This window comes from Dermacentor silvarum, chromosome 7, assembly GCF_013339745.2.
Source record: "Dermacentor silvarum isolate Dsil-2018 chromosome 7, BIME_Dsil_1.4, whole genome shotgun sequence".
NCBI classification, from domain to species: domain Eukaryota; kingdom Metazoa; phylum Arthropoda; class Arachnida; order Ixodida; family Ixodidae; genus Dermacentor; species Dermacentor silvarum.
Genome location: NC_051160.1, coordinates 34,327,682 through 34,399,770, shown reverse-complemented (window position 1 = coordinate 34,399,770; position 72,089 = coordinate 34,327,682). Strand labels below are relative to the sequence as shown.

General features: G+C 47.7%; 1 protein-coding gene across 2 annotated transcripts; it reads left to right on the top strand.

Annotated features, from left to right (window-relative positions):
* The first annotated feature begins 18,918 nt into the window (after positions 1-18,918).
* On the top strand, positions 18,919-64,750 carry LOC125946675 (uncharacterized). Of its 2 annotated transcripts, XR_007467767.1 has the most exons (10): positions 18,919-19,129; positions 33,498-33,714; positions 36,027-36,347; positions 38,288-38,461; positions 40,507-40,766; positions 42,145-42,530; positions 43,548-43,944; positions 44,972-45,422; positions 59,068-63,028; positions 63,116-64,750. XR_007467767.1 is itself a non-coding variant. In XM_049670518.1 (9 exons), the coding sequence occupies exons 1-9, from the start codon at positions 19,110-19,112 to the stop codon at positions 59,362-59,364; spliced, it is 2,523 nt and encodes an 840-aa protein (XP_049526475.1). In that variant the 5' UTR covers positions 18,919-19,109; the 3' UTR covers positions 59,365-64,750. The 2 variants fall into 2 exon arrangements, 1 of the variants encoding a protein (XP_049526475.1); XM_049670518.1 differs by having other exon boundaries at positions 59,068-64,750.
* Positions 64,751-72,089: the final 7,339 nt, after the last annotated feature.

Sequence of the window (72,089 nt, the reverse complement as noted above, 5' to 3'; positions counted from 1 at the left end):
AATAGAAAACAGTCTAGCAATTATTCTTCAGGGAAGGACACATCCCCTATCCGCTGAAGAGAAGGAGAGAGAGGGAAAGGGAAAAAGAGTTAAGCCACAGCCCACACACCACACCTAACACGGACAGACTTTGATGATTACAGAAGAGAGTCGAGACCCGCAGTTGAGAATTCATGGACAGCTTTGTAGGGTCTTGTATGTCAGCTTTGTGTAAGCAAGAAGTCGGTGAGCTATAGGTTGATGAAATACGGAGCTGTTGGAACTTGCCTCGCCAGGACCGAGCGCAGTTTGACCGAGCAGTACGTGAGCGACTCCTCAAGAAGAGAGAGAGAAATTGTGGTTGTGAAGAGGAAGAGACACTATTCTCAACCACAATCTCTTTCTCTTCTTGAGGAGTCGCCCACGTACTGCTCGGTCAAACTGCGCTCTGTCCTGGTGAGGCAAGTTCCAACAGCTCCGTATTTCATCAACCTATAGCTCACCGACTTCTTGCTTACACAAAGCTGACATACAAGACACAGGAAAACAAGAGAGAACGAATTATTAATAGTTGCTTTGAAACCACATAGATACGGCGACACGAGAGGAACGGGCTGGCACCTGAAAGCCGGAAGGCGCATAACGACTTCACATCACAGCTTCAGGAAAAGGGGAAAGGAACATAGAAATTAAATAAAGGAAGAAGGGAAGGAAAGAGGGAAGATGTCATATACTAAAGCAAAACAATTAAAAAGTCGAATACGGCCGTTGGAACACACAAAAAAAGCCGCAGGTCACCCAGAGATAGAAATAAGAAGGAGCCTTCCCGACTCGCTTGCCAAAAGCACTTTCTTTGCAGAACGAACTTCTATAAAATTTCGATTCAGTGAGACGCTTGCGCCGCCGCGAAATCGTCCTCAAGCAACAGCTGCAATAAGCCATTTGGCTACGCACTTTCTGCAAACGTATCCGCACTCCGCTTATAACAGAGGACACTGCGGCGCGCTTCTAAAGACCCCTATCAACCCTCGCGACCTTTTTCTCACACCAAACAACAACAACAACAACACCGGTGTCCCGATTCCGGCACTTACGCTGAAGAGACCACCACAAAACGGAATGCCGAAACGAGAACGCCGTGAAACGTACGCCACTCGCGTATGCAAAACACGGTATGCGATGCAGAACGAGAAAAAGAACAGACAGAAAAGCAAATGAGAGAGGGACAGGTTGTGGTTGTGAAGAGGAAGGGAAGCAAATGGGACCGACGCGCGTGTTGTGTGATGGGGGAGGGGGGGGGGGGGGGGGGGGACGACGCGTATACAGAGACGGTCGCGTTTTACGTGCACGCGAGCGCGCCGAAATTGCCCGGCCCGGCTGGAACGACTGCTGTTTTGCGAGCCAACTACATAGGCGGGACTTGGGCTGCGGTGCGCAGTGCACAATGGAGGAGACGTGCGCTGAGCTGGCAGAAGCGAGGCAAGGTTTTGTAACGATCCACTTCATTTTCAGATGTGATTTTTTTTTATTACGCGTCGCTCCGAATGGCCGATTATAGCGATAACAGCGACGCGCCGGTGTGCAAGCTATAGGTTCCAACTAATGACGAACGACGACATGAACGCAAAAACGTTTTCGAATTGAATACGCTTTTGTAGCGATTTGTTTGATTTTCCTTGCCCCTATGTCACTTGTTGTTGGCTCCGACAGGCTATATGGTCTATACACGCCCGCCGAATGATAAGACAAGAAAAGAACAACGAAAAATGGGATCGATATAAATAAAATGGGGCCCCTGTATTTGTAAAGATCCATTTCCTTTTCCATACTTTTTCGTCTATTGTAGGAGGATGGGACGCCGTCACGATGCCATTATCCCTCGGAGTGGTCCTACACGCGCGGCGAATGAGAAGATTCAAAATTGAAATGAGATCGTTGGGAAATACGGGACCGGTTGTCCAGTTACAGAGGAAGAATCATAATCAGCTGCGGCGCGAAAAGTAGGCGCAGACAGAGATAAGAGCACAAGACGAGCGCTGACTAATGCGCCAAATTCTTAATGTTAGGCTATATTACTGCGGTGGATGTCAGTCCGTTACAAAGTAGAAAAGAAAAAAAAAACGAAAAAAACGACAGCTTATAACGGGACGCATATGATAAATGTCAAACTAAAACTGATTAATTCAATAATTTGTTCATTGGTTCCGCAGCTAGGCTTAAGCTCGAAGGTTCGATTACTAGATATGGCGGCCTCAATCCCATGAGCACCGAGTTGCAACAGCCAATAAATAAATACTAATGTACTCGTATGCAGGGGCAGAATGCAAATCGAACGGTCCAGAACTTGCTTTGGAACAGCGAACTCAATCAATCAACGAGACCATCAATCAGTCAGCCAACAAACCAGTCAATCAATCAATCATCACTCTAACAAAATAACGCATACAGACAAAGCTTCAATAAATGTATGCAGGTACTACGTCTCCTGCCACACTCATCAAGAAAAAAAAAAAAAAAGGCGCTCGCAACATAAAAGCTGGCAACCATACTTCGTAAATTACCTAGACAACAAAAATCGATAGCAGACTCTATTGTGCAGTCAGAGTCAGTGTATGCAAATGTTCAGCCGTGATGCGCAAAGCTGTCACGCCTCTTCGCACTGGGACTGCATGCGTAAACACGCCGGGTGTACGGCACACAACGCGTATTTGGAACGCGCGGCGGCGCCCCATAATGTGGGCCAAATCGATCAGACAGGGCGTCGTGGCCCCAGGCTGGCATATACGGTGACGTACGTCACCGCATACATAATGTACTCCAAAAGTAAACGGCGCTAGACACAAAGTTTTGAACAAACACTATTACAGGAATATATGCGGGGACATTCTTTTTTGTTGTTTCTTTTTTTTGTGTGTGCATCTAAATCTAAGTACACGAGCACTTCGTTGCATTTCGCTCTCGTAAAATGCGACCGCGCTGCGGCTGGGAATCGAACCCCCGACCTCGTGCGCAGCAGCCGAAGGCCGTAGTCACTGAACCATGCACCACGTGGCGGCTGCAGATATTGCTCATTCTCAACAAAATGTTGCGCGCTATACATAACACAATTGGCAGAGCTTATTCGTGTATCTAGGTCAATTACTCACAGGGGACCCTGATCACGAGAAAGAAATTTACAGAAGAATAAAATTGGGTTGGAGTGCATACGGCAGGCATTACCAAATCCTGACTGGAAGCTTACCACTGTCGTTGAAAAGAAAAGTGTACAATCATTGCATTCTACCGGTGCTAACATATGGGGCAGAAACTTTGAGGTTAACAAAGAAGCTCGAGAACAAGTTAAGGACCGCACAAAGAGCGATGGAACGAAAAATCTTAAGACTAACGTTAAAAGACAGGAAGAGAGCGGTGTGGATCAGAGAACAAACGGGGATAGCCGATATTCTAGTTGACATTAAGCGGAAGAAATGGAGCTGGGCAGGCCATGTAATGCGTAGGATGGATAACCGGTGAACCATTAGGGTTACAGAATGGATACCAAGAGAAGGGAAGCGCAGTCGAGGTCGGCAGAAAACCAGATGGGATGATGAAGTTAGGAAATTTGCAGGCGCAAGTTGGAATACGCTAGCGCAAGACAGGGGTAATTGGAGATCGCAGGGAGAGGCCTTCGTCCTGCAGTGGACATGAAATATAGGCTGATGATGATGATGATTCGTGTACCCAGAGACATACCGCTTTCGTGCGTTCAGAAATATATGATTGCTTGGAACTATAGAGAGATATAGCTATTAAAGACCTAACGACTGGATCATGACTTAAGTCAGCCACCTTAATATAGATAACCCCAATAATAATAATACCATATTACATCCACAAGAACGAGAATTAGACAAATGCATGTTACTACTTATCATCGATCCCCATCGTAGCGGAAAGATCGCCGCGCCATAGGTCCCTCTATAGTGAGTTTATTAGGAAACTCGACGGCAAGAAAATAGGAAGAATGTAGGCAGACATAAACTCACAGAGCTAGCATGCACATTCTTGGCCTATATACCTTAGTGGGTACGAGCCATGGTAGAGGTTAATCATCATCATCATCAGGTAGCTTGCCAACTGGCGCAAAATAGAAGTTATCTCGGTAAACATACAGCGAGCGGCTCCTCCAGTGGCGGATATAGCAACGCGCGCATCACACAAATACGCGGAAGGCACCCTGCGGTTCGTTAAAATAGAAAAAAGATGGCGCCGATCCCACGCCTACAGACAATGGTAGAAAGAGAGAGATAGAGAGAGAGGGCCAATACGAGATCATTACGCATAATCGTGCTGAGAAGGCGACACCCCGCACGCGACTAGGGCCAGCGGCCCCGGCCGGTGACCCGACCTCGGCCCAGTTCCTTAAATGACCAGGGAAAAACTACACGGGCGCCCTCGAGCGCCAGCGAGCGGCGGTCGTGCGTGAGCGGTGGGTTGTGCGCTATCTATGCATTTTCCCTCTCTTTTTAACGCCATAGCGTTAAGGGCGCAGTGTCGCAGAAAATACGGCGTCGGCGTAGATGTCGGCGTCCATGGCGGAGAAAATCATCCCGAACCACCCCGACCGCGCAGGTACTCCACGTGGTGCAAGGTCTTGGTGAACAAAAATTGAATTTCTCGAGTAAAATCCGTCAGAAAAAATAGCAAAGTACGACTTAGCCACAACCTACAGACATGGTGGCGTCGGATTGTAATTTGAATGACGAGGAAACTCGACCCCCCCCCCCCCCCCCCCCAAACCCCTTTTCCAGCATTTATAACAGCAGCGCGCACGGATACTTTAGTCACGAACATGCAATCTAGATGGCGCTCGCATCCTCGGCAGGTCGAATTGGGACTTCGCCTGCCTAATGCGTTTTGGACACACGCACGCGTCGGGGCAATAGCTAACAATAAAATAATAAAAAAAGGTGCTAGGGCCTTCACATTTTAATATAAGACGACTTATATTGCTCCTGGAAAAACGTCTTCCCAGCAATGAATTTCTGTTTAACAGTGAAGCCGACTTTAAGGGAATAGGTGTAAACTTGGTCTTGTAAGCTGGCTTTCCCACGTTCCGTGTTGCAGTGAAGCCCACTGAAAGAAAAATGCGATGAGAACGGGGCCCGATAACGCTGTCGCGTTTCACTCTTAAAGGCGAAGCTTAAGCGTCCGCCAATTTTTTTCGGCCGCTTTCACTTTAATTGAAGCGAGGAAATCACAGCAGACTGCCCATGGCAGTCCAAACGCTCAAGGGCATGACAGCAATCGCACTACCCGACCACGCGCAGTGACATTGCGCAAGGTATCGTGAGCGCCGTGGCCAGACAGAGCGCGTACGCCATTTTAATCGTGACGTCATGCGCGTGAAGGCAGGGGGAGCAAGGAGCAGCAGGAGACGGAGACGAAGTTGTATCTTTAATGTGCGACGCACTATTTCTTAGCCGCAAATGCGAGCAGTGAGAAGAGCCTTCGTATTGATAGCTTTCACGTGACGTCACGCACCCACCTTATCATCGTGTCGGTGCACCAACATGGCGACTACGAGCACTTCAGTCCAATCCATCTTATTGAAAGCTTTCACATGACGTTACGGACCAAGCTTATCATCGTGTCGGTGCACCAACATGGCGGCTACAATGACGTCAGTGCAAGCCATCCATAGCGTTGCCTGCAATGTATGAAATGGTGTACACAATCAAACGCATTTATGACGAAGTGATTGGGGCCTCCGAAATCATTCCTTATAGCAGTCACTTCGTTGTAAGGATTGCGCACCCCACCACTCGCAAGAGAACCAGGATAGAATTATTCATTCGTTATGCAGGTCATTCAGATCCAGATGCGTTCTTTGTATATAGAGGCGTTCGACTGTATAGTTAGACCGCCCTGCAACGCGTTGCCCCGGAGACAAGACAGACTAACTTCATTCGACTCTCCACCTCGGCGCGCTCCCAAGAAGGGCTTCGACATTGCGGCCGCAACGCAAACGCCGGTAGAGGTCTCTCTGGGGGATAGACAGAGCCTGCGGCTCCTTTTGTTCGGCGCGTAATGAAATACGGCACGCGATGGGTCAAGATCGCCCACTAATTCAAGCGATGCGGACAGGCGCAAGCTCGGCGCCTATTGGACAACACGGAAAGGTCAAGGGCCCTCACGCGCATGCGTTAGAGGTCAAGACCCACGGCGAGCGCGTAGGCGATCCTCCATGAACAAGACCCATGAATAAAAGAGGTATCGACATTGCTGTTGTGCGCGACGAAATGGTCATTCCAAGTGCACGTTATCGGGACTGTCATCGCTTCTTTCATTCTTCGGCTCTTCCGTTCATTCATTCATTCACTCGGGCGTAACAGGCATTTCGGGCGTAACAGGCCCGTTTGCATTGAGACTCCATCTCTTATTTTGTTTCAATTTCACCGCTTGATTCATTAAATTTTACTGGTTTATTTTCACGACACTGCGCATTAGTTCATTCCTTCATTAATTCCTTCTTAAAGCTAGGGAACCGTTATTTCTTTCCGTTTTGTTCTCTTGCTCAGTTTTTCGTTCTCCCATTGATTTTTTTTTCGTTCTTTAATGCATTTGTTTCTTCCTTCGCTCATACATTCACTCCCGCGCTTTTCCCATTCATTTGTTTACTCATTAGTTCGTTGCTTTATCCATTCTTTCGTTCTTTCAGTCATTCATCCTTGAACTCGTTCTTTTTAAACTAATTTGTAGACTCCTTTACTAGTTAATTCGTTCATTCGTACATTGTTTCGTTCATCGCCAATAATTTTTATTTAGTTTTCCATCCGTTCTTTCATTCATTCATTCTCCGATTCCTTCTTTCATTCATTCTTACATTCTTTGTCACTCACCTTTTCATTCTTTCATTCATTCATTCTATCATTCGCCCTTTGTCCGTTCAACAGCGTCACCATCTCTCAAACTCTCAGAACCAATTCAGAAAGAAAGAAAGAAAGAAAGAAAGAAAGAAAGAAAGAAAGAAAGAAAGAGAGAGAGAGAGAGAAAGAAAAAAAGAAAGATATTCCCATGGTGTGAAAAACCACTCAGCAAAGAGGAAATGTCCCAATCGACCGCCCACGCAACGGTTACGAAACTACCAAGAGGCTGTCTCGCTGTCGCCCTCTGGCGGAAGGACTGAGAAACAGGTCTGTTGACGCAATTAAGAGTCGGGAACCCAATTAACCCTTCCATGATGCGAAAGACAGACTGCTCCAAACAGAACCAAGAGCAGTATATATAGTGTCTTCTTTCCCTCGGCTCTAGTTGCTTGGTTCCGGGATAGCCCCCTGCAGCGAAGCGCAAACGACAAGCACGGTACAAGCGAAGGCGTCAGCGACAGGACTTCACTTCCGCTTCCGGCACCCGAAAACAGCCGACATTCGTTTAGCCGACACAAAGCAGATAAGAAGCAGCAGCTGTAAGTCCACGCTAACTTTTTTACGCTACAATGCAACAGCTAGCAAAACTGTCACCTCCCAGCTAATGATGCTAAAAGGGGGCGGGTGATGAAATATGCATACGCAGTGGATCGGGAGACTCGCTGCTTGTGCTGCTTCTTCGCCAATGAGCGTGCAGTCAGAACTGCTGAAAAGAAATGTGGAATCTGTGTGTGCTGGGGCGATAATATGCTACCCGAAGAAATCACACACGTGTGTCGTCTTTCTTTTTCCTGTTCGAGAGCTTTTCAACGCCAAAGCTGATTATTATCAGAACAGCGTTACACGTCTTGATTGTGTACAGCTGAACGCCGGGGCTCATTAAATACTTGCTGGGGAATTTGGCGCCAGAATTCAGGGCTGTTTTTTCGTATTTGCGTCCTTAGCATGACTCCGCTCGCAGTAACGCTGACAGCAATGACAATCTCGAAGTGTAATTTATCGATGCACCCTAACATTACCCTTTGTTGTCCTTTTTAAGGAGCTGACAGCTATAAATTAGGTTCTAAGCGATAGAGACGCGTGCGATTGCGACAGCTGTTACGTTCGAAAGCGGAGCTGCGCCTCTGCCTCATTGCTGGAGAGCGCATCAGACCTCTCTTCTACGAAAATTTAGACACTCCAGCGAAAATCTATAGGCGTTTTGCTGCGATATTTGTAGACACTGTAGGGACTTACAGGGATTTTTTTTTTTTTTTTTTTTTGCGAGGCGCCGCATCCTACGATGTCTATAGCTGCAGCCTGTTTTAGACATTCATCCATCCATTACAGCTCTGAACTTGATAGGGGATTTGATCAATAGACGGCCTGTGTATTAACACATGATCATAAGGGGGCAAGCCTATACAGGGCAACGAAGTTTTTTTGAAGCCCAATAATAATTTCGATCTGTGTAAACTACTCTTTATCGGGGAATTTACGCGATGTGTACAGCCTGTCCTGATAGCCAAGTTATACCAACGGAAATAGAATTGATAACGAACTTGACAAACAGGTTGTGCACATTTTTATGATCATAAAGGGAGGTCTACAAGAAGGCAAAGTCGTCTACTTCAAGCCAAATGTTAACCTTGATCTGTATAAATGAAACTTGATCCGAGCATCCTAAACGATGTCTACACATTGTCTGCAGCTTGTTCCGATCGACCAAATCAGACCGACAAAATTAGGCTCGATAAGCAACTTGACAAAAGCCTGTGCACTTATCTATAATCATCAGGGCAAGTCTACAAGGCAAAGCAGTCTATTTGAAGCCAAATTACAATCTCGACTTGTCAAAACTTGCCTATTACAGAGTAACCTACGCAATGTCTACAGATAGTCTACAACCTGTCCTGGTCAACCAAATTATACAAAAAACACATTTGATAACGAACTTGATCATAAATCATAAAGGGAAGTCTACAACAAGGCAAAGCCGTCTAATTCAAGTTCAATGACAATTTCTATCTGTCTAAATTATTCTTTATCCAGGAATTTAATCCATGTTTATACAAGTATTTGAAGCCAAATGACAGTTGTTGCGGCTCGATGTGGCATTTGGGCCCGGAACCCACCAAGCCCATCAATGAGTGCGTCCGGTCGTAGGATCGAATGAAGGAAAAAAAATGGTTTAATTTACATTATATACACTGGTCCCTTGTACGGAAGCCCACCCCATCAGGAGCATACGAAACGTCGGAGTTCACATCAGAACACGTCAAAACCACCCTCACTGCACGACACGTTTCCGCTTTTAATACCGTCGTCTTCCCCAGGAGACTGTACTGGGCAATCTGATGACGGTAGCTCGGCCAATCACAATCGTTGAATCGTTCGCAACGTTCCTCCCAACGTTGACGCACCGTTCCGCCGGGCCCGCCTCCAATGTCGCACCACCGCCCCCGCATTCTTGAATATGCGTGGGCCCTCTTGTGAGGATCAGGATCACATAGAGTGATCTCCACGGTAATTACCGTATCCACGGATGGCGGTGGTTGTCGTCGCCTCGATGCGAGCTCCTTTGTTAACGCGTCACAGTCGTCACAGTCGCGCGCTGACGAATGCGCTGATTCTTGCCTAACGTCTAAGGAATACGCTTTTCCAGGTTGAGACGTCGCAGTCTCGATCTGTCTAAATTACCTTTTATCGGGTAATCTATACACGATGTCTACAGAGTTCACAGCTTGGCCTGGTCGATCTTTACAAGAGCCTCCTCGCTAGACGATCGCACCCAGACGATAACAAAAAAAAGAGAGAGAGAGAGAGAGAGAACGTTACGAAATTCACGCGCGCGACAGTTTCGGAGCGCACGTGCGCGTCCTACGCGCTCCTCTCTTCCGAACTGCGAAAAGAGCTCGCGACGCGCCGAAAAAGAGGGAGAGAACGCACTGCGGAAATTCTGCTGGAATGAATCCAGCTCGCGCCCGCAGCGTCGAAAAGCTCGCAACGCTTTCTGTTCTTTTTTATCTTTGCACGCTTCTCCATTACGCCGAGCAGGGTCGCGCGACGCGTTCAACTTGGCCGTCCTCTTCGACCGGATACTTTTCCGCTCGTTGGCATTCGCACCCGGAGCGAGCAGCGCGTGCTGTATTTTTCTTCGTTCTGGCCTCGCGTTCTCTCGAAGCACGTAGATGCGTGCGTGCATCCATGGGGCTCCTTTTTTGGGCCAAGCGACGTAAATAACCAGATTGTGTGCTGCGCTTACGCATGAGTTGAGTTGAGTGAGTGAGTGAGTGAGTGAGTGAGTGAGTGAGTGAGTGAGTGAGTGAGTGAGTGAGTGAGTGAGTGAGTGAGTGAGTGAGTGAGTGAGTGAGTGAGTGAGTGAGTGAGTGAGTGAGTGAGTGAGTGAGTGAGTGAATAGTGAGTGAGTGAGTGAGTGAATAGTGAGTGAGTGAGTGAGTGAGTGAGTGAGTGAGTGAGTGAGTGAGTCAGTGAGTGAGTGAGTGAATAGTGAGTGAGTGAGTGAGTGAGTGAGTGAGTGAGTGAGTGAGTGAGTGAATAGTGAGTGAGTGAGTGAGTGAGTGAGTGAGTGAGTGAGTGAGTGAGTGAGTGAGTGAGTGAGTGAGTGAGTGAGTGATATGGGTACGAAACCGCACAGTGACACGTGGGACGCTCCAAATCAAACCGTTGTCTGCAAAGCCCCATAAATTACGAAACTATAGTGGCCGAGTGCATCACGAGACACTCCCCTTGTTCCGCGATAATGAAATCCTTCATGCTGTTCTCACCTCGGCGAGAAAGATTCAGCGACGGGGTACGTTAAAACATGCCAGCTTGCCCTGTAACGACATTCATTCATATTTTTCTTTATATCACACGAACGCCCACGCTCGCAGACCCATTTGCATAAATGCACGCTGGTGCGTTGGAGCAACTCGGGCAATTTTAAAGACAAATGAGACACACTTGATTCGAATTGGAGCAATCTTTGCTCCTCCCGCAAAATAGCCATTATAATAATTCGGCACGCACGCACCATTTGGAGAATTCTTCACCGCGGCAAAAACAAAAAACAAGCTTACACGCGTTAACTAACGGTATGTCCAGACTTTACGCAGTAAAAAAAAAAGGACTCTTTCAGAGCAGCCGGTCAGCATAACTTAAGTTACTATTACGCCCGCCAGCAACATCCTGAACAATGGTGATGCTCGTGCCATTGTTAAGCGCGCAAAGCGAAAATAAAATTGTAAATAACTTATTCTAAATAATGAATAGACGAGTGGACAGTGGTTCGGTTAGGCAGTTTGTATAAGAGGAGAGAGGCCGATCACCAAACTTAACACGGAACGCCGCGATATATGCAAATTTCGGCAAGGCTATATCATTACGCTACAATCGTAAATGGTCTTGCAAGCTGACGTTAACGACGTGATTAGAGCTGGAATCGGCACAACATAAGTTCATCAATGTCAGCTGCGTCCCATACGCACATTGGGCTCGCAAAGCAATCGTTACGCTATAATCGTAAATAGTATACTAACAGCCTGCGCGCTGACGTAAGAGGCGGTTCGAGTCGAGAGCAACAAAATGGCAGAGAGTTCCATCGCAGACAGCTGCGCGCAGTGCCGACAAGTGCCGGGCAGTCGATAATATTAAGCGCGGCAAAAGAGCGTAAATCACAACCGATGCTGCGCAAAAAAACGCTTTATCGTCGCGCACACCGCCTATCACGCGTACACCTTAAAAACAACGCACGAACAACGTTAGAAGAAACAAAAACAATGCATTCGCCATTCCGCTAATTGAAAAGTGCTCCGCCTCAAGCCAGACATACGAATAGGGAGAGGGGGGGGCGCTATGGGATAGAGAGAGAGAGAGAGAGAGAAGAAACGTGAAGGCATAACATATTCAGCGGCCTTTCTGACTAGGTTCATCACAGCTGTTTCATTTTTTTTTCTCGTATTATTATTTCTCTTTCTTTCTTTCTTTTTGTGCTCGCAAATAGACTGAGACGCTTCGGATAGATCACAGGCTGACGGACGTAGTCAGAAAAAGAAATACGATGTACGTAGTTGATCGACATAAAACTACAAGACTGCAGAATATCTCATGTTAGTACATCTTGGCGTTTTCCCTCTTTTCTATCTAAGTTCTGCTTTCGAAAGAGGTCAGGAAGCGCATATGCGTGCTCACGCAACTCACCTGAGCCTGGAGTTCTGCGTTTACTGACATTTACGGGCATTTCTGGAGTCGAATAGTACGCATACTTCCTTTTTTTTTTTTTTTTTTTTTGAGGATCCCGCCTGCGCAACAAGGAAAAGGAATCGCACATCTTTCTGGTGTACACAAGTCTGCATTATCCAGTGAAACTACAGGTACGAGTTTCAAACAGGCTAGAACAAGGAGATGGCAACAGCCCACCGTATATGGATGCGGCTATGCACTACTAAGACAATGCGACATTATTAATTATTTAAATTAAGTGATTAAGTGAACATTCGTTCACTCAATCACTCACTCACCTATCCACTCACCCACGAAAACACATGCTGCATCCCTCAGTCACCCATCCGCTAGCTGTATACCCTTCATTCATTCAATGCACTTAAGCATCCACTTACTCATTCCCTCATCCGCTCCTAACTACATTCATTCATGCATACACTCACCCACCCATCCATCTATCCATCCATCTACTAACTCATTCACTCGCCCGTTCACCGACAGACTCACGCCCTCACCCATCAGCCTACTTGTTCTATTATTCAGTCCTCCGATTGACTTATTCATGCGCTCAATCATCAAACCACCCATTCATCCACTCACTCGTTCACTCGAAGACTCCTCCAATCAGTCGTCCTCCGACTCACTCACTCACCCACTCATTGGCTCGTTCATTCACTCACTCACTCGCCTTCCTCACGCCTCACTGCCACACTCAACCATTGACTCGCCGAACCACTCTCATTCTTCATATTCACTCAATCACACCGTTCCTCGCTTTCATTATCGCCTTCTCTCACTCGCTCAGTCGTATATCAGACTGCTCCGTCCCGTCTAATCACCTCCCCTAAAGTCTGCAGCTCCACTTACACGTTCGCGCCTCTATAAAGCTACGACACACGTCAAGCGCATGTTGACGCATTTACAGCGTGGCATCGTCTGGCGTCAACACGTCCCTTTTTACGCAGCACGGTAACCACGCTGCCGTTATGTTCAAAACATACACTACGGTCTGCCCACTTTTCGCCGTTAACCATAACAAACACATCTAGGCCAGGGTCATATACCACGCGATACACTACGCACCATAACAGAGACGCGGTTGACATCGAGCGACGTAAACTCGAAAGTACGCCGGAAAAAAAAAAAAAAAAAAAAACCTTCATGAGGTCGCCGTTAAAAAAGCGCCTAGCTATGCGCCGACCATTAAGGACGCGGTGGTTGGTTTACTCTAAAGGTCGAACTACACGTACGCGCGCCGGCGCGCGACAGCTCGCGCCCACGCGCCTTCCCGCGCCTCCACCTTTACCACCGTAACCGCGCCTCGCGACTAATGACGGTTTAAACCTGCAAGACGCGCGCCAGCGCGCGCCCACATGGCTCACTATTTTTCGCCTTCGTAAACATGGTTTCGTGTTCTTGCGAGGCAGCCAGAGCACCGATATTTGTCCGGAGAAGATATCTGGACGATCACGTGCCGCGCTTCAACGCGTACGATCTGTCCTGCACCATATGCGCATGCGCGAGGCGCGTGGGCGCGTGCTTGCGCGCGCCGCGGCAAGCGTATACGTGTAGTTTCTCGTTAAAGAGCTTTTCCACCAAGTCGCGCGCAAACATAAATTTTCTTCTCGCGCGCGAACGGTTCCGGTCGTTGTTTCCGACAGATGGCAGCAGCTGTGCGGGAAATAAACGGAAACATCAAACCCTCTGGCGGCGAAAGTTTGCATTCCCCTAAGTCTGCATTACTTTCCCAGATGTTTGCGTAGGCGTGCCGCAAGAGCCAGAAAACGCACACATCATGCTTAGAGGTACGTAACTGGTATAATATCGATCAAAAAGCAACAATATAGTAGAAAAAAACTTATCTCTCTCTCTTTTCCATCGGCAAATATAACGTAAACAACTCTTGGAAGTTTCTGGCCGCGAACGTGAGAACACACAGTCGCAATATTGCACCCGTTCAAACTGGCAAGCTTAAATAAACAACTTTAAAAACAGGGGAAAAAATAATAAAACAAGCGAATAGTTTACGGAACGAGAGACGGCCAAAATTTATGGCACGCGAAAGCGACACCAACAGACGCAGAAATATATTCAAAACTTCGCCGTGTCAGGCGACGATTTATCACCTACTCGTACACACGCGAAACCGGCCTTGCGTCCACGACAGTTTATACATATATATATATATATATATATATATATATATATATATATATATATATTGCATAGACATATTTCAGCATTACCTCTTTTTTGCCGCTTTCTCGCGGTGCTAGCTCTTACGTGTGAAATACGCTCAAAGCAGACACGGAAGCGACCGTGTACGATCCAACTCGGCTTTCGCGCTTTATGGCCACTTCAGAGTTCTAACCCATCTTCCACGTAGGCCCGAAGCCAATTTTGCTATAAATCAACTGTTCGCCTGTTTCTTTCATTCTTCTTCTTCATGTTTCTTTTTTTTTTTTTTCTTGCTGACGCTCCTTGAAGACGTTTCAAACCGACACTTCCTTTTGCAAGAACAGCGCTAGAGTAACGACCCTGTCAGATCCGCTGTGCACGACAGTACTCTGGTACGAACAATTTATTGTCCGGTCACCAGCTTCATTTTTTTTTTCTCGCACACATGTTTATTTTTTTTTTTCTTCGCAAAACATTTTTCAACGGTTCGCGTTTGCATTCCTGAAGATGTCCGGCCGGTGGTGATAAAGGGTAATTTGTTTCGCGAAACGACAGAGGAGAAACTGGAAGATGGAAGAAACACACCACCAGAAAAGCGAACCGCAAGTGAATCCTGAGAACGCAGCAAATTTAGGCGCGGACACGTTTACGCTTCCGTTCCTATTGTTATTCTTCTTCGTTTGGTGTCAAAGGCTCGATAAATCAGTCAGTGAATGAATCTATATATCAGCAACAAAAATAAACGAAGAAGGAGCGCAGAACACAGAAACCTCCGTGTTTCTGGTTCCGTGAAACAAAGTCCTGCTTGGTTTGGCTTGGGTTGGCTTGGTTTACCTCTGCAAATGGTGCAGACCAAGTATGGGGAATTCCTCAACAATCCTGCGGGAATTATAAGAACGAAACATGCAGCCCCCTCCTGACAGTGGCGTAGCCGGAAAATTTTGGAAATGTTTGTATTATTTACCAACATGTTAGCCGAAAGGTGAACTCAATCTCTCTTGTTTACTCGCCAAACAATGACCAAATCTAGGCTCGCGGATACGTGTCGAATTTAACAGGCAATAACAACAAAAACAACAACAACGACAGCAACAAACACAGCATGACCAACGGAGTATTCCGCAGATGGCAGCCACTTTTGGCCAAGCAATTTGTCCCTCTTTCATCTGCGCTGCTATGTTGGCGTGAGGCCTTAGAGGTAACCGGCCATAAACAGTAGCTCCCTAACTAATCTCACCATCGCGTAAATAGACACTAACGAGCGACAGCACTCGTGAGCCTGGCAAGTTTTCAGTGACGTCTCTGTGACGTCACAGAATCGTCTCTGTGACGTCACTGAAAAGTCAGTGCTCGTCAGTGTTCCATGACGGTACAAGACAGCAACCTTGCAGAAGAAAGGTACGTCTCCTTGTAATCCTAGGCCTAGGCTTCACTACTGGGACACCCCCCCCCCCCCTTTTTTTTTTCTTTCCAGGGGGGTCTCATAAGAATCAGATACAAATTGCGCTCTGTTACGCGCCTTAATAAAACAGTAGCACAGTGCTGTATTACAGCTTCAGATTCCCGCAAATAACGTCATAAAACATTAGTCTAATTAGGCCAAGCAGACTGGCTTTCACGAAGTCAATACGCTGAATTCAATTTTGTTACGGCGGGTTTCTTTTTTCTTGTATTTTATTGCTTTATTGCTTTCTTTATTTTGATTTTTGTGATAGCTGGGGTGGAAAAGGCGGTGGCGAGTTCATTCTATTCGCGCCAATGACCATCTCCCCTAATGCAGGCAGAAGGTTTCGTCACCTTTGTCCTCCAAAGTCGAAGCAATATCTCGGGCAATATCTCAGCGCTGACTGGGACATTCTAGGAGTTGCAGACGCACCACATTTCATTAATTAAAAAGACCCACGCTCGCAATCTCACGCTGCTTCGTCCTTTTCTCACCCGAACCGCGCTCTCGCTTTCATCTCACCGTCAATCCGAGCTTAGATAATACAAGGCGCCTGCACACCGCTCTGAACCTAAAAACACCAACGCCTACGCCATACCTTTCACAATCCCCGCAGCTTCCCCTATAGCGACATCGTCATTCTAGTTTTCTTCTGCGCCACGTTTTGCTCGTTTCAGACGAAGCCCAGTTCAAGGTGACCGTCGCCAAATGCTCGCTGTCGCGCGCGGCCGGCCCCAGTCGGCCTTCGGACATCTTTACAAGGTCGCGGTTCACCTTGGTCAAATGTTCCGCAGGCCCCATGTGTCCCGCTTCTTCGATGAAATAGAACCCATATATAACTTCCCTTAGCGCCTTCTAGAATCGATTTTTCATCTGAACCCCGGCAGAAGTTCCTGGAAAACCTCCGATTCGCCATCGCCATCGTGTGCTCTGGTTTCTGGTCGTCGTCTGTTTATCTTCGTCCGTTCGTCTGTTGTGTCCTCCCCCGGGGTCCGGAGTTCTCTGATTTAAGGCGCTGTCAAGGCAATGTTTGCTCAGCAATCCGCAACTCCTGACACGGAAATGAGGCGTCTGCATCGCTGGGCTTCGCCATTTTTATTTCCCCGTAGCCGTTTTATTTATGTCCCTTCGGTCTGCTTTTGTGCGCGTATGTTCGAAAGCGACTTCAATAAGGTTGCGCTACTGAGTACTCGCGCTACGGACTTGTCATCCGCCGTCGACACGGATTGGATTGGATTGGATAGGAGGGAGGCCGTCTGAGAATCGGGGGAAGGAGGAGGCGTGTGTCGGAGCTCTTCAACCGCACCCTATGGGGAAATTTCCAATACGCCTTATGTGTTTCCAAGCGTGGGCTTGGGTAACTGGCGGCCAAAATGGGGTCTGCGGACTGTCACGTCATCTATGGGCAATAAAACTTACTATATAAAACGACGTTTAAACAAATATTTTTGCACAGCAATAAAATGAGATAACCAACGCGCTGCAAGCAGAACCAAATAAACTGTATTTTCAATCAGTGCATTTTCTTTTCTGTGACATTAGCTATTTTAGGCTCTTTTTTAGCAGGCGATGGCTGACGCCGAGGTTCATCGTGTCGCTTACTAGCGGTGCCTAAGTTTCCTCCGTAGAGTAGTAGTAGTAGTAGTAGTAGTAGTAGTAGTAGTAGTAGTAGTAGTAGTAGTAGTAGTAGTAGTAGTAGTAGTAGTAGTCAGCAGCAGCCTATTTTTATGTCCACTGCAGGACGAACGCCTCTCCCAGCGATCTCTAATTACCCCTGTCTTGCAGCTACCGCTCTGAAAATAGTAGCAGTATAATTGCGGGCAATTTTCTGTGGCAATGAAGAGAGAGCTACGAAGCTAAACTGTGTACAAGTAAGAGCGGTACTGAAAAAGGCCCCACATTTTCCTTGGCAATTCAGTTTAGGCCTGGAACTTAAAATTTCATCCAGTTATATTCAAACAGAACATAAAGTGCGTTCAGCGTTTAAAATTTATTTATGCGTCATCACTTTACCCTCCCGCGTTTTCTCAAATGCTAAACCATCACTGCAAGTATAGGTGGCGTCCAAATCCACGACGTAGCGAAGGCGCCCTCTGGATAACAGACGCAGATCTCGAAGGCTATGCTTTCGTCGTCTGCATGCGGCGGTAACGACATAGCGGGGGCCGGAAACACTTCATAGGCATAAGTTATTGGACACCACCTATATCAAGTTACGCTGATTCAATGTCAGCTCCGATAAAAACAAGAATAAAAAAACAACAGAAAGCATTTGTCTAACTCTGGCGGACTACTTGACGCAGTGACACGGGTGCAGAAGCTGCAGTCCTGTAGCTTTCTTTTCAGGGTCACAGAAAGACGTCCTCCAAGCATAGTAGTTATTCCCTTACAACTCCTTTCCCGCCAAAGGCGGGTGCTACACGGAAAGTTGAGGAAGAAGCAAAGGAGGAAGATTCGCCGTGCCAGATGGGACGCTATTCTGAACATATAGTCGAATCTGTCATCTTGGGAGCTGTGATTGGCTCAGAGGACTGCAAGGGCCTCTGTGATTGGCTCAAAATAACGCCATTGCAGAATTTGAAAATAAGGCTGAATTTGGCAATGTATACTGAATAGTATGCGCCGGCTGACGTGTTTGCTCTCTCTTGGAGCCTCGGTAGTGGGTTTTAGCCACAAGGATGTGTTTGAAACGCTGTGCGTGACTTCATTCAAACAACAAAACGTATAATCCGCGCTAATTACAATTTTCCTTACTATTCATCTTATGATTCTCTTAAATTCGTTCCTGTCTAAATCATTCAATAAATATTCTTCTTCGTGGTTTCCTTCAGATCTATAATCATCAATTCACCTTGTCTCACTTCTCAAGTACGAACTACTTACTCTCTTATTCACAATTTTAGCTTCTCAAGATAACTTTACCGAAGTCATTACCTGTGCGTACAAACCAATCCTTGGCCCATGCCCCATTGTCTAAATTCCTTACCGTCGAAATCATTCAATAAAGATTCTTCGTTTTGGTTCCCTTTAGAAGTATCATCATCCATTCATCTTTTATCGCTTCTCAAGTACGGACTACTTCTACTCTCTTATTCCCAATTTCACCTTCTCAAGATCATTTTACCGAAGTCATTACCCGTGCGTACAAACCACTCGATCCTTGGCCCATGCCCCATTGCGGGTACGTGCCGTGTATTTCTCATCATCAAAGACCGTCATCATCCTCATCATCATCAAAGATCATCCTCATCACCGGTGTGTGTGTAGGCGGTGCGCGTCCAGCGTCGGGAGCTGCTGGCGCCGGCCTCTGGCAGGACTGCTGAGGAGCGGCGCAGGCGGCGTCCAGCGACGACGACTCCTCGTCCACGACTCGACCGCGGTCCGAGGACGAGGAGATGGCCACCGAAGGGGACCAGTAAGTACACGCCTGACACCAGGCTCGACAGTCGAGTGTGTGTGCGATTCAGCGAGCGATGTGCATGACGACGTGTCACCGCGATCGACGAGTGTTGTTATATACGTTAGTCTCTGAATGGGGATGCACTCTCAATAAGTGAAGTCCCCCAAAAAAACGTCGTGACCGTGACGTGGATACCGGCTCCTGCGACCCGAAGCGAGCTCACAAAGCTTTCGCTAATATTGTGTCCAGCATCATGATTGGCTGTAGCCTTTGCTCTTACGAACAGTCCTATAACTTAAAAACTTTTTTTCTTTTTTTTTTTAAATACGGGCCCCGGCGTCGCCTGCCAGCGGATAACGTCTTCCCTTTCTTCGGTTTCCAGCTCCACCACCTTGCTTAGGAAACCGCAGACAACTATTTCATCACAGGTATTTTAGTGCGACAGCTCTACTACTCCAGGTACAAACCCAGAAAAATTCTGACCTTCAAGCTCAGCCAAGGTCAAACTGGGACTTAGCCTGCCACAACCGGCGGCTGGTGGGTATGCCGCGCGTGCGCCCATATCTTGAAAGCGATCTGCGATGTGGACAAAGTGCGCGGTCGCGCGCGCCTCATCTTGAAAGCGATCTGCGATGTGTACAAAGTGCGCCTAGTGCTGGTAGCTTCGTATGCGCTGCGCTTTCGACGCTTAGTTCGCACTGAAGCGAGACGCAGCACGAAGGTCAATTCGCTCGCTGCTGCTTCCGCCGCGCCGAGCAGCGTCTGTGTGTTAGTCTAGTGGTGCAATTGTAGATGCGGCCGTTGCTGACGGCGCCGAGCAGCGTTTGTGTCCTTTCCCAAAGCAAGTAAAAACCGCGCTATCACTCGACAAACTTGGTTTAACCGCGTTCAACCTAGGCAATTTTCTTTCTTTTCGTTTCATACCGCAATCCTTCGGAGACCTATAACCGGAGACGACGCTCATATACGCATTGGCGCTCCTTGGCCATCCCTGGCCCTTGCGCCAATAAAAACCCATATATCATCATCGTCCCGTACGCAGTGTCGTTTCAACACTCAACCATTAAAGCATCCCCATTTCAGCTACGCCGCTGCACATGTTAAACTTTTTTTATATAGATTACGCAGCAGGCGCCAGCGAGGAATCATTTCCGGCTGAGAGATTACGCTTCGTCTAAGTACCGCCTTCCGTCTCACCATCGACAAGGTGTTCCTCCCCGGTCACACCTGTTTCCCAACCGGTGAGACGGCGCACACGAGTCGGCCCATAACCCCAATTTATCAGCAGGCTCTGCTCCCCGCCCCGAAGCCATTAAAAGCCGGCCTTCGACGCGTCAGAAGTACTATACGAGACCCGGTGGCAACACCATCCGGCAGCGTCACCCGAAACTCTTGGAAAAGAAAGGTGCGAAAATGCTGCCGGCGGCCCGGAGAAGAAGCGAGACAACCTCGATCCAGTCGATTCTGAGGAGACACGAAATAAATCAAAGGAGGCTCTACAGAAAAAAAAAAAGAAGAAGAAGCAAAATTAAAGGGTGAGAGCGCCGAACAAAGCACAGGAAGTTGGCCTCGTTGTTCCGCGAAAGTATTGGGTAGGAAATGGAAAATTGGGTGCGAGCGACGCCTTCGCGCGTAGCAACACCTTAAATGAAGCCGCCTATACGCGGAGCCGCTGGGCGCGCGTGAGAAGTCGTGGAGCGATTAAAGTGGGTACAGCGCGGGGAGGATATAAGGCGTGAGCATGGGCGCGAACAATGCTGCACCTCCTGGCTGGGACACGGGCTATGACGTAATAGCTACGTTGCAAAAGTATAGTACAGGTCATTGAAAACACTGAACGATGTCGGCTCTCACCACCTTTTCCTCTTTTCTCTTTTTATTTTTATTTTTTTCCTTTTTGCTCAGTGTCTATGCAACGGCGCGCGCCTTAGACTTTCGCAAACCGCCGAAACACGTTGCTGCACCCGGGGTACAGCGTGTCTGCCTCTCTCTCTCTCTCTCTCTCTCTCTCTCTCTCTCTATATATATATATATATATATATATATATATATATATATATGTTTGTGTGTTTGTGTGTGTTTGTGCGTGCGTGCGTGCGTGCGTGCGTGCGTGCGTGCGTGCGTGCGTGCGTGCGCGCGCGCGAGCTTTTCTGAAACCCACCGACCCAAAGTTGAGCGTACTTAGCTAAGCCTCGGACTATATCGCCAATCAGTAGCGTCAGACTCGGTTTGTCTATGGAAGGTGACACTGGGAATAGATGTCCACCTCGAACGAAGACGGTTACGCGTTAGTAGCCCGCTACAGAATTCCGTTCATTCGTTATCGCGAAGGCTGCAACCAACCATCGAACTAACCACGTTTGCTGGACTGACGAAAGAGAGACCGGTCGCCTCATAAACACGTACATTCAAAAAAAAAGATAAAGAAATCCAAACAGAGCTCTACGCTAACAATAGCTGCGCTGTTATCAGGCCTAACGAACAGCTTCTCACCTATACCAACTTTTTTTTCTCCCAACGCCCACTCTGAGTATAGACTTCCTGTCAATATCACTGTGCGCACAGAATTTCGCTGAACGCGCCACAGCTAGACGCCAGACGACGGAAGTACCATCGCGCTCACTATGAGGTATACAACGTGCGAACGCTTTTTCCCGCGCTCTGGTGTTGCAGCTCGTATACTGAGCGCCGTATGGTGCACTCGCAAGGCGAGCCTTGTAGGGCGTAGCAAAAGAAATACAGATAAGCCGCAAGGCTTAAGAAACGCTGTCATCCGACATTCTGGGACACAACGAGTACCGTTTCTCTTCCGATAAGCGAGAGTGCATCAGTTGTGTTTCTTCCGAGTGACGTCTTCTCCGTGTGCACATGTAATAGCAGACACACGGTGTCACTGGAAAAAGGAAGGACCCGAACCGTAGTGACACCAATTTAAACCTCCTCGAGCGAAACCCAGTTAACTTTCGAGCGAGGTATGATTTCGCAACCCTGCGGAAACGCTATCATAGAGTGCAAGTTTGGATTGTCGTTGGGGGAGTGCTATTTCAAGTCTAAAAACGTTTATTTCAAGGTGCCACTTGAACGACCGGAAGCTTCCTAGGAAGCCCGAACAAACAAACAAACAAACAAACAAACAAACAAACAAACAAACACAAACACAAACACAAACACACACACACACACAAAATACACAGCAAGCGGATGGGAAGTTGTACGATTTGGTGTAACTGCACTTTTTCAACAACGGCAATGAAGAAGGGAGAAAAATTTGGAGGACGCTTAAGGCTTCGCCTTTAAGAGTGGAACGCGATAGCAGTCAAAGATCCCTGACTGCTGCTCACGCTTCCCGGCAACTGCAGCTCATGTAACCGTAATGTTTACCGGGAAACGCTGGCGGCAAAACGATATATGCACGAAGGCGAGCATTCTGGTAGAAACGGGGCCTCTTGCGTCTGCCGATCGCGGAGGTGGTGCACAGCCCCGCCAAAAAAAAAAAAAAAAAAGGTCATTTTCACGTTTATGGTGTCGTTTCGCACTTCTATTATTTCAGTCTCAGAAGATTTAACACAAAAGGCATGCGCTGTCGGTGTTTTGTTTCATGACAATTGTTTGTGGGTTACCCGCCGTGGTTGCTCAGTGGCTATGGTGTTGGGCTGCTGAGCACGAGGTCGCAGGATCGAATCCCGGCCACGGCGGCCGCATTCCGATGGGGGCGAAATGCGAGAACGCCCGTGTACTTATATTTAGGTGCACGTTAAAGAGCCCCAGGTGGTCCAAACTTCCGGAGTCCCCCACTAGCGGCGTGCCTCATAATCAGATCGTGGTTTTGGCACGTGAAGCCCCATAATTATTTTTTTTTTTTGTGGGGGTTGGCATTCTCAAAATTCGGAGGAATAACTTTGTAAAGAATGTAAGACAATGTATGACCAACTTTAAGTGATAGAAGAACTTTAGTGCCGTATAGAATACATACGGCAATTTTCCCTCACGGGACGCGAACGCCCGCTACGTACGGCGCCGACGCCGACACCGGATTTTCTGGGACACGGGGCCAAAATGTCTCGTCCCGTGTGGCCTTCGTCGTCTTTTTGCGCGGTTAAAGGAATCAGCTGGCTACAGAAGGCTACAGATTCCTTCGGTTTCGAACTCCTTTACTGCGACCGCGACGGACTGCTGTAACGGACACCCGCCTTCGTCTCGAAAACAACTTTTTTCAAGCTGCACGCAACGTATAGGCTTCGTCCGCTACAGTATACTGCATGTCATGGCCTCCGAAATTATGTGCACAGGCGCCACTATTCTCAGAGTACACGTCGCGCACAATGACCCACCCAAATTAGACAGTTTTTGCCTAGTCGGTAAACCTATTACCATCTGCGGAATACCGGGATACCGGATACCTATATGTGAGCAGCCGCGTTGGTGACGCCACCGCGTGGCGCAGACTTCAACCACATAGGACATAGTGTTATAGTATAGCGGTGGTCTACCATATTCGGCTTAACTGCTGTCGCAAGGCGTCGATATAGCAACATAATCGTTAAGATTCACGAGTTCTTCATTCAATTTTATTCGACGAAAACATTCACGTAACACAAGAACATTTCAAACGCGTCGTAATTGGACAAAGCTTTACAGGATGGCGCTACTAGTAATCCGGAAAGGGCACTACTGTTTGGGATAGCCTAAACCTCTTTGATGATGATGATGAAGTTCGGAAATTTGTAGGCGCAAGTTGGAATACGCTAGCGCAATGGCAGGGGTAATTGGAGATCGCAGGGAGACGCCTTTGTCCTGCAGTGGACATAAAATATAGGCTGATGATGATGATGATGGTGATGATGATGATGATGATGACGACGACCGAAACCTCTTTACTGAAAAGCGCATATGTCGCGCGGTCACTCAGAGAGGCTGTCCCGTTCCCAACTGCGCTTGGCGGAAGGGGCGCGGGTTCGAATACCAATGGCGGCAGTGGACGAAGTATCGCGTTTCCTCACCGTACATATGCAGCAGAATCCCTAATAACGAAGTCACATCCATCCTGAAAATAGCTTCGCTATAGGCGATGTTCGTTATAAGCATACATTCTTTACATGCTAATATCGACAAGAAACGTGTGGAACTTACTTCATTGCGTTTATATCGAGGTTCGACTCTGTCGAGAGGGTGATTACGAGGAGGCGGACACAATAGAACCTACTTATAACAAAGTCGCACCCGACATGCAAATACCTTCGCTATATTCAATATCTGGTAAAAGCATACATTCCTTACAAGTTAATATCAACAAGAAACGATTGACTTCATTAGGTCCAATAATTCGTTATATAGAGGTTCGACTGTGTTGGAAAGGGACTGACTGTGCTGGGGAGGGACACTGACGACGACAGCGTAACGCAAACGACGGAAACAGCAAACACTGTTTTGAGCATAAACAGGACGTCAGACACTGATGACACGCGTGATACTGCGCGCCAAAATTACGCCCTTAAAGGTGTAAATTCCTAGGAGTGACATACAGCCGAACGCTACCTGGCGCAGTTGGTATTCCTCTTGACGACACACTTCCTCAAAGGATAATGTCACTAGTGATTGGAAAAACACGGATACGGCGCATATAGGTCCCCAAATGGCGACCTTGTACAGCCATAACTCTATCATTACGGTGCGATAGATTCATGGCAGTCCGCGCGTACTAAAATGCACGTTACACAATGTAGCTCGTAAAAAAACACGGAGCTACAGAAGGAACTGTTTTACGCAGTCGATCGGCCGGTCACTAAATGACGCGCCCAATTATGGCATACAGCGGGAGCTGCCATCCTATTAAAGCATGACCCCGACTCCTTATCGGGCTGACGCTGGCCATCGAATAGCGGGGGATAAACGAGGTCTTACGCAGGCACGGTCGACTTGGTCGACAGGAAGCGAATAACTGGGTCATCTTCGCTTAACTGACTTGAGCGCCGTCTCTGCGTATTTTTGCAGACACTGCAGTGATTGCACCGACGCCAAACGTGAAGCATCGGTGCATGTCGCAACCGCTCTGTAAATGCCCCATGTCGGTTTTGTGTTTGTCGACAAAAAAAATCTGCGTCCGCAAACCGGTTCGCCACCGCGTAATGAGAGTAACCATTTGGACCCGGGCGGAATGACTGTTTTCTTTCATTATTTAATTATGGGGTTTAACTACGTCAAAGGCACGATTGGACAGTGGGGCCCGTTGTAGCAGGGGGACGGCGGATGAATTTTGAGCAGCTGGAGTTCTTTAACGTGCACCCAAGGCACGCGAGCGCTTTTTTTTCTCTCTTTTGCGATGCCTCATACGAAGCACTGCACCCAACAAACACATAAGGCGCACTCTAAAAATGCGACGAGGCACTAATTCACTACTTGTGGTAACTGTACTTCACTGTGAAGCGTAGGTCCGGCGATATAAATTGAACTCGTTCGAACTCGCTCACAAAGTATGTATATATATATATATATATATATATATATATATATATATATATTGCTTAATTAAGGCTCACTCGGACTCGCACTCACCAAACTTCTATTCAACCAGGCTCACTCGTTCTCAAACTCAACAAAATTTTAACACAGCCTGGTTTCTTCGGACTCACGAGTCGCTCTGAGTCTTAGGCTAGTGAGTGAGAATGCTTGGTAGCCACAGCAGAAGTCAGAAGACCTGAAGCTATTACTCAAGCCTATATACGGAGTCTAGAAGGCGGCCGGACAGATACAGTATCACACTGTCGTATATAATAGTTACATAAACAGGGATAAAGTGCCCGAGAAAGGCTGGCCTATACGTTTCCATAGATGGACCTATACCTGTATCTTCATCAAATGCCTCTTACAAAGATAGGTTCGCTTATCGAAACAACTTAGGCCAGTCTTTCTGATGCACCTTATCCCCGTTTATGTAACTGTTACACCAAAGGAAATTGAAAAAGGATAGGTCGGTCTATCGAAACGCAGACCAGCTTTTCTGAGGCACTTTTTCTGTTTATGTAAGTTTTATACTAAAACGTATACAACACGAGGTGTTCTGCGTAGCACGCAGCCCGCCTAAACCGAGACTTGTTGAGGCAACGCAGCTGCAGTTTAACTGTTTCTCTTTGTTTGTTTGTTTTTATTATTCCTGTTTTCGTCAGTCCACTTAAAAAAGCTTAATTGGGAAGCTATAAACATTTGCTAACTGCGTATTACTTGAACTCTAGCATTGCCAAAGGATGCAGCAATGCACTTGATCGCGGTATACGACGAACCTAATCTGACACTACAGGAAAATCCGGTCTTCGTTCGTAACTGGGTATACAGTACACAGCTGTTTCTCTTTAATGCGTCGTGGCAGTCAGGTATACGACGTTATACGCGGAGTGTATGCATTATGTGTATAGGGGGAAAAAATATCGTTTTTGTTTTTTGTTTTTTGTTTTTTTTCTGCGCTGTCACTTTTTCTGCGCTGTCTCAGAAGCAACGTTGCGGTCGTATTTCACGTTAAATCGGTCAACGGAAGGCCGCCTGCTTCCGCAACTTGTGGGCATATAAAAAAAGGCAAAAAGAATTTAAAAAAAAAAGCGCAGCTACGCGAGACACGAAAGTGACAATAATACAAGCAAGCTTGCAGGTGTCTTGGGACTGACTTGCAGTGGTTGCGGTATTCCGCGTTTGAAGCGGCTGCTTCGTCAATGAACTGCTTTTTTTTTTTTTTCATCGTTTTGTTACAGCGTAATATGGTAATGTGAGTGTATGCGTGCGTGCGTGTGTGTGATTAAGGGAACTACACCAACTACACCAAATAACGGTTCTAATAATGAAGGGCCTAATTTGATCCACACACAAAAAAAGAGGGGGGGGGGGAAGAAGCAAAAAAAAACTGAGCATTCGCAAAGTACTCGATGGTCGGCATCACCAGCAGAAGACACCGAAGGCAAAAAGGTGGTTCGCTAGGTAGTTCAGGACGTCAACAAGTTATAAACGGTAGTACTCGGCGCCGCATTACGACTGGAGAGCTGCCATCCCGACTATAGTATACGTTTCCTATAGATCAATCCACACGCCGAAACTTCAAAGTACACGAAGCGGGAATTAAGTGCAGACCCCAGGCCAAATTAAAACGAAACTCGGCAATCGCGAACACCAGCAGAAGACGAAATATGTACGCAAGCGGAACAAGCATGTCGTTTATCGACTTTCATGTCGCTCGCACGCGCAGAGAGCTGGCACAAAAGCCGTATAACGAAAGCCCCGGCGCCAGCTAGTTTAGTTTACGTTAAGCAACATCGCGTCGGCCATCAATTATTCGGCGTACATAGGCGAGCATGTTCTGCACACGGCGCGGACTTTTTATCTCAGCGTTATATAGCTATTATTTACCTCACAAACACCATGCAGTAAAGCCGAGACTGCGGCTCGCTACAGCCAATCGGTGACGAGGAAAGCCGGCTGCATTCCTGTTAAGGGAGGAAGAGGAGCTCGCTCATTGGCCGCCGCTATAGTCGGTGACAACCTAATAAAAGGTTACACGTACACCGTCCAACCCAAATGCAACTCGCATATAGATGCGCCAGCCAATTGGGTTCGCTTATTCCCCTGACGTATGGCGGTTCGGCGTGTCTATAAAAACAACTGTTTTTTTCTCCGTAGCGATCGGACTTCGTGTCACTGGTTTCGGAATGAAGCGCGGACGTCTAAGCGTAAATTTTATGGGTGATCCTGATATCGTTGAGGAAGACGAAACGAAGTATGGATTTTTCCGTGGAGATTAAAAAAGAAAGAAACAGGAAGCGGCGCTCCCACAAGGAATGAAATGTGGAGCGAACCAACACAGCGCCTTATCTGTGCACTCTTTCTTGTTACGTTCGGTCTGGCGACATTGTTTCCTTTTTTTTTTTACTTTCTCGTTAAGAATCTAATCCCAAAACAACTAAAATCGTTAGTCACTCCGCGATAGTAACTTCCGCGAAACCTTTTCCATTCAGTATACAGGCGTCGCGCGATGGACTATCCGAGGCAGAAAATAAGGCCTCCTTCCGGTTCGCCTTTCCGGTTGGCTGTCGCAACCTACAGCTTACCCTTCACTGAACGGAATCGCTGAGATGGAGCGTAAACATCATTTCCCGAAAGCCAATCTATCCGAAAGCGTTCCACAGAATCACCGCGGAATATGCTTCCGGCTCGTTAATATTGTCGCAGACCGACAGAGCCAAGCTAGCAGCGAGACTCACACGGTGTACTTTGAGGCTACATATAGCTCCATGTGGCTAGACGGGCAAACATCGGCGAAAACAACATAGGAGAGACTGTAATTAACTGCGTCAGAATCCCGGAAGCCTTAGCGTCGCTTAGTTTAGTTACACGGTAGTAGCACTAGTGAAAGAAGCGAGCACTGCTTTGTCGGAAACTTTGATGTGGAAAGCATTAGATTAGTAGCACCGCGTGTAGCAAGAACGGTGAGAAATAAAATGGAGTCTAACGCGGCACGTTAATTTTAACTAGACACGGCGCGCAGTTCGGGTAGTTCGAAGAGTTCATATTAAAAATAGCTAAACCGAAAAGCACATATTTGCGAGGGCCAGGAACGTTTGGAGCCGCGGATGCCGACGAAAAAAAAAAAAAAGACAAACGAAATTCTGTCCCCGCCAATCTATCAATCTTGATTAACGCGACTAGCTGAGCTATAGATACACGAATTCTGTATCTGTATTGGAATTCTTCGAATGGAAATGTGCAGTGGATAATTATCCGCGCCTCTATCACATACCCAACCTCTATTGCCGACGGACCAGAAAAAAAAAACAGACTAAATTGAAGTTTTTCGCAACTTCGGGTGCTCCGGATTAACCTTCGCGTACCTCAAGTGTCAACGCCCGCCTCTATACAAGCAATCCACAGATTAGACAGATTTGCACCAACTGCCACAGATTATTTCTGACGGGCCTGTTTCCAATTAAAATGATCATCCGGTAATAAATATATACCCAACTCCGTTCTACACCAGTGTGAACCAAAAGCGTGAACAGAGTTAGGTAAATGAAATGAAATTAAATTAAACTGTAGCGTTCAAAATTAAGACTCCCGCTTAATTTTAACACCACCCGGGATGGTTTAGAGTGAACCCAATACGCGGTATAGACGAGCATTTTCGCACTAACCCCCCTCCACTTCAAAATGCGACCACCGCGACTAGGAGTCGATCCCACGACCTCGCGCTCAACACTGCAAAGCCATAGCAAGTGGACCATCCGCGACGGATGTCTTGTAATCTACCGTGCACAGAGATGAAACGAGATGAGAGAGACAGAAACAAAGAGAGACAGCTGTATCTCCACGCAATACCATTCGAGGAAAAAAAAAAAAAAAAGAGGGAAAAAATGGGAAATTTAGAACAAGGAAATTACGTGTACACCTATATACACGCTGCACAACTGGGGTGATAAATCTACGTCGCTCTCGCGAGTTTTGTTGCGCCAACTCTGCAGAACCCGTGCAGACACACGGTGTACACGTCGGAGCCCCCGACGAAGTCAATCCACGTTCTCCCTCTGGACTTTCATTGTTATCGTCGCGCGACTCGCGTGATAAGAGCCAGAGAGAGTTTCCCGCTCTCCGCAACTACAGAAGAATGAAAAAAAAAAGAAGAAAAGAAAAGAAAGGAAGAGAAAGGAGATCTTACGGAGCCGCGATACAACGTGACTGGAAAGCCGAATCGCTTCTCGACGCGCTTCGGTGGGCTTCACGCTCGCTGGCTAGAACCTAGTGACGTCATTAACGAAGGACCGGCTTGCAAAGAAAGTGTCGAGTGGCTGTAGTCTTCGTACCCTAGAATACGCAGGTCCAGGCTTTGTGAAGTTAAGGCTTAAGGTTTATTACTATAAGCTTGGCGCGTTGAAGGCTTACACGCGGGCAAAGGTTTAATAACACTATAAGCGAGCGAGCGAGCAGTCATCGAACGTCCCAGACGCTTCGTTAATCAACTCGTAGACTTTCCTGCGAAAATCGCTAAAGCGAACTCGTGCTCCGTGATCGCTCAGCATCGTAGCCTCAGTCGCCGTTGCGTCATTAAATCCTACATACTAAGTAACTAACTAACTAACGATCGATCGATCAGCTAAACTATACATGATAATGATGCCGAGGTATCGTACTCGGACACTTCGTGCTAGTTGTTTACAATAGTCCTTGCGGCTGGGCATGTTACTTTACATCTTTCTAAATGTTCAAGCAGATATATATTTCTAGAAGCATGAATTCAACGTCTCCGTCCACGTGCATAATCATCGCGAATCGCTGCGTTCATTGAACAGCAATATTTTTGTTCCAAATGATCAACTTTGCAAAGTCACAAAAACGTTTTGGAGACAGGAGGACCAAGTTTGCAGGCAAATACGTGCACTATATATAGTGTCCCAACTAACGTTAGCCAAGCTGTTGTGATAAATGAAGGAAGAAAGAAACACGTCGCAAGATACGGTTACAAGACCTATGGTGTTCCGTCGTTATAGTCAGCTAACGTTAGCCAAGGTGTTATAAAAAAAAAAAGGGGGGGGGGGGGGAGAGAAACCTGGTGCAAGATACGGTTACAAGACCTACGGTGTACGGTCATTATAGACGAAGGATTACCGTAGCTTTTATAATCTTATCTTGCACCATGTATTTTTTTTTTGAAATTTCTTTTTTTTTCTTCTTCTAACACCTTGGTTAACGCTAGCTGGGACATGCGGCACATTCAACCTTTCCGTGCTGGCGTAACCGCCACACTTGCATGTCCCCCGCAGACGCTTTAGCGCTGGAGTTCCATCTACAGTAATTTCTGCAGTAAACTCTATATACAACCCCCGACGCTATAGTGACAGGCAAAAAGTAATCCTCATTGTCAAACTCGCCATCTTGTCAGCTCTGATTGGTTGAGACAGCGGCTGCGCTCTCGCTGATTGGCTCAGAACATTGCGGAATTCGACCATAGCGCGTGCACGTGGCGTCTGCGCGTTTCGCAACTGGTGCAATTGAAAAAAAAAAGAGTGAAAGAGAAAACAGAAACGAAGAGAAACAAAAATTAGAAAAGCTATTGGGTTTAACGCTCCCGGAATTGCACTGTGGGTTACGAGGGACGGGCTATAGTGCCGGGGCTCCGAATTAATTCTGATCACCCGAAGTTCTTTAACGTGCACCTAAAAACTACATTGCGAACCAATCTACACCGTTTAAGGGTGTGAATCGGTACCACTTCGTAACGAATACTTACACCTTTAAACGGTGTAGTTTACAACCCTTAGGGGCGTGAAATACCCGTCAGTAACTCACACCCTTACAACCGTAACCGAATTACACCCTTAATGGTGCTCTCTGTCAATCACGCACACTTCTTACACCCGTAAGAGCGTGTAAAAGCGTGAAGTATGGACAGAAAGCACCCGGAAATGTGTAAATCGATTTACAATGTAAGTGCACGTTTTGCGTATGGCCCCCATCGAAATACAGCGGCCTCCCAAGGCCGGGAATCGAACTGGCGACCTCGTGCCTACAGCAGCGCGAAGCCGCAGCCAGTAAGTCACCGCGTCGGCTGGGCGCGATCGAAGAAGCCTTTTTGCCAACAGGAATGGGAAGAAGGCGAGTCATCGTTGCGCCATGCGATATACTGCAGTTATTTTCGTCGCAACGTGCACCCGACGGCGAGAAAAAAAAAAAGACCGCTCCTAAACTCTCGTTTCGGCGCTGTCGCGGAGCTCGCTGTTCACGGCAAGTTGCGTGTCCACCGTCAGTACATTCTTTTCAAGACCACCGCAACTTGCTTTACGAAAGTTTCATCGAGCACTCGATAAGGCTTCTCAGACGCTACTATGGACACACACATGTATATGTAGCCTGTAGTTTCGGGTCGATAGGCTCGCGGGAATCTTAAAGGTCATCCTAAGCAGCCAAACAAGGGTTGTATGTAGTCCGAGTTAGCCGGCGCGCGTGCGATCAAACTCCGAACGACGGCATTACGCACGTACTACAACGGGTAACGGCCTATTACCCTGCATGGAGTACACTGTACGCGTAGCTCCTAAGCTGTGTACGTCCTACAATGAGTACAAAACACGCTGAGTAAGTCCTATATAGTGCGAACGTTACACAATAAGTATACTAAGTAGATTTCCAACGACGTACACTGCGAACAGCCTACATTGAGCACATCCTATGTGCGTACATCTTACACTGCATACAGCCTACGTTGCATTAGAGGGTCCTGAATCGTCATAAACCGTCTTCGTGTACTTGAAAGCATGTTAATCCAGAGGGTCCATCTACGATCACCTGTTTTCGTGCGTATAGTGGGGCCTGTGAAGTTGCACTGTGACCGCCAAATCACCGCGGTTGCTTTGTGGCTATGGTATACTTTATTGCTGCTGGGCAACAGGGGGACGTATTCTGCGACGATCACTTTCGGCGATATTATTACCGCCTTCGCGTGACGCAGTGCTCAACCAGCCAATCAGCGCGCGCCTGATGGCCTAGGCGACAGTATCGCCAAAAGTGATCGTCGCAGAATACGTCCCCAGGCCGCGGCTTCGATTTCCTGGCCCGCCATGTGCGTATTCCTCTACGGCGCGGAACGCGAAAGCTCCCGTGTACTGAGAATTAGGTGCTCGTCAAAGAGCCTCACGTGCAACATATTGTGTGTTTTGAACGTTGCCTTTCTACTGCCTCCGTCTCACGAGTAGTTTGCAGCACTATGAAAGCTACGGGGCTCCTTAGCCAATGGGAAGGCCGAATGCCCCTCGAGATGTATTCATCCACGCAGCGCCGTCTGCACACCGCCGCAGTAATTCGCGGTATACGATGCGCATGCGCAAAGATCCTAACACGTCACGTACCGCTGCAGCGCATCACATCATCATCATCATCATCATCATCATCATCATCATCAGCCTAATTTATATCCACTGCAGGACGAAGGCATCTCCCTGCGACCTCCAATTACCCCTGTCTCGCGCTAATTGATTCCAACTTGCGCCTGCAAATTTCCTAACTTCATCACCTCGCCTAGTTTTCTGCCGTCCTCGACTGCGCTTCCCTTCTCTTGGTATCCATTCTGTAACTCTAATGGTCCACCGGTTATCCATCCTACGCATTACATCCATCATTACGCATCATATACCAAGCAACAATAAAAACTCTCTAATCCAGCCAATAATCAGACAGTTACGCCCGGAACTAGATTCCGATACGCAAGGATATTACCTGCGCACGTCAGGTACCTTCGGCATTGCTACAAGCGACTTTGGAGATTAACTACAGTTGCGCTCCCGCCCCCACCCCACCCCTCATTTTTTTTGTACTTCTTGCAGCTATAATCTGACAGTTACTTTTCGCAACTTCTCCGAAGGCCGATTACCAAGGCCGCAGAGAACACCACGGCGATGACCGAGACGACCGTGGCCCAAATTGAGGCGAGCGCCGTCCCGGACGTCACTTCCGGGCCGCTTGACGCAACCGCAGACGGAAAGCCGGAAGTTCCTTCCGCGAAACTACCGCCACAAGGCACGGCCGCCGACCCTCCGGAAGAGCAGAAACAGCAGAAGCGACCGAGAGAAGATATACAGGTGCGAGAAGGTTTCGGTAATTGCCTTATATATAGCAGTCAAATCTTGTTCTTTAGCCCTACGTACGTAATGCATAGTAGAAGAGCGAATAAAATAGTCAAAACGACAACCAAAAAGGATAGGTTAAACAACTTGGCGTCTCTGAGCAAATTAGGGCACCCGATCTAGGTTAAACAACTTGGCGTCTCTGAGCTAATTAGGGCACCCGATCGGATCCACGCCACACTCGCTGTTAGGTTAGGTTAGGTTAGGTTACGTTGGTTAGGTTAAGTGCACCTCAAAGAGCCCCAAGTTCAACATATTGCTGAGTTTTGAACATTGCGCTTCTTCTGTCTACACTCCACCTCACAAGTCGTCTGCAGATTCATTGCTTCGGGCTTCCGTCCGAAACGTCTCAAAAAGCCGGAAGTCGAAACGAAGCCGATACGTCTTCTAAGTGTTTACCTTATCCTTTCTTGGTCGGCGTTTTCCCTATTTCATTCGTTCAACACGGCCTCCTCCCAACCGAACGAAATGTCGTCGAACCATCGATTTCATATAGGTGAGGAACTAGTGTAGCGTTCAAAGCTTGCTAAAGTGATTTTAGCAAAATGCGCGAGCGGGGCCTGGTCTGATCCCTTCGAAGATATGAAAGCACCTTCAATATGATTACGCCAGTGACCAGATGTGGTTGGTCAGCGGATAAGATGAACACGGTCCATCAGTGGAGGAAGAGTTGATAGTGCTTTCGTTGAGACAGCGCCAAACGTTGCCACCATCGCTAGCACAGCTGTTTGCGTTCTACTCGCAGCCATTGACTTCACACGTTCAAGTGGACCACGCTGCTTTCGCGGAGCGCACAGCTTTACAGAATAGTGTAGGCAAAGCGCGTAGGATGGCTGGAATGACGGCCGTGACAGTCGTGCGTCACTTTCACGTCACTTGTCGAGAATTGACGCAAAGCGGTCGCGTCACGCTATACGTCATAAATCGGAATAAAAAAAAGTAATAAAACAAACTTACCTGACTAACAAGGCTGACAGTTACTGCTGGCGTCACACTTGTACCTTTAGAACAGAAATGATTCAGTTCGAGGACCGACGTTAACGACTCCACACATCGCGAAGCATATTAGCACTAAAAAGTTTAGGCAAGAACTTAGCACCCTTATACGCTATATAACTATGCGATAGCACACTTAGATTGTGAGTTCTCCACATCTGCGCCCGCGTTGATCACTCTTATTATCAAATAGTGATCACTCTTATGAGCACTCTTATTGATCAAAATGACGTTTTTATACTTCGTATCTTTTACAAACTTGCGATTTCGGCAAAACTGTGACGCGCTCGCTGAACACACCTCAAACTTTGTCAGACACGTCCAAAATTGGTGAAGTCCACCTATAACGCTATAAAGACACACGTGTCCGATGGTGGAAGGGAACCTTTGCCTCCAGCACAGCGGCCCAGTGCGCTTGCTCTAACCATAGGCCACAATCGCACGCACGTTTTTCTCGCGCCGAAGTTGTCGCTATTTGAAACGCATGACGCGTGCGTCACGTGCACGTGGTCACGTGTCAGTCTCTCGCATTCTTCGCTCGTGGCAGCTAACGCTTTGAAGACGCCGTGTTAGACTGCACCGCCTTCGGGATCGGCCCACGCTTCTATGCCAGACAATGATACCTCCACAGTGAAGTCCGCCTATAATGATACGGCATATTAAAGAAAATGACAGGGGGAGGCGCGGAGGGAACCTAAAACTGAAAGCTGAACTAAACCAATCTGTGTTTCTACCAGAGCGCTCTCAACCGACTACCCGAATAATCCAATTGTGGGGTATTACGTGCAATGCCAAAACCGCGATCTGATTACGAGGCACGTCGTAGCTGGGGACTCGGGGTCAATTTTTACACACCTGGGTTTTTTTGAAGGTGCACCCATGGCGTACACGGGTGCATTTTTCGCATTTCGCCAACATCGAAATGCGGCCGCCGCCGCGGCCGGAATTTGATCCCGCGGACGACCTATGGTGCCATTCTTAGCTGCGCACCGCCGTAGACCACTAAAGGCTCGTTCACACTAGGCCGCGACATGACACCGATTTTGGTCTGCCGACTGTTGGCGACAGCAGTTTACAGGACGGAAAACACCTATATGGCCAAGGGTTTAAAGGAAGGAATACACTGTCGCCAACCGTCGGCAGACCGAAATCGGTGTCGTGTCGCGCGCCCTATAGTGTGAACGAGCCTTTAGTGGTCTACGGCTCGGGCGACTACCCGACTATTCCGTTAGTCTGCTTGACAAAAGCGCGGCACCGTTCCTTCACTTCAGCCGGAGCACTACTACATGGTCCTGCTGGAAGACGTGCTCTCCGCGGACCAGGGACGCCGGGGACGGGACGGCGGCGGCCGCGCCGCCGAACCTGGTGGCAGCGGTGGCGGCTACGACAGAGCGGGGCGCCACCTCGCGGAGCCGCTCGACGCCACGATGGACGACGACGACGACGTGCTGTGCGGCGAGCGCTGCGCCCCGCTCAACCGCGTGTTCGGACTGCCGCTGCTCGGGCTCGCGTTCGTCACCATCGTGTTGCCGGTCACCGTGCACCGGTTCTCCTCGGGGCAGAACGCGACGCAGCAGCCGCAGCTACACGGGGTGCGCGGTCCGGTAGCAGTTTTAAGGCGAAGGCCTTAGACCTCTAGGTTTCACGGTCGCGTTGTGAGGTACAGAAAGTCACGTGACCCAAGGAAGGCCAGAGGCGAACCAAAGCATGTCAAGCCATGTATAAGAGATGATTAATGATGAGGAAAGTGAATGACTGATTAGTGTTTAGATTAGGGTGGATTATTGTCGAATAAGGTGGATTAAGGAGCGTTAAGGTGGATTAGGGTGCATTAAGGTCGATGAAGGAGGATTAAGGTAGATTAAGGTGCATTAGGGTGGATGAAGGAGGATTAAGGTGGATTAGGTTGGAGTAAGGTGGCTTAATGAGGATTAAGGTGGACTGGGGTCAATAACAGTAGGCTTTAGAAGGTTTGCGCCTTTGCGTCTCTTAGGCGATAGCTAAGGACACCTGGGAATGTGTAAAGGTGTACTAGGGCATGACAGTTCCCACTCATTATTTGCATTAGGAGGAAGCTTTAGCTCCGCAGCTCCTATATAAACACATGGGAACGGAGAAATCCTTCTCCTCGGCAAATCGACGTCCTACAGAGTCACTAGACTTTAATTTTCTCTTTCAAATGCAACAAATTTCATTCAAATCGGTCCAGCGGTAGTCTAGTAAAAGCATTTCTGCGTTCAGATGCATTTGGCTATAGGTACATCCAAATGCATCTACTGACGTAATACTGGCCGTATCAAGGCCATTGCAGTAAATTATTTAAGGCACTCTGTGGCTAGGCAGTATTCTTTTCTATAGTTTCATGGTGAGTGGCCCGGTTTTCCGTCTGGTGTGCAGTTTTCTGACTGGTGTATCATTGCTCAAGAAGCTTCCACGACATATTTCTTTCTTTTTATTCTATATGTGTTTTGCAAACTTACATAGAAAATAAACATTTTCGGGTATTTATACGTGCCTACATTAAAGGGTTAACGGAAGAGATTATGAGTGCACGTGAGTGTGAGTGAGTATAGTGAGCCGGTGATAATATTGGTGAGCGATTATCCGTCTATTCTGCTGACCTATTGGCACGGCTGAGCCCGGCTGCGCGCGCCCTAGGTTGGAGGCAATTTGCAGTGGGTGCAAAGTTTAGGCCGAGCCGAGAATGGCTTCGTGTGCGTTGTGTACTCGCACGTCAAGTCCGCGTTGAAGCGACAGGCAGCTCTCCGCTGCTGCCGCTCTTCATCACACTAGCGTTGGGACAGCGAGTGTTCGCGGTCATCGAGTGCATTATGTTCACGTTTGCCCTAGCAAAACGCATTACACCGTGCTTGTTAATTTAACTAGTAAGCCAATGTTTACTGCAATTTATTACGGCCGACAGAACTACGAACCTTGTTTCGTGTAGCTGTCCAATACTTTGGGGGCAATGCGCCACCTTTCGATCGGGCGACGAAACAGCAACTATTTTAAGGCGAAAGCCTCAGATCTCTATGTTTCAAGGTCGCGTTGTGAGTTACAGAAAAACGGAGCGCGACGGTGGCGCGGCAGGGCGTTGGCCAGAAGCGAACCCAGGCCATAAGCAGATCAAAGCATGTCCAGCCGTGTATAGGAATGATTAATGATTGATTAGTTTAATTAGGCTAATGGTTGATTAGTGATTGGATTAGGGTGCATTAGGCTGGATTAAGGTCGACTAAGGTGGATTAAGAAGGATTAAAGTGGATTAGGGTGGATTAAGGTCGATTAATGTGGAGTAAGGTGGATTAGGGTGGATTAAGGTCGATTAAGGTGGGATAAGGAGGATTAGGATGAATTTAGGTAAATTACAATAGGTTTTACAAGGCTTTCAGCTTCGCGTCCTTTAGGCGATAGCTAAGGACACCTGGGACAACCTTAGGCGAGTGATCGTTCTACTTTGACCTTGCTATATGGGGTACGGAAGTCTGCAACTCTGCAGCAAGACGGGGTCACTGCTTATCTTGATTCGCAGACGTCGGGCAGACTGTATCCAACGATAAGGCCCGGTCAGTTCAACTACCTCGCGGACAGGATGCTTCGGGCTTCCGCGACGACTGCCAAGCAGGCAGCACCGTGGCAAGCACGCAACAACTCCGCCGGGATTGGCCGCGTCATGCTTGATTGGCAGCGACTGCTTGGGACCAAGGTGCGTGTATGACCACGCGTCGTCATGCAGTTTATTTTTCTTGCTTTACTAAAAAATTTGTTCCGGCTTATCTTGTTTTCGTCGGGACAATTTCCGCGAGATCAACTTAACAGAACCGCGCGTATATATTATACCCATTATTTGACTACACAGGAATGCACCTATTGACACTTTTACATCGAGGACGCGCTGCCGCATTGAGCAGCGAATCGGTCAATTAAATGCAAACGTATTTTCAGCGCCTCTATCATCATCATCATCATCTACAATCACCATCCACAGCAGGACAAATTAAACCCTGCTGTAGACGTAAAGTCAACGCAAGCCAACGTAAAGTCAACAACAGCCAACGCGGTAATGATAAAGGACAGTCACCCATGTCCCCGCAATCCGGCAGCGCCCACGACGTCAGCGTGACGTCACATTTTTCATGGTATTTTCATTTGAATTTAGGCAATTTTGGCGCGGCAAGGTGTCAATACACGCGTTCATGTTAAGTTCGTGCTCGCAATCGCATGTAATATTATCGTTACGTGGTCATAAACATTAGTTAACTAAACCACGAGTAGCAGACGCCGTCATTACTTATGACGTCACAGGAAGCCATTGCGGGAATGCCACAATGGCGTCGCCACCAGTCCGATTATTTTCGCGCGAAGTCTTGCCTTGCCAAGCTTCTGGTTGCTGTTTAGCCTTGCCTATGCCGCGTTATGGAATTGTAAACTACTAGTTAGGTCCTGACTAATATTTTCTGTTGTAACTATATTGTAGCTAATTATATACGACCCAAGCACTGTGACAATGTTTGCTATATTCTTAACTCAACGTCAGAAAAAAAAACACGAGCCGGCATATTCGACATTATACAAGTGTAATTAATCTGGGTTTCAATTAATATTTATTTGTGCGTTTCTATGACTACTAAGGCTAACTATACGAACGCACTAATCAGTGTGGCAGTCGTTGGTATCTTTGCTTAACCAGGCGTCACCCTAAAACCGCTAGCAGATAATCTGACCAGTTCTGCGACGTCCAGGTGGAATCTACCAACCTGCCTTTAACTGAATATTTACTTTTTGCGTTCGTTTAACTATACTGCGGATAAGCGTTAGCGACCTAACTTCTCTGGGAATTTTCTACTATCTACTTTACTAAACGACAACCGTAATCCGACAGCGGAGAGTCCGGCACATCCGGCATTATAAGAGTATACGTATACCCATCAATCTAGCTTAAATATTTACCAACAGCTTTTGTTCAACGACTGTGGCTAATGGAGAATGTGCAAAACCACCGTGTCAATCTTTCTTGTGCACTTAACACGACATCAGCCTGTAACAAAACCACATGCAGCGAAACCGACTAATTCACTAAAATAAAATGCGGGCTTTTAAGGTGACAAAACGACATGGGAGGTTATGATGCACGCCGATGTGGAGGACTCATTTTTTTTTTTTTTGTACCTGGTGCTCTTTGCGTACGTACACCTAAATCTAAGAGCAAGAGCGCTTTTGCATTTCACCCCCGTCGGAATGCGGCCGCCGGGTCTGGGACTCGAACCCTCGACATGTCCAGCAGCACAACGGTATAACTACTGAGCCACGTTGTGGCGGGTTTGACTTATACGGCATTATAAACGTTATAAAATATACTATTAAATGTTATACTAAGATTACAAAGATACTTATGATACTTAGATAATAACATGTCTGTTTATAAAGTTACAAAAGAGGCATTGCAAGATTCAAGGGGCACTAAGTTATCCCTACATGGATGAATACGAAAGCATCGCGACCACCAAAAGTCGAGGGTTCAACTCCCACCAAAGGTCGAGGGTTCGTAGCCTTTTTGGACCATCGTGTGGTGGCGCCAACGCCGTCTTTTCCGCCTCATGAGCCACATAATGCTTTCGCATTAAAAATATAAATCTTGCTTGAACTTCATAATTACTTATTTCCTGTAGTTGAACTATACTGCGACTATACTGCGAGTGACCGAACTAATTGAGTGTGGCATCCCTTTGCCGCCCTCACCTTTCCGTCCAGTGGAAAACGGATACGAAGCCGCCCACCTCGGCGCCCCCTTCTGTGACGTCGACAACGGGGCAGAACTCGGCGCCGCGAGAGAGTCCCCGACCCCAGAGCGCCTCCAACAGTGCCTATGGTGCGCAGCCGCCTTCGAGAGGCGTCGACAAAAAATTAGACGGAAGTGGTCTTCCGCACTGGGAGCCGCCAATGATTGGGCCCCAAAATTTCCTAGGCGGAACCAGAAGGTTCTTCGAGAAGAGGACGACGCTGCCGACAACGTGAGTCAAGTCAGCTAGCGCAAGACAGGGGTAATTGGAGATCGCAGGGAGAGGCCTTCGTCCTGCAGTGGACATAAATATAGGCTGATGATGATGACTACCAACTATATAACTCAGTTTTCACTTCCACTGTACTTACGTGTTACCATGCAGCAATCTAGCGCTCCGCCTATCTCTGCTTTATCTCGTAAATTTTTCTGTCCCTCACGATCCCACCCGTGTCTCTTCCCTGCTCATTTTTTTCTCCGCTAATATAGTCAAACCTCGTTATAACGAATCGGGATACAAAATATTATGGATATAACGAAATTAGTGCAATTATCCCTTGAAATGCCCATAGAAATTCATAATTGCAGCACATATGTTAATGAATAAACGAAGTATAATGTGTTAACGGACAAACGGTCAAACGAAGTACGTAAAACCTCGTTATGACTTCGTTATAAAGAGGTTTCCCCACGGTTCTGGCTATCGGGTGGCGATGGCAGCGCCACCCAGCGACTGAAATGCTCAATGTGCTGCAGCAACCCTCGTCACCTGTTCATGTCACCAGTCGCTTGAGAAACGCTGCAGCGCCCTTGAAGGAGGCGCTGCAAAATCGCACGATTGCAAAACTATAGGGAACCCCGAAAAACATTATCCGGACGCTGTGTCGGCTTAAACCGAAAGGCGGCGCTGCACTTCGCTCCTAGGATGGCTGACTTCAAGTGTCGTCATCAACTCGACACGCTTTTCTGCTAACAACCAGATCATCTATCTGAGAAGTATGTGAAGCACAACAGACCATAGGCAATAGATTTAATTTTTTTATACAAGAGTGTATATATATGTTTACCAAACCAAGAATACAAGTCTGTAAGAGTAAAGAAAAGGCGGTCCAGAATAAGTCGACGGAGAGTCGTAAAACTGCGTAAATCTCAACGGAAACATGCAGGTAAATTATTACGTATTTCCGCTCCCCATGGGTTTTCCCGACCTCGCGACAACAGCGCCGCCGGCGGCAATGACACATAGGTGTTTCTACAAAACCGAAAAGCAAGTCTATAACAAGGCAGAGTGTTCCGCAATATTTCTAGAAATAGTCTATAAACTGTGCAAATTGATTTTTGAATCGATAAAGCTCGGGTAAAATATAATCATTCATTGTGAAATAAGGTAAGGCGTGCAGACACGGAACACGAGAGAAGACGCCGACTATCGACTGAAAGGCGCACAGTGGCGGAAAAGCAAGTAGACACAAAACGTATCTGCGCATGCTCAGGTACGGTGTTCTCTTGTGTTAGTCTCTGCACGCCTCACCTTCTTTCGCGATGAACCCGTACCAACTAGATCACAACTTGCTGTAGTTTATCATCATTCCCAAGCGCCGAACCCGCAGGCTTCGCGACAGCAGCGCCGGCGGCGGCGAAAACCCACACGAAGCCCACGCCGAAGACGATGGAAGAAGAAGAAGCGGCGAAGACCAAGGTCTTCCCTACGGCAGCGGACCCAAGGGAAACGGCACGCCGAAAGGCGGCGCTCCAGGTGGCGCCACGGGCGAGCCAGTGCCCCCGCTGAGCGGCTCGCAGCTGTGGTGCGTCTACCAGCCGCCAGGAGTCCACGACGCGGCCGTCGTGGACGACGACGAGTACCAGCTGGATGACGTGCCGGTATCCCTCTGTACGGCCGTCGTCTACTGCTGCCTAGACGTGTGGAAGCACGGCGTGCGAACATACCAGGCCCCGACGGCGCGGCCTCGAGACACTAAATATGGCAGATGGGACGGTGAGTGCGTTACACCTGATCCAAACTATAGCTGGCTATATAAACAGGGAACGGGAAGCCGTAATCAAGGAACGATGCCTAATATAATGTACTCATAACGAAAAGCAATTCCGGTGGAACCCATCCATCGATGACTTGCAATGTGCGTAAGTGCAAGATCTTTTGAATAGACACACGCCTTAAAACTGTTTCGCAATCATGTACACGTTAATTACATCTTGAGTGACTTTGGTGATGCCGTCGGTTCGGTACGCATGTAGAAGGACGGACGGTGTAGGGTTAAGCGCGAAACGTGCCTATTCGATTTCAAACTGTTTATACCCGTCGCAAGGACATACACTTTCTGCTCTTGTGGTGGGTATTGAGTTACAACTGACCAGAAAACAAAGTTTATAACAGCACATCTGTTCTAAGACAGGCTTCTAAACAACACAACCGTCTTGTCCCTGTCTTTGTGACAGTTTCCTTGAAATCTTTTGCCGTCAAGAACACATACGGACTTCTGCAGTTTCGCGCTTTCTGGACATCCGAATATTCTGCAGTATTAGCTGCATGCTCCCAAATGTAGTTTATCCGTCTTGCAAACTTGCTGTCTCGCCCTTGTGTTCGCACTTCTGCTCTTCAGTTGTCCGGTCTACATTACGCTTCAGATGACCCCCGGGACACGCCTTACTCTCATTTCAAGAATGAGTTCGATTGTTCGAATATGCTGTTCAAATATGTTGCTATTGTTCTGTTCAGTAATTTGCACGCTCAGTGACAACGAACATCGGTCATCTCAGCTTGCGTACAGCACGTCTTTCAAATGTTGACATTTTGTCCCTGTAGCGACCGATGCTAACGTCGTCCACCCAGCGGACGACCTGTAGACGGTTAGATGAAAACTAGCAGACGACGACGCAAATATTATAGCGACAGAAGAAAAGGCGGCCCCCGGAAAGCAAAGTTCGGGATCACACCTAGTTTATCCTAGCGCGCGCGTGCGCACAGCGCACCATTTTATCGGTTTTGATCCAGGCACGCATCCCGAGGAGGAGTACAAACACGATGGAGACGGCGGACCGCAGGGCATCTACCACTTCTCGGGATTACGAACTGCCCGTGGAGCTCCGCCCACGCTGAGGCTGTACGCCATGTTGGGAGGACGCGACCAGACGACGTTCAGCTTCACGCGCAAGATGGCCGCCGGTTCGTCCGGAGACGAAGCGCTCTCTGACGATCAAGACGCCTCTGGTGGCCGCCGCCGGCAGCTTAACAGACGCGAGAACACCGTCGGCTCCGAAAAAGCCAGAGGTGCCCTCTGGAACACGGCTCAGAGCCGTCCCATAAATTACACGGTCCTGGACAAGACCGTTGATCTGAGTGCAAGATGGCTTCGGCGCATGCGTCTGGACGGATTCGTCTTCAATTACAGGTGTGGGAACCATACCTAGTCCTATAGTCTTGACAATATCATTCTTCGGTATTACGACAATGACAGCCCACAAACAAATGCCATGAAACAAAACACGAACAGCGCATGCATTTTATGTTCAATCTTCTCAGACCAAAATATTAAAAGTGCGAAACAGTAACGAAAACCTGAAAATGATGTGTGTGTGTGTGTTTTTTTTTTTGCATTTTTTTTTTTGGCGCGGCTATAAGTGACCTACGGTGTCGGGCCACGCAAGAGGCCGCATTTCTACCAGAAAGTTCGCCTTTGTGCATAGCGTTGACCGCCAGCGTTTTCCGGTAAACATTACGGTTCCATAAGCTGCAGTTGCCGAGAAGCGTGAGAAGCAGTCAGGGATCTTTGCTGTCGCGTTTCACTCGTAAAGTCGAAGTTTGAGCGTCCTCCAATTTTTTTAGGACAATGTATTCCTTGCTGACGTCGCAAGGGTTTGGCGTGTCAGGGATCTGGGTATCTTGTAACCACATCCAGAAAAAAAAAAAACGGCCCTTCCGCGCCTCCGGAGCGCCGCAGCGAGTCACAAAAGGTACCGAAATGTAGGTCTCAACAAGACAAGAAGCGATAATATGCCCCGGAGTATACGTAAAATTAATTGTACGGCCGTAATTAGCGCCAACATAGCCGAAAATTGGACACATTGCAACGTAGACTGCACTGTCATTGAGATCGACCCCCCCCCCCCCTCCATAAAAAAAAAAGAAAGAGGATCAACCAAGTGCCGACGCTAAAGTAGACAAGTTCGATGTAACTGCGCATGAAATACGACACGAATAAGAGTATATATGTACGAATACTGAACATGAGATAGATAGAATAGAGATATAATCAACATTTGATCGTCCAATCATTTGAGGCACCGCATACGTCGACCTTGCCTTCTTCAGCGCCGGCACTTGGTTGATCCCGGCGTTTTCTTTTTCTTCGTTTTTTTTTTTCTTTATTATCTAACCTTCGTTCGCAAACAGGGATGAAGGTTAATTGGTTTCTCTAGGTCGGACCCGCATTACCCGCGCGCGGACCCGCTCTACCTCCTCTACTTCCGCGCCTTCCACGAGCGCTTGGGCGAACACAAGCTCCACGCCACCCTGGTGTTGCCGGACGCCCTGACGTCGACCGGAAACGGAAGTACGGACCGAAAGCGGCGCGCCGGAGCCACGTCGGTGGCCCGGCTCGTGGCCACGGGCTACACGCCGCTCGTGCTGCCCACCCACGACCTGGTGCCCCAGGACCGGGAACTGAACGGCGACGAGCACGGCCGGAACCACGGTTCCGACGACGCTGCACCGGCCGCGGGGCAAGAACAACACGACGAGCCCATTCTGCCGCCCCCGGTGTCCGGGCTTTCGCCGTACGGCGTGAACGGCACCTGCAGCCGCGACGTGTCCCGCGCCGTACTCGAGCGAAGACCCGACGCTCCTGACGCAGGAGAGGTTGCTCACCGGGTAGGTAACCGTGCATATGCGTTACGCCCGTTTATGCGCGCTCGCGTTATAATATGCGCTTCTTTTTCGCCCGGGGTGTATTTTTTTTTCCTGACCACACGAGATGTCGTCCAATTATTGACTTCAAAGCATAGAGACCACACAGCGTTGTCACTGAGGCACTAGTACATGCTCGACCCTCGGTCATAAAAACTTAAATGTCGGGCTGATTGCTCGCAACTCCTATTTTCCCTACTAGGTGGCGCCACAATAGTTCACGCTACGCGCTTACGGGCTTTTTCCAGAAACAAGCCTGATCGAACTTCCTGCAAACCATCTCAAAAGGGATACTCCATCCATCCGTTCATTCATTTATCCGTCCGTCCGCTCGCTCGCTCGCTCGCTCATTCATTCATTCATTCAAAGGGATACTCCATCCATCCGTTCGTTCGTTCATTCATTCATTCATTCATTCATTCATTCATTCATTCATTCATTCATTCATTCATTCATTCATTCATTGGCGTTCTGTGCTAATTTCTGACACGCTCTACATCGTGCGCCCTATAGCGTTGTAGTGCACGGCGCCGCACACTATATACGCTAATGCCAGCGCCCGCTTCAGGCGATTGCCAAGGTTAAAATTATTTTTATTTCAGCTCGCGATTGGATACCATGCGCGCAGCCAAGTTAACGCATTCCGAAAAACAAACAATACGAAAAGATGTTCGAGGAAATAACACAAGAATAAACAAATCTATATATCGATGTCATAAGCAGCTACGCGATGTAGCAAGTCTGACGTACGACGCCGTATTTATACCGCACGGTCACCACACGCTGACACCATCCATGCATCATATCTCCGATTAGGAACAACACAGGGAAGGGAAGGTGTTGGAAAAAAAAAGCGACCTTTTCGTGCCAAGATACTTATCGCCTAACGGCCACCCGATACTCCTGTCGCTGTGCAAACAAACCTTGTCTTACGCCATATTTTCGGTGTCGCAGCGATGTTTGGAAGCGTAGAGTTTCCTACGAAAATTACTAGAGCACCGCGGACGTAATTATGGAAGGTGTCGGGTTCAACTACCGCTTGCGAGGAGATATCTTTTGGTTCCCTTTCATTTTGTCTCATCACTCATTGCTTGGACATGTCACCTAAGCATTAACAATAAACACACCCTGCAGTATATGCTTTCTATCGCTTTGTTTATTGTCTGTTTCTACGTGTGGTTCAGTTCAGTATGGCGGTTCTGTTAGCACGGGAATTATGGGCAGTATAAATGTATTTGCCTAACCGTCGTCCCTTTGGCTTCAAACGACTTCGCGGCTTCTCTACAAATTTATTAATTTCAACAATATATTGCGTCAAATATGCAACGGTTCCCAATGGTTATGCGTTTGAGCCGGAACTTGTGGTTCTCACGCGTTGAAAAGAAGAAAAAAACACGATTGCTCGGAAACTCAGAAAGATGAAGCGTAATTATATAACGCCTTCAGAAGGGCGCTGGAACAGCGCAAAAAAAGACGAGGACGGATACAAGAAAAACACCCCACGTTCTTTTTTTTTTTTTTGTCTAATTCCGACGCCTTCTAAGATGAACCAGCTGACCAAACTTTCGCACCGTTTTGCCAAAACGACGTCGGACGAAGCCACGTGTACGAAGACTTACACGAATCAACGTACCACCTGTAATTCCAAACGCAATGGCTGAACAATCGCAGCGACTGAGTTCCCTCTAGTAAGCTTTATATAAAAAAAGAAACCTCTACGACGTTCGGCAGGAGGAACAGCCTGGTTTCGTCGCAGCGGATATCGCTTTGCTGGTTGAACACGCGCTGAGAGTTGCGCGACAGCGACTGTCTTCAACACGCGGCATGGCGCAGCTCATATACACTTCCGGTATTTTATCGTAATGTAGGGTCCGACCAAAGACCGTCTGGTCAGGCACAGGTTTAAGTGAATCACGATCACACTGGCCAATTGTAAGGAAAGGTCAACGTTTCGGAACCGCCGTACGGGTTCCTTGCATTTTGTGCTACACCATTTCCGAAACGCGCGACCCTTCTCGTTTCGGTATGCATACTCCAAACAGACAGACCAATGAAGGGGGGATAGAGGGTAATAAATAAAGCCGGAAGATCGAACGTCCCAAGAAGCCGTTAACACGAAGATTACACATTATCCATGTTGACGTACTACCAATCACTTCTATATGGCATGATAGCCGACCAATGGCAGAGAAAGAGTCCCCTGCGGTTATTTATGTAGTTAACTCTCGAGTTGGGACACGGTCTCCGAGATTGCGCAAGGCGAAACCCCAGATCTCAGAGGCTACAGTTGGAAGAGCCCGCGACGTGAATATTTATAAGCGCTTTTCACGCGCTTCGAGACCGGGTGAGCGATAAGGATACCCGAGGGTCCTCGTCCGCTGATCAGTCCTGAAGAGCGATATGACTTCAAGAAGTGGCTGCACAGACGGCGTCGGCCAAAAAAAGGAACCCTCCTCGAAACGAGGATATGGAGCGATAGATAAGATAAAGCTCAGGACGGAGCGGCAACCACATACCTCTATAGGAGTACGCGCAATCTGCGCTCTTCTGCGCTTGCCGGCAGAAGACTTTTCCCTTCTGCGAAGGCAAGAAAAGGAAGAGTTGCCGTCTGCCAGGCTGTACTCTTAGTTTGCCTTTCTTGCGCCGCGCCTCCTACTCTGGCTCGATCCCTTTTCAAACGCAAAAGATTAGCAAATTTCCTTGAAATATTTTTTTTTCGTGAATTACGCGATCAAACACACTGAAAGCGCTTTCCGCCAGCCGAAATAGCGGTACGAGCGTTGAAACAGACGGCGGAAGCAGACGACAGCGAACGAGTTATATAGTTGCATTACAGTGGCTAGAATATAGTATATTCTAGGCACTGTAGTTGCATGTAGGCTCCCTAGAGTTATATAGAGAGCCTACATGCAAGCGCTGTTTTAAAACAGCTCTTGCATGCAGGCTCCCTAGAGTTATAACATAACTAGCGCCACGTCGCTCGTACGGTTCTGTCCCTGACGGCAAAGGGGTGAACTAGAATCGGCAGGATGAAGCTGGGACATCTCTTCAGGTCTGCAGTTCGGTAGATCGTGGTTGAATTATAACGCTCACGACGTTGTTTTACCAGTAAAAACGCGACGGAGCGTCACAGCACGATGAGACACGCCGCGAATTTCGTCTATCTTCATCGTCAGGTAGAAGACGCGAATACCTGGTGGAAGACGTGAAGACCAGTTTTCATAGGTAAATTGTAGCTATGCGACGCGCCAAACGCGCCAAGCGTCTCAAATTTAAAGCTGGTTTGCAATAGGGAAATTCCGCATTAAAGAAAATGCGCTTTTCGTGAAACGTGTTTGACGTATTCCACTCGCCGCCGCCACTGCAACCATCTCTTCGATTTGTACCAAGGAGCTTTTGAGAAAAAAAGACATTCCTGGAATGTAAATGCTCACCCGAAAGAGAAGCCAGACCACCGCCATCTTAGGAGGGGCACGATAAAACGTTAGCTGATGGTGAGACGAAACCAGCGCCTTCCTCACACTCCCCGCGAGATTAAGATGACAAATTATTTGCCGTATGGGACACTGGTCGACGTGTATCTTTGTGTTATTGGTCTTCAGTTGAACTTTACTGGAGTATATGTCATCAATCATACTACGCTGAATATGAAACTTTCGTCTAGAACAACCAGCTTTTATATGCTAATGAACCTGTGATTTTAGATGCGAAGCATCTTATGGCGGGGGCTTTGTCCGTCCCTCCCGCGGCGTCCCACACCCCCACAGCGCATACGCGTCCCCTCCCCCTCTCTCTCCTCTCCTACGCTCCCCCCTTTCTCTCCTCTAGGAATCCTCTACTGTATGGAGCGGCGCCCTCGTCCCACACCCCCACAGCGCATGCGCGTCCCCTCCCCCTCTCTCTCCTCTAGGAATCCGGAGCGGCGCGCACGACAGGTGGTGCGACAGCTCCATACTCCGCTGGGGGCGCCACGGTAGTTCCGCGATATGAAAATGACGGAGCACGCGCGCCTCATTCTCTCCTGTGCAGCGCCGCGATAAGCGCTCGGGCCGCTGCCGCGAAACCATCTCCCGCTCAAGCTAACCATCTCCCCGCTGCTTCGCATCCACACATGGTTCCCTTTAGCGGGAGATGGAGTAATTTTTTATTAACAAAACAAAAGCACGTGATCTGCAAGCTAACACAAGACGACAAGGCTCTATTTCAGAGAAGAAGTAGCGGCGAGCGTTGGCTCCGCCGATAAGAAGCGGCGGGCGCTTCCACTCCAGAACATTTTAGTGCGTTAGCATTAGGAGTGCCAAAGTGGAAGAAAGTGTATGTTTGTGAAGTATGGGAGGCCGGTCACGTGGTAGAGAGGGGGGATGGAAAAGCTTATAGAACAGCGCGTATATATACATCTGTACACACACAGTGCAAATGAAGGCGGTGCGTGTGCTACGGACCACCACCGTACACTTTTCAATGTGGTGAACACGGTTTAAATAAAAATCATGGAGCCGGGACCCCGAGATGTTCGACGTAATGGTAACGAATTTCTCTCGCACCTACCGCTAAATCGCCATTACTTTTTTTTTTCAAACCTCCTTGATTTACACGCCTCACTAAGCGTGCAGGTACGGCGCAAGCGTCTATAACTATTCGTGCTGTTCCGAAGAGTAACCACTGAAGAAAAGCATAATACTACAGGGAACGTCCATCCTAGCGGTCCCGCTGTCTTACTCAAGTTTTTATATGTTATTTTTTTAAAGCTTCTAAATTAGTTTTGGTCTCCTTCGCCATGTCGAATCACTTTATCGATAGCGCATGCTGTTTATGCTAATAGCTTAAATGCTTGAGGACCGAAGCTCGCGATCGATATTTTTTCGTGGGCTTTCAAGTGAAGATTTAATCATGTATTTTTTCCCCTTCACCGGCAATGCATTACAAGCGGCAGTGAATATCAGTAAATGTGATAATCACTGACCAAACTACACAATTACCTATAATTTTCTCATTATCTTTCCAATAGTAGGAGATACGCGAAATTCGGTGAGCAGGCTTTCCTACCTCCTTGTTTCCTACACACCGAGACTGACATAACCACGATGGCGAACGTCGGGTTAGTGTCGTAATTAAGGTGTCAACATACGGGCTGCTGACACCATTCCTGCAGCCTTACCTCCCTCGCACCACACAAGCTTTGAAAACGCACGTCTCGGCTTCAAACATTGCTACTAGCTGTAACGCGGCCATCTTGGTTAGGGCACGTTATCTGTGTATAGGAAAGCCTTCTTGCGTGAATTCACAAACCACCTGTTACATTAACGCGCACGTTGCAATTGTGGCAGTTAAACCGGACCCTTGTCCACTTAGAGGAATACTAAAGACAGAGGTCATACGCAATGCATGTGGGAATCACTGTACGTGAATATTTGATGAGGAAGCATAGCAAAAGGGGCGAATTATGTTGGAGGAGGGATGCACTACAGGTTGCAGTGATGAACGCCTCCGTTAGTCACCACGGTGGACCTTGCAAGAGAAAGTGGACGTTTTATTTCGGAATTAAAAGGCGCTAAAGCACGAGACACTAGGTGATCGACCTTTTAGAAACGCGCCGTAGTTGGATGAAAGAAGTGCAGCCAATTTCAGCGACGAACGCCGTCCTGCTGTAACCTGTATCTTCATCGTCAGTTAGAAGACACGCGCGCTCACTTTTCACGCGATAACGTTAACTCCCGTGTCGCATAAAATGCGGCGTCGGCGTGCGCCGGCGTCGTTGGCGGAAATATTCATGCCGAACCACATCATCCCCAACCACCCCCCGACCGCGCAGGCCGGCCTCTTCGCGTGGCCGTAAGGCGTTAGTGAACTAAAATTGAATTTGTCAAAGCAAAATCCGGCAGAAAAATTGTAAAGTATACGACTTTATCACAACCTACAGACGTGATAGAGTCGGATTGTAATTTGAATATATGAGAAAAAAAGCCTGATAAGCAGCCAGGGATATTCGATAGCTATCGCGTTCCACTCTTAAAGGCGAAACTTAAGCGTCCTCCAAATTTTTAAAAGAAAATTGTTGCTATGCGACGCGGCTAACGCGTCAAGCGTCTCAACTCACTGGCTTGCACGAGTGAAATTCTTGATCTACGCAGCCAGTTGAATAGTTGCATGTAGGCTCAGTACCTTTTGAAGGCATGCGTCCACGGCCTTGCGGTTACAGCATCGGGTTTTAAATACGAAGCATTTCTTGGCGAGCATTTGCCACTTTGACAGTATCTATCTATCTATCTATCTATCTATCTATCTATCTATCTATCTATCTATCTATCTATCTATCTATCTATCTATCTATCTATCTAGCCGCCTACGACTTTGTGCTCTCATGGTCGTTTCGTTAACTTGGCATGTACCAAAACTGGCATAGTATGACAAGAGTGTATTACGAACATAAATGATAGGTCATGACAATGACCCAGCAAAAAACTCTCAAATACCACTGGAATGGGTTCGGACGTGGGTACCAAGTGAATGAAACACTAAAGGATGATGGTAGAAGTCATAGTCATGAGCATGACTCTGCAAAAACGTCAAAGACTCAAGGAAAAAAGATTAACCCTCAAAAATCACTGGAATGGGTTTGGACGTGGGCACAAAGTGAAGGAAACCTCTTAAGGATGGTGGTAGAAATCATAGTCATGACCATGATTCAGCAAAAATGAGAATGACTCTGCGAAAAAAGATGAACACTCAAAGAACAATGGAATGGGTTCGGATGTGGTACTAAGTGAAGGGAAAGGCTAAAGGTTGATGGTCGAAGTCATAGTCATGAGCATGACTAAGGCTTTCGCCTTAAGGTCTCTTAGGTGTAGCTAAAGGGACTCCTGAGGACTCATGACATGAATGTCATGACATGCGTGTCATGTAGGGTCATGAAAGAGCCGCCATGCTTGGCGCTCTCATGGTCGTTTCGTTAACTTAGTAGGCTCCCCCGCACAATGCTTCGCACAACATCGATTCCCACAGGGCGTGGGATCTGCCGGCTTTTTTTGTGCTAGCGGAACCAGGGTCGAAACCAACCCTCTCTCTCTCTCACACACACACACACACACACAATATATATATATATAATATATATATATATATATATATATATATATATATATATATATATATATATATATATTATATATATATATCGATGTTGTGCAAAGCAGTGTGCGGGTATATATATATATATAGGGTGTCCCAGCTATTATGCAGCACGATTTTTAAAAAAAAAGAGGTACGGCGTTACGCGAAGCAAACCTAGTGCGTATTGTTTCCAGTACAGTGGAGTAGCCGCCAGTAATTTTTTCGCTACTGATATTTAATTAGGTAATTGTAGTTAATTATCTCACTCGAGAACTACTGTCCGAATTATCAAAGTGTCAATGAGAAAGTTGTAGAGCAACATGAAAAACTACCGATACAACTTTCTGTTGCTCAATACGTGCGGCATAAATGTGTTTTTCCGAGTGTGAAAGAAGCCCGCGAATACACGCAAAGTGCCTCGAGCGGCCATATATATATGGGGTTATTCGCAACACCACGAAAAGTTTCGCTTGCGTCCAGGCGCTCCGTTACGTGAAAGGTTATAGTCGAGCGTCCGGGCCACCACGGCTCAATTCTCCTTTAAGCTCGGCACAGATCACGTTCTCGCTTTTTTGGGCATGTCCATCAAGCGACTGCAAGCTGCCACTTTCTGGATAGCTTACGCGCTATTCGCGGTTATTTGTTGCTGCAGCCTATATTTGCGGTCGAACAACTGCATTCTACGAACCAAGCTTATAACTTCCTCGTTTCACTGCGCGATCTTTTTGCCTTTGAGTGGACGACGACCACCGGAATACAACGTACGCAGAACGTACCACAATGCGCGCGTGAGTACGTGCGCTCGCCTGCGAACTTTGCACATATATATATATATATATATATATATATATATATATATAGAGAGAGAGAGAGAGAGAGAGAGAGAGAGAGAGACGACGGAGGCTCTCGCTGGCTGAAAGACGCGCGGTCTAGCGCGAGCGCAATAATTGCTCAATTTTATTTTTTATTTATCTTTTTCCTCTACGGCGTACCACAAACGATTGCGCAAGCCAGGCATTGGGCAGATTGCTCGTGCTTACGTAACGATAATGGCCCTCATTAAGTCTCGGGCATGCACGCATGCACGGCTCAACGCGAGATAAGCGACATGCAGCGTCTCCGCGAGTAAGTCGCGTGATAGATGTTCCACGCAGAGCGACCGCTTATATGCCGCACGAACGTTAAAAACGTCGCGCATAGGGGCGCCTTTCTGCGGCGAAGTTGTTGAATGCGCGCGCGAAGCAGGGAGAGGAAACGGCTAGAATTAACGTTTACGCAAGCGTCATTCTTACGGATCCTTCTATGTGCATATAGTGTAGCAGCCCTGCGATTCCGAGAAAAGCTACACCGGTCGCGTATGTTTGACATACATGTATGCCGGGAAAAAAAAAAAAAGGAAACACATTTTGTACCGCAGTCGACGTTGGGCTTACGTTCTGTATACAGGATCAGCTATATAATAAACACACATTGTGTACATCAAGCTCGTGCATGTAGCATTTATTTCATACATACGCGTAAACCGTATTCGTTAAGCTACAGGGCTTAACTGCGGGGGAAAAAAAGTTCAGTGCCGATTTATCGGCGAAATGCGAAAGAAATGCGTTAGCATATAACCTCCCACCTCGTAGGTCCCGGACCCATGATTTAAACCGCGTTCACCACATTGCAATGTGTGCAGCTCCCTCCTCGATATACGGTCTGCCACTTCTGGAGCGAAGTGCAACTGACCAATATATATATATATATATATATATATATATATATATATATATATATATATATATATATATATATATATATAGTACGCATAATGCGAAGATGTGGGTTCGTATCCCACTTGCGGCCGGTTGTAGTTAGTCGACTTTTATTTTCATTTAAATATAGTGTCCACATTTCCCTCAAGTACACAAGTATTTCCTACTGTGCTTTCCTTCTTGCCATTGCTTGTTGGCTTTACGAGGTTGTGACTCAGACAACTGGGCCCCTCGGTTCTTTCTTGACCCCCCCCCCCCTACCTCTACCACGTGACAGGCTTCACACCATTCACACATACCCTTTTTTTTTTTGCCACTTTGCCACTCCTATATGCTAACGCATTAAAATGGTCCACTGCGTGGACCCCTAGGCTTTGTTATACGCCGCTAAGGGTCCGGTATCTTGGCAGACAACGTGTAAGCTGTATAATATAAACCGCTAAATTTAGCGGCCGGTTCTCGAGGGCAATACCGGAAATCACTTGGGAACATTGTGCGCGTAAACATTAAAGGCTCTATACACGCGGGCCCAGTGCGCGTTTTTCCGCTGACATCGTCAGTAATTAAGTGAGCCGGGTTTTAAGTGAGCCGGGTAATTAAGAAACACCGGGATTTAGAATCAACCCCCCCCCCCCTCAAAAAAAAAATGCACAGGTGTTCCACCAGTCACCTTCGCGCTGATACGCGGTGTGCTCCGCCTGCTCGGGACTATATGGCTGCGTTCCAATACTCGCCGTAGACGGCAAAGTAGACGGCTAAGCGGAGAGCGGCCATCTTAAGTTTCGTTCCAATTCTCACGAAGGCGTCAAAGTAGACAGCTTCTCGAAGACCGCATCGAAGTCAGAAATGATGCAGGCAACATTCCTGTCCAAACAAGACGGCGGCTGAGCAGGACGCTTGGAAACTCGACCGGAAGGTCGTCCGAGCACAAGAAAACGTAGACACGCTTTCTTTCGCCCTTAATGTAAGTCACATCGTGTTTTTCATAGGTTCGCAAGGCCCAAAGTCTTTAAAATACACAAATAGTGTGCGTTCCAATACTGTTGTCATTGTTTGTTGGCTTTACGTGGTTACAAATAGTGTGTGCTTTAACTTTTTCTTCTCGCCGTGAGCTGGCGTTACGTCACAGAAGCGTCTTTCAGACGGTTCGAAACGCGTTCCATTACATGGCCTCGTAGACTGTCTCCTGTACTGGCCAGAATTGGAACACACCAAAAATATGCTCGTGACTGAACAGACGACGCTCTGATAGAGACGGTCACGTGACGCAGAAGGGACGCGTGCGTTCGAGCCAATGACTGGCTGACGCCAGCCGACGCTCGCACCGCATGATTATTGAGAGAGTGCATGACTATACAACATATCCGAAATGTTCGAGGCAACAGCCCAAAGCACTCGCGTGCAAAAGACTGAGTCGTCAATAACGTCGAGTTGATATATTGTCTACACACATGAGGAGCGCGGTTAACAGACATAAATAACAAGACCAAACGAGACAGAGGTGTAGCAGGAAAATGGAGGCTCAAGACATTCGACAGTGTTTGTCGAACACGGAACGTCGCCGTACAGCCACAGTTTCGAGGACGGGACCTGTTTTCGCCAGCGCAGTAACTGCCCCGACGAAGGCAAGTCTTCGTGTCGGAAACTTTGGCCCCCACGGCGACATTCTTTGTTCGACTCGACCGCTGTCGATTACATCAATAAGAAAGGCGCTAAAGACGAAAAGAAGTGGCAGTGACGCGCGTACAGCTAGCCCCAAAAGTTCCAAAGTTTTCGTTTTCCAAGGGGCACAAAACACGTGCACCACAGGACAAACAGAAGCGAATCATGGCGCAGCCACAAAACAACAGTGCCAGCTCCATTCAACAAGCTTCCACGCGTTCAACACACCGCGAAATGACTCGCCCGACGGAAAATCTAGCGGCGTGACAAGATTTTTTGTTTCTTCTTTATTTTTTTTTTTTTCCACTGCTTGCATCTGCATGCGCGCGCACACTCGTTGGCGCGCCAGCCAAGTATACGCGCAACAAAATCGGCGAGGCGCACACACTCGGGGGCGTCAGATCGTGTGACTCATGAGCGTGTCTTCCCGCTATACTTTTGCCGCCCGAGAAAACACAAAAGCCGCAGGCGCGCGCGCGCGCGCGCGCGCGCGCTGCACGTGAGCGTCATGTGTACACCCATGTCAAAAGTGACACGTATGTACACACGCGCGTCCTTAGAATGTGCACAGAAGATACGACGTACAGCGAAGATCGAGTGTGCGTATACGCTTTTGTCACAGTGCATGCTAGAGAGCGCGTGCGAGCTTACTTAGGCTATAGTTGCACGTTTTGCGCATTTCAGTGGCCAATGCCACTTAAGAGCCATTTGTTAAGCTGTTCCACGTGGTCATACATGTATGAACTACCATGCGTCCGTATACTACCATGCGCGCTAACGTTTTATACGCGTATGTGTACTTTTCATCTTTTTTCATTTGTTTACCCTAAATGCCCAGTTTGGGCATTACATGGGGGTGATCGAATACCAATTGATATACGAAAAGTGTAAGTGAACTTAGATGTAAGTCGAACATGCTTTCATTTTTCGTTTCACTCATTTTGTCTTGTCGTGCGCTACAGCCTAATGTGCGTGTTTCTTTGTGTGTTTGTGCGTGCGTGCGTGCGTGGCGATGGCGGAAGCGCATCAATGGGGTTGCATCCCCTGTCTCGCTACAAAGCTTTGAAACGCTCTACATCGACGAGACTGCACGCATCAGTGAGCGTCAACCGACACGACACCTAACGCGTGAGCGAACTTCGCACGCTCGCCGCTCCGCTGACCGCGTTCCCGCCGCCGTATAGTTGCGTGCATCGCCGCGCAGCGCACCCCCTATGGCAGATCGGGCTCGAAGGTTGTATACGCTATGGCCTCCGAGATCCCGCGCAAATCTCGAAGGCCATGTATACACAACCGACGCGCACACACACAGACGAATTCGCTGGTGTGAAATATTCGCGCGCGCTACGCACCATCTTAACAAAGCTCCAAAACGCTCGACAAGTTTTGATGCCGTATATATATATAGCCACCCGCCGACAGCGACTCGATATCGCTTCGCCAGGCTTGTGTATACGACCCGGAGATTCATGACGCCTATAGCGCGACCGTGCCCGGGACACTTTTTTGCGCTTGCATCGGCGCGCTGACGTCAGACGTTCTTTGGACTAAGTCAAGCATGCATGCCTACATGGGCTTCAAGTTAGGCGCATTTCTGAATGCGGGGGTGAGCCTTCCCCGTCTCCGAGGCGGCGTGACAGCGCGTGGCTCAAAATACTAACGATGTGCATAAAGAATGAAAACATCGCAAGCTAACGGAACGAGATGCGGATACAATACAGAGAGTAAGGTCCGATGTTTTAGAAGCGAAAATCAACGGAGTCTGCCGTTGGGTTATAGTTAGTATACCCAACTAAAGCTATACCCCAACTCTACAGTCGGGGGCGCAAAAGCTTGTGGATAGTGCCCGCAGAGAAAACGCTGACATTCAACATGACATGCAACTTCCAGCAGAGAAGGGCCAAAAAAGAAATTTCCTCGCTTTAGAATCATAGTGCACTACTCAGTTTCCGTAGTTGTACGCGCACGCTGAACTCGAAGAAATTCGGCGTTTTGTCTAAAGGCGTGGTCCACAAACTTTTGCCCCCGACTGTACCTGGCCGTAGAAAAAGAAAACTACACACACTCACGGACACATATACGCACCGTTAGTGCACAATGCTCTCATGCTGATCATTCGTGGTTAAGGTGGTTAAGGGTTTAATTCTGTCCACAACTCACACCCGTACACCCTTTTGAATTAGGGTGTAAATTATTTTACAGCGTATACGCGAGTGTTCTCGCATTCTGCACCCCCATCGTAATGCGGCCGCCGTGCACAGCCGAAAATCGAAACAGCGACCTAATTGACAAGGTATACCCATTCAGTTATACTCGTAAATTCGCGCCAATTAGGCCAGCTACATAGTCATACGGCACATGGCGCGGTTCCGCTCGCATTAGCGCTATACCGCCCCTATGGACGCCACAGGATGTTTAACAAACGGACGCAACGTAATCCGCGGAAAGCGCGTAGGATATCCGTTCGCGATAAGATAGTTTTGTTCCCAGCGCGCGGAGAGAGCTTGTGCCAATTCTAGCCGCGAACGTTTCTCCCTGGAAACGATGCATTTTGCTGCGCTAAGCAGTTCTATGATCGAGCTGGGTATCGGGATGTATATCTTTAACATCACTGTTTTTTTTTTTTTTTTGTTACATCACAGCTTGTACTACCATGGCTGCTTGTAACACCACGATTGATTGTAACATCAGGGCTGTTTGCAACACCGCGACTTGTTTAAAACCAAGGTTCCTCGCATAACACCACGACTGCTTACGTAACATCACTTCGGAAGTCTCTTAAACGAAAATAATATGCTTAGGATGATTTTGGCAGTTTGCAGGGCCACAAAGTGACAACAGTGTATATGCAGCGGCGTTCTTCAAGTGCAGACCAATCTTCAGGATTGCTTACGTTCGCATCGTTCGGTTATACGACTGAGGTTGCAAAATCAAGTGAAGGGGGGGTACACATTGCCGTGGGGCTGGTTAGTACATTCACTGACTCGGGGTTGCTGAGTCTGCGTTTTCTTGTTTATACGACGGAAGGCCCCACGTTATAGAACTGCATTACCAGTGTGTCTTTCACTCACTCGGTGCAGGCGCTACGGCAAGCTGACCGTGAACATGAAGCTAAACACGCTGGTCACGGTGTCCTTCAAGGCGGACCACTACAGGCTACGGAGCACGAAGCGCTACAAGGAGCTCACGCCAGCGTACAAGGCGAGAGCGCAATATACGACACTTCCGAGTTTGTCTGTTTTTTGTTTTTTTTTTTTCAAAGGCCATGCATATCTTGTAACGATCCAATTCAGTTTCACTTCCCTACGCACTGTCTCACTGTATTCGACGACGACGCCGTACTATCACCTGGATCTGCAACTCGGCGCGACGGGTGATAAAAACGAAAAAAAAAAAAATCTGAATCGTTACAAAATACGGCTGCCGGTTCACCTTAACGCGAGTTAGTACAGTAATTGTAACGATCCATTTCATTTTTCATATTTTACCTGGCACACCTAGCGCCGAGTGGCCAATTCAGGCAATAACGGCGGCGAGGCGGCGTCCGAGTCAATAGGGAGCTTTAGTTGTCCGGTATTCCGGTAAGCGCCAGCGCACTGGGCGTTTTACCGGATGAGCGGAGGCGCAAACGTGAACAGCCTCCACGGTGCCCCCACCTGGTGGCACAGAGCCCAATGAGGCATACACGGAGCTAATATCTCAGTAACCAAGCGTAGTATTTTACTTCGCTGCTGGTGTAAGTTTTGGGCAGCGGCGTAATTCGCTTGCGTTTACCGGAATACCGGACACACTAAAACTCTCTAATGTGGGACACGAATAGGCAGAGCATCGAACTATCGTGCTGGGGGAGCCTGGTTTCAATCCCAGCACCAGGTCGCTTTTTTTTTTTTTTTGTCTTCCGAGGAGACCTAGAACGAGGCGAGGCATGCAGTAACGTACCCATACCTATCTGCCGACCACAAAGTGTCTCCTGCGAGGCAAAGAATTGTTCGCATTAAATAGAATAGGCAGACGAATGAAGGGAAGCGTACAAAGACACGTTGACCGCTGCACTGCACGTACCCTGCACTCACGTCAGCTACTTTTTGCACACTGCCAAGATTCATACGACAAACGAATTCACTGTATCCGATGAAGCTGCTGCTGTTCCGTGTCCGAAGCACGCAGCAGACATTCCAACACATGCACACATATTCCTTCACGCACACTAACAGCACAGTCCGAAACACAACTCCGTTCGACGAACGTCACGGCGAAAGCTTGCCGGGTACTGTATTCAACAAAAAAAAAGGGGAGGGGGGGAAACGCGATCCAGATTCAACGCATGTTTACAAATATATGGGAAACGACGTATTCGAACAGCGATTATTTAAATTCTATATACAGTTAAATACGATACGTACAACTATCCTTATTTCCTTCCAACGCAACATGTAATCTCGTACAATATGTATGCTTGTCTATCCAATGCATGTGTTTATAATGTTCGTAGGAGCAAATTCCAGCCAATACTGATGCCGGGCGTGTTAGCGATGGTGGCCATGCCAGTGGCAAAGAGCAGTTGCGAACAAAACAAATATTTCGTGAATTCTGCCCCACTGGCCGATGTTCCCAAAATTTCTCCTACGTAAGAGAATTTCCTCAATGTCTAGCGTACGTTCCAACGCCCGCGCCGCCATTCACGATATAGCGATCGGTGTGATAAACGAGACTATCGCTGCAACAATGGCCAATCGGGGAAGGCACATAGAAAGAAACATTACCAGCACCCAGCGATAGAATTTACAAAGCTCTTCGTTAGTAACTGCTCTTTGCTGCTGGCCGGCCCCCTTGGTATAACATATTCAAACCTAAATTTAACAACACCGCATTTTTTAGAAAATATTCAATTCAACGAAGTGCTTTCGATTGCCCGACTTATAGTAACACGGAGCATTATGTACTCAAAACTTCGAAGCAACGAACCGAACTCAACTTCACACCCGATTTAACGAAGTCTTGAGGGAAACGATGCGCAGAGTATGGAGGTTTAGCTTCTCCGTAAACTCATATGCGTTTGGAAATCTTTTTGCCAAGTGAGCTTTCTCCTCGAAGGAAAGTCCTAAAAGTACTGCAAGTTAACGATTACCTCCCTACCAAACTTTACAAAAGCATGTAGAATTACAATATAGTAGATCACTGCAGCATCAGCTTTCCGTGCTCTCTGGTTCAAGTACGGGTCGCGAGATGTCCCTACAAGCGTAGTTGCGGCCGTACACGTCTCCGGTACCCCGGTAAGAGTGTGTATAGCGTTACACATTTTATGTGAATGGCGGGCATATATTGCTTTTTTTTTTTTCCTCAATGCGCCATTATTCATCCACTCCGAACGGCCAGTACCTTTCACGGTAGCGAAGCAATGTCAATCCACTTACCTGCTGTCCACGGCCGCTTGTCCTCTCTCCCTCTGTCTACCCACCCTCTCTCTTTTCGCAGCCTTCACTACTCTTACATACATATGGCGTATACATTACACATGCAGCCACGGCAGCGCCGCGCGGCGGCCAGATCCTTCGTTAAGAGCCCGAGATTACGACACTGCCACTAAATTGCGGTGCCGACGGCTATATACGCAGACCCACACGCAACTCATTCCACCAACCTCTTAGCGTACTGCAGGGCGCGCGTTTAACGTGTTTCGCGGTTTCTTGGAGAGCGAGAGAAAGGCTTAGAGATTTAAAGGTAAAGTATAAATAGGAATATTTACGTAAAGGAGCACCGACCTATATTTTCCGAAATTGTAGAATCTCTTAACCACACGCTTTTTTTTTTTTTTTTTTTTGCACGTAAAAGGATGGCACTTCGCGAATATGAAGGTCGGGAAACACTTAGGTATATACGATGATCATGATGATACGTGGGAGTTTATGGCGTAAGGGCAAATGATGGTCGAAGAGCGACAAAACACCTGTAACATAATTTAATTTATTAAAGTGGGTCTCACGCCGTACACGAAGTCAAACATAACGGCGACGTCAGTGCTCTTGCCAGCGAGCTTTGATGATTTCACGCAGGAAGAGGGTTAGGGATGATGATATTCTTCATAAAAAAAAAAGGTTGATGATAAGAGTGCTGCGCGCGTTTAATCTGGTTTGTGATAATTTGGAAAGGATCGAGTCAAGTACATCATGACGTCATCACGCATCCACATCCGGGGTACTGATGACGAAGCCGGCGCTTAAAAACAAGTGCTACATTGTACTAAATTATTTAGGCCGCTCTAACGCCCCTACCAGTATTTCCTTTTTTTTTCACTCTCTCTTTATTTTAGAGGTTTTGGACCTTCGTTAAACGCAAAAAAAAAAAAAAAAGAGGTTGACAAATGGAAACTTTCGTGTCAGCCATATACATGTATACTCTCATTCGAAGCTTGCCTTCTCGAGTTTCTTGCGGACCGCACAGGAGCGATAGACTTGACCTTGATTGGCACACGCGCCCTTGACGACGAGATGGCGTGGCACGCCGGCGGCTATATTCGCCGCAGCAGCTACTGCGTTAGTAGACAAGCCGCTACAGGGAGTAGTCGTATACTGCGGGCACGCGCCGCCGGCGCGCGCTTTGCTTTCGTCTCTCGAGGTTGGCGCGCAGCCCTCGCCCAAAGACAGAACGGCGTATACGAAATGCGTATCTATAGTTCCTGCCTCGAAAGTTCCCACAACTCCTCTCGCATCGGAAGCTGATTCCCCAGATGCAGTTTTTCTAACGAACTAGCTGTAGTAGCTCGTTTAGTTTGGTTTGGTCGGGTGCGATAAGTTTGTTTACGTGCAACAGTGCATCGTTAGGTTAGGTTAGGTTAGGTTAGGCTAAGCTAGGCTAGGTTAGGTGCACTGGTGCATCATTGGACTAGATTAGGTGAAATATTGCATCATTAGGTTAGATTACACCTTCGGCGCAACAGTGCATCATTAAGTTAGGTTAGGTATATAGTAGCTTCTTTAGTTTGGTTTCGCTTGGTTAGGTGCAACAGGTTAGTTTAGGTGCAGCAGTGCATCGTTAGGTTAGGTTATGCTAGGCTAGGCTAGGTTAGGTGCAATAGTGCATCATTAGGTTAGATTACACCTTCGGCGCAACAGTGCATCATTTAGTTAGGTTAGGTGCGATATTGCATCATTAAGTTAGGTTAGATTAAGTACAACGGTGCATCACTTAAAGGGCTCGAAGAACAAGGGTTCGGACAGCGTTCTCCGACTGCCTCTCCCCGCGCCCCCTCCACTTTCCTCCTCCTCCTTTCGCAACACAATTTTTTTTTTTTTTTTTTTTTTTGACATCACTGCACCGAACTACGAGAGCAGCGGTGAGCGCACGCATATTTTGGATCGCTCTTTCCGGCGGTCGACGCCGTGCTGCGAACGCCGACGCGGCGGCTTCGCGAGACGCTCTGGCGTCACTCCAAGGCCGCGCGCACCTCCGCTTTCACTCTCTCTGCGCGTCGGCGACGTCGTCGTCAAGAGCGGCGTCGTCGTCTAAAACGTTCCCAGGCGCATCCAGCGTTGGCGGAAACTGGAACGCAGTCGGTGAAAGCGCGAAGACACAACAAGCGGACGACGCGCGAAGGCCATGGACACGGAAGAAGCCGAAGCACCACCGCGGGCAGCTCGTTATGGAGCGAGCACCTGTGTGATGCACGGCCTCCGAAAACCAATGCGGCGCGCGCTGCCGGATCTTTGAGGCCGTATGTGATCCGTTGGGTTTCCTACAATGATTACTAGAGTGAAAGATCTGGAGCTGTGATGGTTAAGCTGACATGGGAATGATGATCAGAGATCGCTGGGAGAGGCCTTCGCCCTACGGTGTGGACATAAAAGTAGGGTGACGGTGAAGATGATGTTAGTGCATGGATTTGCTTCATCTTCGTGCTTGCGGCTCCAGAACGTTCTTGATGACGTTCTTCATTTCGCGTTATTCTTCTCAATTTCCAAGCCATCGTATTGTTTTTCTAAACGCGCCAATGCGATAAGTTTCTGCGCGCACGCGTTGAAATTGCCAATTGTATATGACAAAATTTCTGCAAATCCCTGAACTGCGCTCATTCTTCACATGTCTGGCTGCACTGCCACGCTTGCAGCTGCAGTAGACACTCGCGCCGGAGTTCCCTCTAGTAATTATTGTCGAAAACTCTATGCTGTGATCATGGCTACCGAGATTCGGGCGGCGCGCGCTCTCTGCGCGCGCCGCCCGAATCTCAGAAGCCATGCTGTGATCGATGCACTCTATAGTTTCCTTTTCAAGCTACGACTACTGGGAGAACAGTTTCGAAATATTTGCTGGATTATTACATTCAGCGAACGCGGGCTCCAAAGGCGCGTCTGACAACACCCTACGTCAATGGGCCTTCGGGCCAGAGCTGGTGTAATCTCGGCCCTATCACATTATTCGCTTTCTCCTGCTCCCCTACAGTTATTATTCTTATTTGCTTTCAATAAAGACGCCTGTGCCACATTTGCATTATCCTCGAGAAAGCCTTTGCAAGACAAAGCAGCGGCTAGTGGTTTACATCAAATGCTGCGCAGCATTCGATGATAGTGTTCTACATCAAAAGCTGCAACAGCATTCGATGGCCTGTAAATCAGGAAGCCCCGCAGTCCCGAGAAAAGACAAAAGCTTCCATCACCGAAAAGCGAATGCCGAGCAGTGGTGCTACTGCGTAAAGGAAAACTGCCATCGACATACGCGACTGCAGTCCGAAACTACAGAGGAGAGAGGGGCAGCATTTCGTAACGATCCAATTAACTTTATCATCCCATCTGGTTTTCTGCCGACCTCGACTGCGCTTCCCTTCTCTTGGTATCCATGTGTTTTGCAACGATCCAATTAAAAACAGAGACACTACTTTGTAATGATTCAGATAAATACAGATGCAGCATTTTGTAAAGATCCAATAAAAACAGTTGCAGTTTTTCGTAATGATCCAATTAAAACAGCGGCAGTGTTTTGTAACGACCCAATCAAACCGCGGCAGTGTTTTGTAACGGTCCAATAAAAACAGGGCAGTATTTTGTGACGATACATTAAAAACAGGCGCATTATTTTGTAACGATCCAATAAAAACAGGGGTAGCCTTTTGTAACGATCCAGTTAAATACAAGTGCACTATTACGTAACGATCAAATAAAAACAGGGGCAGTATTTTTGTAACGATCCTGTTCAATTTGTATTACTTTAGGAGCTGCTGTGGGGGTAGTAATGTCGTGGTGCGGCTGCGTTACACCGATTGGATTGGACACCGACCGATAAGCTCTGAACTGGCTCGGGATCAACTTCGACCATCTAGAATTATCTTACTCTAAACATAAAATGTGCGTTTTATTTGGTAAACATTTCATAATGAACACCCCAAAGACAAACTCCTTCCAAATTCTCTTTACATATCACCTCGCACTGATCATCCGTACCAAGCAGCCATTGCCTTTTCACTCACTTCAATCAATGGAAAGGGGCCGCCTGGTCACCTCCTTAACCGCAATCAATAATCCAAGCGCGTTTAAATCAGCCATCGACAACTTCTTTCTTTCTGTTTAGCGACACCTACTTGTTTTATATATTTGTACTCTTAGATTATTACTTTATTTACATTCTATTCTCTACTTTTCTGTTGCTACCACTCCCTTCTCGAACTCCCTTCTGTACCACTCGCCCGGGCCTTGAAGGTCTTGATTTAAATAAATAAATAAATAAATAAATAAATAAATAAATAAATAAATAAATAAATAAATAAATAAATAAATAAATAAATAAATAAATAAATAAATAAATAAATAAATAAATAAATAACGTGTAGCCGAAGCACAGAGCTCCAAAGCGTTTTTTGTGTTCCGCCTCCATCACATACACGGCGAATGCATCAGAGAATAGAAAAACGATGGCCTCTTCTTCCGTAAATAACACCCTAATTACTCTTTGCATTACATGGCAGTCGGGAATAGAAATATATACTGCATGTGTGAGCCGCCCGCACCAGTGAAGCACTTTTTTGACTCGACAACCGTCAGCGTGCGAGGTCGATGACGTCATTCGACCCCGTTACACGCGTAGCACGGTCATTCATTTTCATTGTTCTGCCGTCGAACTGCCAAAAGAGAGATCCCCGCATTTTCGCAGAGCACAGAACAAAGAAAGAAAATGAAAAAAAAAACGCTGGTTTTGCAAAGTTACAGATACGACTCTATTCGTATTTTTAGATAACTTTCTCTCGGTTTTCGTAACCATCCGTCTGTACTATCTTCATGTCTTTTTTTTTATTATTTTATGCGCCGATGTTCCCAAACGTCCTCGGAAAGCGATACGTCCCGTATCGCGGCTCTGTAAATGCTCGTCGACGCAGGCAAATGACGTCAGTGCTTCCGCTTCCGGCCTTATTTCACGCGTAGCACTTTAGCCGGCGAGGCGCAACGGCGTCACGCGACTGTGATGGATGCTCTGCAAGCGAGCACCGGATGAGTGAATACATTTACCTCCATTCAGCCACACGCTCTACAGACAGACCCTGTATCTCGGACACAAGTAAATTCTCAGGAGACCCCTCGTGCAATATCATGCAGGCTAACTTCCAATTCCTTTCAAGAGACGCTAAACATTAGATACACTAAAACAACAAAATTCTCACTTCAATGACAAAAAAATTGGAATACGCTTAAGCTTCGCCTTGAAGAGTGGAACGCGATAGCATTCAAAGATCCCTGAATGCTTGTCAGGCTTCCCGGCAACTGAAGCTTTCTTTTTTCTCCACCTTCGCCTCTGCGCGCCGCTACCGTTTTACGCTGCCGAGGAGGCGAGCGCCATCTGGATGGTGTTTTCGAAAGTAACATACCATAACATACCATAAGTAACATAATGCTAGACGAAATTCGGACCATTACGAGCTGTCGCAAGACAGAACCCTGCTACATTCACGGCACCGCCGTGGACTGCAGCTGTAGTAACGCCGCGCGATAATTAACACCACCGCGTCACACTGTGAAATAATTTACACCCTTATTCACTTTTAAGGGTGTAAATTGGACTAAGCCACACCCTTACACGCAAGAAAGGTGTGTGTGTGAGTTATGGACATATTTACACTCTATTCACTTTTAAGGGGGTAAATTATTATAAGCGTGTAAACATGTCTGTAACTAGCACCCTTAGTTAAAGTTTTTCTTTGCCGTATATTGCGAGGGTTCAGACTGAGGATAATAAGTTGGACAGTGAGACGACGGTTTTGTAGAAAGGACGGAATGGCGAAAACGAATGCAGTTACTTGCGTTTTTAACTGCTGATTTGATTGTAGTTGTATTTCGTTCATTTTTACGATGATATACATTGTGGATGACCAAGAGGAACGCACGACACACGGGATGAGCGAATACGTTAAACCCCTTCGGTCGCAAGCACTAGACGACCTTGTTATCTCGGCACAAGTTTATGGATTATTCTTCGCAGGCTGTTGGAGACTCAGTGATCATTATAGTGAGTATAATCATTACAATCATCGTTCATTAACCCTTTGTAACTTTCGGCTCCCATCAATATATAGCGAAAATCGATGCTTCGCAAGAAACATGTGACACGGAGAAAAGCAAAAGATCATAGCTATTCCCCCCAATCTCGTCGGTACCTCTATAGTACATAATTGGTCGACATGGTGATGCCGGTAAAAAGGTTATTCTCCTCTACATTTCGCAAATGTCCAGGCGTCACATCACGCTGCAGATTGTAGTCCTCATTGCCGTATCTTTGGAGCCTAACGCCTAAAGTACATGACCTGCCTCAGTTGACCTGAACATGTTCTTTTTTCAAACATTTTTGGTAATACTTCACAAAGTTATAATTGCACATTAAGAAGCTCTGCAGACCCATAAGTTGCCTCTAATACCTCGAGTTGTTGGCAATCGTGAGTCCCTTGATATCTTGCCAAAAACTCCACTGCGACTTCCGATCCCCCCCCCCCTTTCCCCCCCCCATTCCCCCCCCCCCCCCTACGTGTCTTTAGTTATTCTGATGCCCTAAACATGAATGTTTCACTTTAGTGATAAAATTCAGACCGGAACGAGTAGTAATTGTTTAAGCCCTTTAAACCTGAGTCAATCAAGGTGCTATAGCAAATCGCGGAGCGAGGCCTTTTAATCGGCAACTCGAACCACTGTAGGCATACGGAATATGGAAAATCAGTCGTCCAGGTGGTACAGCGCCCAGCACCAGGAAGGCATTGGTCCCTATTTCAACCCGCGGACTAGGAAGGATTTCTCTTCCATTGCGACGCTTGTTTTTCTTTCTCGGAAACGCGCGTACGTATTGGGTTTATTTTGTAGCTTCGCGTCACACAATCGGGTGGACGACACGTTTTTTTTTCTTTTTTATTGAGATAGCAATTATATAGGCACTCCAGCCGCATTTCTGCCGTCGCCGTGATGTTCCGCATAAAGTCCAAGGGCGATAAAATAGTCGCCGCGCGCCCATATGCTGCTCATTCATCCTATACTAAGCCATCTTTCAGACTAATTCTGGCTCCGACGTGCAAAGAACGCCGGATCGTATGGAAATAGGTGGCTTTCATTAGTGCCACCCTGCCTCCCACCCTCTTTTTTTTCCGGCCTAGTGGCAGTTGAGATTGAAATGAGCTAGCGAACCCGACGGAAGGAAAGGCGCACGTACGGAAGTTCAACGATGAGTGAAAGGCCTCATTTGCATTGGCAGCCTCGCATTCTTTTTCCTCAGAAGTTCCAACTTCTACGGTGGGCGTGAACGAACGTTTCTGAAGAGGGTCGCACACCCGCTTGCTGCATTTGAAATTCGATCCTTTCAAGAAAAAGAACGGGGCAACTTCTTCTTTTCGCTTAATGCGTTCGAGGTGACCTTGAGAACTCGAAAGAGGAACACAAAAAGAAAGAAGAAAAAATATTTAAGGGTGTTGTCGCGTTGCCGGCAAAGGAAGGAATAGCACATCTTCATCTGTTGAGTGAAATTGAAGTAATAAACACGTAATAATAAGAAGAAGAATGAAGAAAACCTTATTCGTCATTGCAGAACCTTTGGCACAGTTTGCGTAGAATACTCAGAAGGGCGTAAGCACACGAGCATGCATATACATATACAAACAAGTTTCCTTCAGATTTGTAAAGAAAACTGCACACGTTGGCTTTTAAACCTAATTTGTGAAAAACACTGTCTACTCCAGAAGAACATGAAAATGTGCACCGACCAAACAGTGTACAACGTTCAATAAGCTTTCAACGGCAATCTAGGAGCATTATACTTACATTGAAATAGCGCTTACGATTGTGTTTAGGACAAATTCAGCTCTCGCATATTCGAGTCTATGGACGACGTTATAGCTTTTAAAGTTTATGGTCGGTGAACGCTTTCCAGCAACTTCTGAATTGCCATTGTTAACTGTTGCTGCAAACCTTGTGCATCTGTCGGCGTAGCGGCGCATGCAACTAGCGTTAGCAAGTGAATGCTGGGTAAAGTGTTTGAATTCAAACGTGTGAACTGGCATTTTATAGCACCGCTAGAGACGAATTCAAACAGTCCTTGAGGTAACGTCGCGTTCGTTCTACCAGTTCATGCAAATTGCACGTCATTTACTCGCGGTGCTTCCTTGCTCCAATAACGCGAACCCTTCACGCAGGTGAACAGCATAAGGACAAACCAGTGCCTCCTACATGTGCACTGGTTAAACATGTTGATCACTTCTACAGTCAACTTTGATACTTTGACACACCAACTTCTGACCCGGCCCCGTGAATGACGTCACGCATTGTCGCGCATTTCATCGGTCCCGCAGATCGGAGAGTCTACGTATCGGGATATGTGCCGCATCGCCAACGGCACCTGGAGGCGAGGCGGCGACACATCGCGTCGACACGATTCTCGTCGGGGATTGGACGACGCGGGCGGCGGGGGACCGCCCCTTTCTTCGTCGTCATCATCATCCCATAGGCGGGACCGCACAACCCGTTCCTTCTACGGGGCGCGCAGCGGATGCCTGGTGGTGCAGTCCGAGTTCGACTGGTACTCCGGGTTCGGGCCGGAGTCGGCGCGACCTCTGCTACTCGAGGGACCCGGGTCCGGCTTCCTGGGAGTGGTGGTGTTCGACCTGGAGGCCGACGACTTCGCCGGCTCCTGCGGTGGAGTCAAACACCCGCTCGTGCGGAGGCTTAGAAGAATGCTCTGGCTGAACGAGCAACGGAGGCCGATGCTACCGCTAGACGGCGCTGATGCTGCCGCTTGACGGCGCTGAAGCCGCCGCGGGTGACATTTCGAAGCGCTAGACGCGGCGCGCTAGATTTTTGTTGCCGATCTATTGATCGAATGAATTGTTTGAGTTGTTGATGAATCCGTCTTGACTTGTTCCACGTGCTCACGCCGATAAAGTCGTGCGGTGTTGACAAATTCACACGAGTCGCTTCAGCCTAACCAGTAGAGGATTCCCTCTCACACTTGACATTAAGTCGGTAAGCTGTCGCGCGCATTCGGTTTTGTGCGACGTCACTGCACTGTATTTTCACCATCAGTTAATGTGCTGCTAAACAACGCACCGTTATGTTCCACCCTCAATAGTAAAAAATATCAGCGAACTGTATTTTTCTTCGTTGAAGACGCGCGTTATTAGAATAATTTCTAACGTTCCTCGCGTATTTCGTAGTACACCACAGTTTAGAAAGCTTGCCATTATTGAAACTGTATCCCGTTACAATTTTACACTGTGTCACCTTAATAAGCTAGGCGTCACCGAGGAAGTACAACGGACTAACATTTTTGGTGCACATCTCCAATAAATGCGACTGTTTTAGAGATTTCGCAACCCTGCACGACGCAATGCTGATTTATGCCGCACAAATTATGGAAGACCATTCGCTTCAAGCTTGCTTCTGTCGCCGCCAGGGCCATGAGTGGCGCTGGCTAACACTCCAGGGGTTAAATGTTGCCCAGTTACACAAATACCCCACAATGTGGACGTGGGAACAGCCACCGTTGTATAGCTCAATCGGTAGAGTAACGCACGCGTAATGCGGAGATTGTGTGTACGGTTTCCGCCGGAAGCAAGTTGCCTTTAACAGCGGAGCTGTTTAAGCCGGGTGTAATGTGTCTGTTGAATCAAAAAAAAAAAAACCTCGCCGAGCGAGAGCGTTGCCTAGCAACCACCTCGCGGAGCGGCGTCTGCTTCGCCTCCTCTCCGTGCCGTGCACATGTTACCTTGACATGGGACGTTAAGGAGAGAGAAAGAGAAAATGAAAGCGAGAGAGAGAGAGAGAGAGAAATTGTAGCAGCACCAACGAGGCAATGCGCAGAGCTGCTGCCGACGGCGTCCGCGTTTCCCGTTTCCCCGCGTTCGCACCGAACGCGCGCGATGTCCGTGACTGCAGCAGGCGCCTCTGGCGGCGGCTCGGCAGGTTTCGACCAGCCACGCCCCGGCAAGTGTGGAAGCGCAGCTTGGCCGTGACGTCACCGCGGAGTTAAAGCTCGGAGCCTCCGCGACGGCGGCAGAACTCTCGTTGACTCTGTGGCGAGTACATGTAGCCTTGACATGGGGCGATCAAAGAAGATCCGGACGGCCGAAGAAGAAGCCGCTCATCTTGAAGCGCGTCGCGTAGCCAAGTGAGAATCTGCGCGTCGGTGGCTAGCCGATTCGGAATACCGTGCCTCTATAGCAGCACTTAGCATTTCCTAGCAAAACTTAGCCAAGCCTAGCAAAAGCTGGAAGAAGCTAGGTCCATCACCAGCTCCGCTGTTTACTACAGCCTTGCGCCACTATTGCAAGCTGCCCACGTTTTTTTTTTTTTTGTATCCCCTCTAATTTCCCTTTAACTTATCATAGCTACACTTCAATTGCAAAGAACAAATAATTTCCCGGGCCCTACGCTTTGATTGGCGTCATTAGCTGTTGGCTTCTCCATATACAGTACCTGCCGTTCCCGCCAGAGTTCCTGCGTCCTGGCCTTATTCTAAAAATTGACAGTCACTTTAGCATACGCCAACGAGGGTGAAGGTGAAAGCATGCGCGCTCAAGAGATATTCATTAAATTACTTGGCATTCTCATTCCGAATGCGTTGTCATTCTTATTACTTGTTTTCTCCCATCAAA

Bases quoted from the DNA above. Each gene is read 5' to 3' on its own strand.
- LOC125946675 (XM_049670518.1), top strand. From the start codon at position 19,110: ATGGCCACCGAAGGGGACCA. The intron at 40,767-42,144 runs GTGAGTCAAGTC...CCGAACCCGCAG, and splicing joins AGGACGACGCTGCCGACAAC to GCTTCGCGACAGCAGCGCCG. The intron at 42,531-43,547 runs GTGAGTGCGTTA...GTTTTGATCCAG, and splicing joins TAAATATGGCAGATGGGACG to GCACGCATCCCGAGGAGGAG.